The sequence below is a fragment of the Pinus tabuliformis genome, chromosome 5_2 (genome assembly GCF_031772625.1).
Source record: "Pinus tabuliformis cultivar Carrire ecotype Pingquan chromosome 5_2, CPIR1, whole genome shotgun sequence".
In the NCBI taxonomy this organism is placed as follows: Eukaryota; Viridiplantae; Streptophyta; class Pinopsida; order Pinales; family Pinaceae; genus Pinus; species Pinus tabuliformis.
The window spans coordinates 422,300,548-422,372,636 of NC_142306.1; the positions used below are offsets into that span (position 1 = coordinate 422,300,548).

General features: G+C 37.2%; 1 protein-coding gene across 1 annotated transcript; it reads right to left on the minus strand.

Annotated features, from left to right (window-relative positions):
- Nucleotides 1-16,132: 16,132 nt before the first annotated feature.
- Nucleotides 16,133-32,463, minus strand: LOC149159384 (putative LRR receptor-like serine/threonine-protein kinase At5g48740). The gene is made up of 11 exons (XM_089434285.1): nt 32,373-32,463; nt 31,680-32,256; nt 30,953-31,440; nt 30,660-30,786; nt 23,109-23,180; nt 22,575-23,007; nt 22,308-22,434; nt 22,154-22,228; nt 21,821-22,019; nt 16,430-16,562; nt 16,133-16,339 (listed from the first exon to the last, which is right to left on the minus strand). Exons 1-11 carry the CDS (start codon nt 32,461-32,463, stop codon nt 16,133-16,135), a joined length of 2,529 nt encoding a protein of 842 aa, XP_089290411.1.
- Nucleotides 32,464-72,089: the final 39,626 nt, after the last annotated feature.

A 72,089-nucleotide genomic window follows, 5' to 3' on the forward strand; every position in this document is an offset into this window, starting at 1 on the left:
CTCTTGTGATATCTCTTTTATAGTGTCAAGGTCATGTAACGGCCTATGTTGGTTTCCCCACTATGCCTGGGATGAATGCTGTAATATAATTGGTTGTTTCTGATATGTCCCCTCTTGGTAGGGAGTATGGATGTATGTATTGAGTCTTTTGGTGATAGGACGGTCCCTTATGGTGTATAAGTCTTGGTTCTTGTTGAAGAACATCTTTTGCAGATCTGGCCTACTGTCAGGAGGAGCATGAGTCAGCACAGCCAAGCAGAGGTATCAGCATGTCCTCAGGGGGAGCACAGCCCTTTGCCCTTGATGTCAAAGGGGGAGAGTGACTTGGTGTGGTGGTTGCCATCAAGTCCAAAGGGGGAGATTGTTGGCATTATGATTCAAGTGTTGTTCTTGATGGCAACTCACTCAGAGGTTAGTACAGGTGCTCAGAGGTTGGTACAGGTGATGGCAACTTAATCAAGTCCAAAGGGGGAGATTGTTGGCATTATGATTCAAGTGTTGTCCTTGATGGCAACTCACTCAGAGGTTAGTACAGGTGCTCAGAGGTTGGTACAGGTGATGGCAACTTAATCAGAAGACAGATCTTAGTACAGCATGCCAAGGAAGTTCATATACGCAGGTTCGTTAAGCCCAAGTCGTGTGTACACGCTAGTTGGATTCAGAAAAAGCGCGTGTATGTGGAAAAGTACCTTTGGTCCATGGTGGTTAGTCCTTGGAAGTTGTGCCTATGGTTTCGGACCATTGTGTCTCGACGGGCGTGTCGATCCCTAGTTTTGAAGTTGATGGTATTGTGTTACTATGGTTTTGGCTCTTGGTATTGAGCAAGGCCTAAGGCTATATAAGGAGAAGAAGATCATTAGGCAAAATCATCTTTCGACAAGGCTTGAATATCTAAGAGAGAAAGAGATCTGATATGCAGGGTCTGGGTTGCTTGATATGAGCTAAGGAGAAATCACATCGGTGGATGGAAGACTAGATCTAAGGATAAATCGGGATCTAATGGTTTGAAATGCACTATTATGATATGGTTGATTATGCGTATTTCTAGATCTGCATACTGTCGCAATATTATGTTCTGGATCTAACTGATGTCTGGTACAGCTGCAAGTTGAGAGAATCTATTTTTAGATCTGTACGCAGGTTGGCTTAGGTAAAAGCGCGTGTATACGCGGGTTTCGCTCATTGAAGTAGCGTATATCTCTTAAAGCTTGATTTTTGGGTTTGCAGTTGGATCTGACTGTTATTGCAGAGTTCTGTAGACTGCTCTGTGTTCTGGTATCTGGTGATTGACAGGGTTCAGTGGTTCAGTGATTCAAAGTTTGATAATACTAGTATTGGTTGTTTTATGCTTCAATGATCTGTTGTGAAAGTTGAATGAATTGGGGTCTACAGATTGTAATGTTGTGCTTCAGGAATATCCAGTCTGAAAATGTATGAAAGGTGGTACCTGAAGGAAAGAAGATTGTAGGTCAGCACCTACGTACTAGTATCTTGGCTAGTACAAGAGCAAAGGGGGTTGGAGCTCCCTTCCAAGGAAGTTTGGAGAACGAGAGAAGGTTGTAGCCTTCTGCAGGTTGTAGCCTGCGTACTGGTATAAGGCTGCACCAGTACAAAAGATTGTAAACTGAAGTTTCATATTAAAGAAAGATAGAGACAACTTGCAGCAGGTGGTTTTCACCCACATTGGGTTTCCACCTTATATCTTGGTGTTCATGTGTGTGGCTTTTGATCTGTTCTGTTATACTGCACCTGTTTACTGTTAATGTGGTGAATAATGTCCTGATGAACTTAACTGAAGAATAAGCTAACTAAATTATGAGTTTTCTTCTTATACGCTGTTTTATTTAGTCACAGTAGCGTGTACACGCTGGTTCACCTAACTGAAGTAGCGTATATGTTTCTGAGCATTGAAAAAGTTTGATTGATCTGATAATACTGATTCACCCCCCCTCTCAGTATTATTTCCAACAATTGGTATCAGAGCAGGTCCTTCAGAGAAGCTTGATCGCTTGAAGGTAGATCATTCATCATGAGCAACTACGAGAAAGAAGCATCAATCAGGCCACCGATTTTTGATGGGACAAATTTCAATTATTGGAAGGTAAGAGTTACTGCATATCTTCAATCTCTTGGTACAGAAGTTTGGAACATTGTAGAAACAGGCTATGCTTTTCCTTCAGCTACTCCTACAGATCCAGCTGAGAAAAAGCAGTATGAAACAAATGCAAAAGCAGTCAGTACTCTATTAGGAAGTATATCCCAAACAGAATTCATGAAGGTCATGCACTTCAAATCAGCAAAAGAGATATGGGACAAAATGATCACTAGCTATGAAGGAGATGAACAGGTAAAGCAAGCTAAACTTCAAACTCTCAGGATTCAATATGAGACTCTCAAGATGTATAATGATGAAAGTGTGGCTAATTATTTTCTTCGGGTAGATGAGATTGTTAATTGTATGAAAAATTTGGGTGAAGAAATAAAAGAGACTATAGTAGTTCAAAAGATTCTAAGATCATTATCCCCCAAGTTTGAATCTAAAGTATCTGCAATAGAAGAAAAAGAAAATCTCCGTGTTCTCACTATGTCTCAGCTACATGGAATTCTAACTGCTTATGAAATGAGAAAGGGAGGTCCATCTGACAGAAGGGAAGCTGCTTTTAAGGCATCAGGAAAAGAAGATTACTATGAAGCAAGCCATGTTCCAGAAGAAGAGGAAGAAGAATCAAATTTTGTCAGAAATCTTCAAAGGGGTTCTGGAAGGTTCAGAGGTAAGCTACCTTTCAAATGCTTTGCTTGTGGAAGAGTAGGTCATTATGCTGCAAAATGTCCTTATAAGGATAAAGGAAAAGAACCTGCTAGATGGAACAAGAAACAAAGTGCAAATAAGAAAAGCTACTACACCCATGAAGATAGTGATGGCTTATCAAACAGTGATGAAGATGAACAAGGTAATAAATATAAGCTGTTAATGGCATTTGAAGATGATGATTATGAGGATGCTGTAGATGTGGATAATCTCTATAATGAAATTACTAGACTCAAGAGATGCATAGAAGAAAAGAATGTGATCATTGATACTTTGCAATTTCAAATTGATGAAAAGGAAAAACATCTTGAAAAACTAGAAGGTGAAATTGTTGGTCTCAGAAAAGAAATTGAGAAAACAAAAGCTATTAATCTTAAGTTTGTCAAAGGATCTGAAACTTTGGATGAGATTATCAATGTGCAGCGGTCTCCTCTAAACAAGACAGGTTTGGGCTATAATGGAGAAACCTCTCAAGCATCCACCTCAAAAAGTTATCTTGATGCAGCAAGAAGAAATGAGCAGAAGAACAATGAAGATAATCAGGTAAAGCAGGGACGAATTACAAACAGAAACTATCAGGGACAATCCTTCTTAAGGGTGAACAAAAGCTACAACCAACCACAGGTAAAATCTTCTCAGTTTGGCTCAAGAATAGATGAAAATAGAAATTACAATCAGTTGGCTGGTAGATTCAATAACCGCAGAAGCTTCTTCAATGGACAATGCTTTTCTTGCCATAACTTTGGTCACAAAGCAGCTCAATGTGTTGCATATAAAACAATCATGACTAGGGAAGCTCAAAAACAAAGAAGTATGACAGGGATTACAAAAAGGACCTATAACAACTTTTCGGTTCTTGAAAATGAAGTTGAATGTTCTATTTGCAATAATTTTGGTCATAAAGACTCTGAATGCAGGAGCAGGTTTCAGGAGAAAAAGGAACAAGCCACGAGCACCAAAACATGGAGAATAAAGGAACCTCAAACAGAAAGATGTGGGATAGCATTTTATGCAGAAGGACAGGAAAATCTATGGTACATTGACAGTGGATGTTCGAAACATATGACAGGTGATAAAGAAAAACTTGAATCTTATTCTACTTTAGAAAAGGGAAAGAAAGTTTCTTTTGGAAATGATACTCCTGCAACTATAAAAGGAAAAGGTATTGCTCCTTTGAAAGAAAAGGTCAAGGCTGGAAATGTTTTGTATGTTGATGGATTGAAGCATAATCTACTAAGTGTCAGCCAGATGTGTGATCAAAAAACCGAGGTTATTTTCAGATCGAATGGATGTCTTGTTCGTGATCTTGATACAGGTAAAACAGTTCTCAAAGGCAAAAGAACTCCAAATAATCTGTACATATTTGAAGAAGGACAACAACAATGCTATCTTAGCAAGGATGAAGAGCACTGGTTATGGCATCGAAGGTTGGGACATCTAAGCTTCTCACAAATAAGGAAAGCATGCAAATATCAGGCAGTTCGCGATCTTCCAGATATCAAAATTCCAGACAACACCATATGCAAATCTTGTCAGTTTGGAAAGCAAACCAGAACTAACTTTCCAGAGAAGGAAGGATCAGCTAGCTTGCCTCTTGAGCTAGTCCATACAGATGTATGTGGTCCATTTAGGAAAAGGACACCTCGAGGAGAAGAATATCTGATATTATTCATTGATGATTTCTCAAGGTTTGTTTGGTTAGGGCTTATGAAGCACAAAGATGAAGCATTCGAAAAATTCAAATCCTTCAAAGCATTGGCTGAAAATGAATCAGGACACAAAATTAAGTGCCTCAGATCTGACAGAGGTGGGGAGTTCACATCAAATGAATTTTTCGATTTCTGCGATGAACATGGGATAAGAAGAGAATTCTCTACAGCTAGAACTCCTCAGCAAAATGGGGTTGTGGAAAGAATGAACAGAACTATCCAACAAATGGCTCGTGCTATGCTCGATGAATCAGGTACTCCTGCAACCTTCTGGGGTGAAGCTGCACATGCTGCTGTTATTATTCTTAACAAAACAAATGTCCGAGTAAACAGCACTCAAACACCTCATGAGCTTTGGAGTGGTAAAACTCCTTCCGTGAAGCACTTCAAAATCTTTGGGAGCAAATGTTATATTAAGAATACTGATGAGCAACTTGGCAAACTTGAACCTAGAGCAGATGAGGGCATTCTTCTTGGTTATTCTCCACATAGCAAAGCATACAAGTGCTACAATAAAAGACTTGGCAGAATTGTTGACAGTATTGATATAGTGGTTGATGAGAAGGGATATATTCCTAGGCAAGTTCATCATGAAGACATTGAAGAAGATGAAGGTTACTCTCAAAGGCGAAATGATGAAGAAGAAGAACCTCAAGAAGAAGAAGAATCTCAAGAAGAACCAGAGGAGCAGACAAGAATAGAAGAGAAGACTCCATCCAGATATGTTCAAAAGAATCATCCAGAAACTCAGATTGTGGGGCAGAAAGAAGCAGGAGTACAAACAAGAAGGACACTTGCAGAAGCTTCAAGCTACTTGGCATTACTCTCCTCCACTGAACCACAAAATGTGAAAGAGGCATGCAAAGATGAATGTTGGGTCAAAGCAATGGATGAAGAACTTGAGCAAATCGAAAAGAACAACACTTGGGAATTAGTTCCTAGACCAAAAGATAAGAATGTAATAGGAACAAAATGGGTCTTCAAGAATAAATTAAATGAAAATGGAGAAGTAATTAGAAACAAGGCCAGACTTGTTTGTAAAGGGTATGCACAGCAAGAAGGAATAGATTTTGAAGAGACCTTTGCTCCTGTGGCAAGACTTGAGGCCATCCGAATGTTCCTTGCTCTCTCAAGCTTTCAAAACTTCAAGGTATTTCAAATGGACGTGAAATCAGCCTTCCTGAATGGAGACTTAGAAGAAGAAGTATATATTGAGCAGCCAGATGGTTTCATTCTTGGGAATGATCCAAACCTTGTATGCAGATTGAAAAAGGCACTCTATGGACTCAAACAAGCTCCAAGGGCTTGGTACTATCGGTTGGACAAATATCTTCACCAACAAGGCTTTTCAAAAGGATCAGCAGATAGCAATCTCTATATAAAAGTTGAAAATAACAAATTGCTAATTCTTGTTGTTTATGTAGATGATATTATTTTTGGCAGCAATGAAGAGACTATGAGTCAAAACTTTGCCTTGGTTATGCAGAAAGAATTCGAAATGTCACTTCTTGGAGAATTGACATATTTTCTTGGATTGCAAATCCAACAAAATGAAGGAGGTATCTTCTTGTCTCAAACCAAATACCTCAAGCAGATCTTGAAGAAGTATGGCATGGAAGAGTCAAAGCCAGTATGTACACCCATGGTTACAGGATGCAGCCTCAGTGCAAATGATGAATCAGCAGCAGTTCACCAACCCACTTATAGATCCATGATTGGGAGTTTGCTTTATTTGACAGGTACTCGACCAGATATTACACATGCAGTAGGAATGGTTGGAAGATTTCAAGCCAACCCAAAGGAAACTCATCTTCAGGCAGTCAAAAGAATCTTCAAATATCTTCAAGGGACCCAAAACTATGGCTTATGGTATCCTAGAAATACAGATCTCACTCTTCATGCTTACACAGATGCAGATTGGGCTGGAAGTGTGGATGATAGGAAAAGCACAAGTGGTGGTGCTTTCTTCATGGGTTCCAGATTAGTATCTTGGTTCAGCAAGAAACAGAGTTCGATTGCCTTATCTACAGCTGAAGCAGAATATGTGGCTGCAGCATCTTGTTGCACACAACTTCTTTGGATGATGCAGACCTTGCAGGACTTTCAAATCACTTGCACTCCACCCGTCTCTATCTTATGTGATAATACAAGTGCAATCAGCATTTCAAAGAATCCAGTCATGCACTCAAAGACCAAGCACATACCAATCAAGTACCATTTTCTTCGGGAACAAGTGCTTGAGCAGAAGGTCAAGTTGGAGTATGTTCCTTCTAAGGAACAAGTTGCTGATATTCTCACAAAACCACTGCCCAGGGAAACTTTTGAATATCTCAGACAAAAGCTGGGAGTAGTTGATGCTTCATCCTGCTGTTGAAGCTTGTCTGTTCTACAGAAAAGTTGGTATACGCAAGTTACGAAAGGTATATACGCGTATACACGCGGATTTATGATGGGAAAGTCGCGTGTAAGGTGTACGCTTGTTGCAGAGATTATATCCGCGTACATACGCCGTTTCATGTAGGAGAAATCGCGTATATGAAGTTCTGAACAGCAAGGGCAAACTCTGGAGTTCTGAACAGCAATGGGTATGTCAGAATTCTTCAGGCACGGTTTCAGGGGGTGCAGCAGGCACAGGTTCAGGGGGAGCAGCTTAAAAGTCTCATAAAGCATTGTTGGCATTCAGATGTTTTGGTTGTTGATTTCAGGAAAAGGAGCTCAGAAAGAAATCCTGGTTGCTGATCTAAAAAGATGTTTATCATATGCTGCTGGTGACTTTCATAAGTCTTGGTCTAGATCTGTTGTCTCTATGTCATGTATCTCTCTTGTGATATCTCTTTTATAGTGTCAAGGTCATGTAACGGCCTATGTTGGTTTCCCCACTATGCCTGGGATGAATGCTGTAATATAATTGGTTGTTTCTGATATGTCCCCTCTTGGTAGGGAGTATGGATGTATGTATTGAGTCTTTTGGTGATAGGACGGTCCCTTATGGTGTATAAGTCTTGGTTCTTGTTGAAGAACATCTTTTGCAGATCTGGCCTACTGTCAGGAGGAGCATGAGTCAGCACAGCCAAGCAGAGGTATCAGCATGTCCTCAGGGGGAGCACAGCCCTTTGCCCTTGATGTCAAAGGGGGAGAGTGACTTGGTGTGGTGGTTGCCATCAAGTCCAAAGGGGGAGATTGTTGGCATTATGATTCAAGTGTTGTCCTTGATGGCAACTCACTCAGAGGTTAGTACAGGTGCTCAGAGGTTGGTACAGGTGATGGCAACTTAATCAAGTCCAAAGGGGGAGATTGTTGGCATTATGATTCAAGTGTTGTCCTTGATGGCAACTCACTCAGAGGTTAGTACAGGTGCTCAGAGGTTGGTACAGGTGATGGCAACTTAATCAGAAGACAGATCTTAGTACAGCATGCCAAGGAAGTTCATATACGCAGGTTCGTTAAGCCCAAGTCGCGTGTACACGCTAGTTGGATTCAGAAAAAGCGCGTGTATGTGGAAAAGTACCTTTGGTCCATGGTGGTTAGTCCTTGGAAGTTGTGCCTATGGTTTCGGACCATTGTGTCTCGACGGGCGTGTCGATTCCTAGTTTTGAAGTTGATGGTATTGTGTTACTATGGTTTTGACTCTTGGTATTGAGCAAGGCCTAAGGCTATATAAGGAGAAGAAGATCATTAGGCAAAATCATCTTTCGACAAGGCTTGAATATCTAAGAGAGAAAGAGATCTGATATGCAGGGTCTGGGTTGCTTGATATGAGCTAAGGAGAAATCACATCGGTGGATGGAAGACTAGATCTAAGGATAAATCGGGATCTAATGGTTTGAAATGCTCTATTATGATATGGTTGATTATGCGTATTTCTAGATCTGCATACTGTCGCAATATTATGTTCTGGATCTAACTGATGTCTGGTACAGCTGCAAGTTAAGAGAATCTATTTTTAGATCTGTACGCAGGTTGGCTTAGGTAAAAGCGCGTGTACACGCGGGTTTCGCTTATTGAAGTAGCGTATATCTCTTAAAGCTTGATTTTTGGGTTTGCAGTTGGATCTGACTGTTATTGCAGAGTTCTATAGACTGCTCTGTGTTCTGGTATCTGGTGATTGACAGGGTTCAGTGGTTCAGTGATTCAAAGTTTGATAATACTAGTATTGGTTGTTTTATGCTTCATTGATCTGTTGTGAAAGTTGAATGAATTGGGGTCTACAGATTGTAATGTTGTGCTTCAGGAATATCCAGTCTGAAAATGTATGAAAGGTGGTACCTGAAGGAAAGAAGATTGTAGGTCAGCACCTACGTACTAGTATCTTGGCTAGTACAAGAGCAAAGGGGGTTGGAGCTCCCTTCCAAGGAAGTTTGGAGAACGAGAGAAGGTTGTAGCCTTCTGCAGGTTGTAGCCTGCGTACTAGTATAAGGTTGCACCAGTACAAAAGATTGTAAACTAAAGTTTCATATTAAAGAAAGATAGAGACAACTTGCAGCAGGTGGTTTTCACCCACATTGGGTTTCCACCTTATATCTTGGTGTTCATGTGTGTGGCTTTTGATCTGTTCTGTTATACTGCACCTGTTTACTGTTAATGTGGTGAATAATGTCCTGATGAACTTAACTGAAGAATAAGCTAACTAAATTATGAGTTTTCTTCTTATACGCTGTTTTATTTAGTCACAGTAGCGTGTACACGCTGGTTCACCTAACTGAAGTAGCGTATATGTTTCTGAGCATTGAAAAAGTTTGATTGATCTGATAATACTGATTCACCCCCCCCTCTCAGTATTATTTCCAAAAATTTTGACACTTTGATTTTTGAGTATAAACTTGAGCACCTGATCACTTCTCCCCACTGGAAGCCTTTTGGACCCCAAAAGATTATATTCAGTTATTGAACAGATGAGCGTATTGTTTCCTCAACTTCCCCTCTTTAATCCATTTGGCCTTTGATGGATTTGTACCTTTGAGACCCACTCAAAGATAATCAAAATTTCCCCACTTTGATGACCTCGTTCTTCTGTCAAGTATGGTGTCTTGTTGAAGCTCATCAAGAAATTCTAGAGAAAAATCTTCAATTGATGGAATCTGTACACTTTCTCCTTGATCTTCAATTAAAGGAGGCTCATACAATCTCAATTTTTCAACATCAGCAATGAAATAAATTTGCATATATGAAGGAAAATTAAGCTTGAAAGCATTATTACCAATATTTTCTAGAATTTTAAATGGACCATAATGGACTGGTTTCATATTTTTACTTTCACCTCGAAGCCTTTCCTTGCTAATGTAAAGCCAAACTTCATCACCTACTTGAAACTGATGATCCACACAATTCTTATCATGCCTTACCTTATACTTGCCTTGACTCTTTTCTAGTTGTTCTTGAATTGTTTGGTGAATCAACTAAATTTGCTCAATGAATTTCTTTGATCTATCTATGTTGCTATGTCCATCTATAGCTACATCTTTCTCAAAGATGAAATCCAAAGATGTCTTAGGCAAATAACCAAGGCATGCCTCAAAAGGAAAAGTTAGAGTAGAAGAATGTTTTTCTCAGTTGTAAGCATGTTGAATATAATGCAACTGTTCATCCCACAACTTAGGATGTTTGTTGCAATATCCTCTTAGCAAATGAATAATTGTCTTGTTAACCACATCATTTTGACCATCTATTTGCAGATGGAAGGTTGTACTTTTCTTCAACTTGTTGTCCATCAAGTTCCATAAATTTGACCAAAAATTCCCAACAAATCGGGAATCACGATCACTTACAATAGAAGTAGGTAATCCAAAATGAACCCATACATTTCGAAAGAAAAGTTGAGTTGTTTGTTCAGCTGTAATTTGTTTTTTACAAGGCATTAATATGCACATCTTGCTGAACCTATCCACAACTATGTACAAATAATCATGACCTTTTCTTGATAAAGGAAGACCTCCTACAAAATCCATAGAAACACTCTCCCATGGGCATGAAGGCGCTGTAAGTGGTGTGTACAATCTTAGTTTCCTATTACTAGACTTATTGAATACACACAATGAACAAACTCTGATAAAACGTGACACACTTTCAAGAATACGAGGCTAGTAAAAATACCTCTGAAGATTTGTCACTGTTTTACTTACACCGAAATGTCCAACAATAAGAGAAGTGTGTGCTTCCCTTGTGACATATTCTCTCTCCCTATGGAACAAAATTTTTTCCCAAATGATACAATAGATTATCATGTACATGGTAGTCTAATTCCTTAACTTGGTGGCCTTGACTCAAGTTTGAATATACCTCTTGAAAGTCAACATCATGTGTGTATTGTTCAACATAACTTTCAGGCAAAACATAATTATTCTTGAGTAAATGGCTACATTAATAATCCGTCTAGAAAGCATATCAACAACTCTATTATAAATACCTTTCTTGTACCTAATTACCAAGTGGAATTGCTGTAAGAATCCCATCCAACGAAAGTGCCTTGATTGCTACAATTTTGTTTGAGATTGCAGATATTGCAAAGGTTGATGATTAGTTTTAATAATGGTTTCTTTTCCCATCAAGTAATGCTTCCATTTCTTCACACTTTTCACCAATGCGTAAAGCTCTTTATCATATGTAGGATAGTTAATAACAACACCATTAAAAATATCAGAATGAAATGAAATGGGCTTACCATGCTACAAAATAACTACACCCATGGTGTAGTCACTTACATCTATTTGTATTTCAAATGGTTGTCTCAAATCCAGTAATGCTAAACTGGGGCTGAACTAATCTTTTGTTTTAAATCATCGAATGCTTTTTGTTGTTTTCCTCCCCACTAGAAGACAACCTTCACGTTGGTCAAAGCATGTAGTGGAGCTTCTATGGAAGAGAAATTGGCAATGAACTTCCTCCAGTACTACGTTGCTCCCAGGAAACTCCTTACTTCTGTGACTGATTTGGGTATTGGACAATTCACAATGATCAAAACTTTAGAGGGGTCAATCTTTAGCTCACCTCCTCCAACTATGTGGCCCAAATACACTAAGGAAGTTTTCCCAAATTCACATTTAGACATCTTCATAAATAACTGTTCTTTTCTCAATACATCCAACACTTTCCTCACATTCTTGACATTCTCTTCTCGTGATTTACTGAATATCAAAATTTCATCTAAATAGACAATTACAAACTCATCAAGAAAGGATATTAAAACATCATTCATAATTCTCATGAATGTAGCTGGAGAGTTGCAAAGACTGAAAAGCATAACAAGCCACTCAAACAATCCCTATTTGGTTTTAAAAGTAGTCTTCCAAATATCCTCCTCAGCCATTCTAACTTGATGATATCCACTTCTCAAGTCTAATTTAGTGAAATATTTTTCATTCTTCAACTAATCTAGCAAATCATCTATTATGGGCAATGGGTATCAATTCTTTATGGTAATTTTTTTAAAATCTTAATAATCTACACACATGCAGTAGGTTCCATCTTTCTTGGGTACCAAAACAATTGGTGAACCACATGGTGAAGTAGAGGGACAAATGACACCTTTATCTAACAATTCCTGGACTTGTTTCTTAATTTCTAAACTTTCCAGGATTGACATTCGATACATATCGATGTTTTGGAGTGGACAGTCTTGCTGTAGCTGAATTTCATGTTGAATTCCCCTTTTTGGTGGCAATCCATTTCCTTCTTGAAACACATCTCCATATTGATTGACCACATCAACCAATTCGGCTTTCATCTTCACATCATAGCCTGCAAAGGATTCACGCTCTGTGTCATTCTTCTGCTTGATCATAAGGAGCACGAGATTCTTGCTGGAATTGACCAGTCACTTCATTTTCTCTCCCTCTTTCTCCATCTCCCTTATTACTCCCTCTCTCTCTCCACCTTTATCTCCTTGTGTCTTTCTTCTTACCTCCCTCTTTCTATATCTATATGTCCCTCCATCTCTCCGTCTTTGTCTCTCTATCTCAACCCCCCGCAAACACACATGTTTTCTCTCTCCATATCTACCTATCTCTCCATCTCTCTCTTTTCCCTCTTCACTTTCCATCTATATATCTATCTCTCTTTGTCTTTCGTTTCTCTCTTTATATCACCCCCAAAACATACACACCATTTCTCCATATTTATCTATCTCTCCCTCCCTCTTTGTCTCCCTCTGTCTCTCTCTCTCTTCCCCTTCTTTCCCTCTCCCCTCCCTTATATCTATCTTCCATTCTGCTCTCCTCTTTCCCTCTCTCCCTCCATCTACCTTATAACTCCCTCTCTCTCTCCACCTCTCTCTTTGTGAGTTTCTTCTTACCTCCCTCCTTCTCTCCCTTCCTATCTCCTTCTCTCTCTCACATCCTCACTCTCTTCCTTCCTCTCTCTCCCTTTCTCTCCCGCCTCCCTCTATCTCTCCCCCTCATCTCTCTATCTCTCCTTATTTATCTCTCCATCTCTCCCTTGTCACTCCCTCTCTCTTTCTCCACTTTTCTCTCTCTATTTGATTCTTCTTTCCTCCCTCTCTTTCCTTCCAATTCCATTTCTCTATCCCTCCCTCTCTCCTCCTCTCTCTCAAGTCCTCTCTCATCCTTCATCTCTCTCCCTTCCTCTCACGCTCTCTATCTCTCCACCTCTATCACTCTATGTCTTTGTTCTTCCCTCCGATATATATCTAGAGTTAATATATATTATAATATAACAAATTTAATATTGTATTAATCTTAAGTTATTAAATTATAATATTAATATTAATATCAATATTATAATATACTAATATTAATATCTATATTATAATATATTAATATTAATATTAGATTTAATGATATTTTTTTACATGACATGATAACAAAATTTTCAAATATTACAAAAAAAATATTTGTCTTTAAATATTTTAATATATCCATATGATATGATTTTCCTTTAAAAAATTCATTTTACAAATATTTAATTAAAATATTTTAGAGCAAGATTTTCGTGTTAAATTAACATTTTTAGTTTATTTTAAGAAATGGTATTGATTTTAGTAAAGAGTAAAGATGTTTAAAATTGTACCTAATTTGGAATTTCAATGTGGTAAATTTTTTTGTTGAAGGTAAATTTATGATACAGTCAAATTCAAAGTATATGATAAAATATAACTATTAAACGCATTATGCTTTTAAAAGTTATATTTTATTAAATACGTTGAATTTGAATAACTATATAAAACATTTAAATTCATTATTTTTATTTTTAGATTTTTTATTTTGGCCAACATAAACAAAATTTCAACTTTGATGAGGGACGGATGCCCTTACACATCATACTGGAAAGACCCTCTCAACAATAAAGTACTAGAAATAAAAACAAAACATCGTCATTATATTTTAGTTAAATAGAATGAATAAATTAAAGAATAATAGGAAAGTGATCACAAAGATTAGGAATTTCAAATTTGAAACACTCGGTTTCTCCAACTGCACTGTAAGTTTTGATGATTTTAACAAAGAACATTAACAGGCGGGCACATTTTCTAGCTAATCACAACCCTTGGTAAATTCCAATCCTAATCACAACCGTTGGTCTCTATTTCCAAATTGCAGAGTTTAAAGAATCCACAGATTAGCATGGAAAATAATGGAAATTCTTGGAAGATTATGACAAAATCTAGCAGAAATTTTTGAAAAATTGACTTCCTGCTGTCAAATTTCAGGATTTGAATGCCCAAAAATTTTTGATGGTGCTGAATCCACTTCCGCCATAAAAAAAACCATATTCAAACACTCAAACATTATATATATATATATAGTAGTTAGGGCAAGAACGAGGCCTTTCCAAATTTCAAGATTGAGAGGCGATGAATAACAAACGAGCTACCTATCTTAACATTCGGATCTCACCAAAATTACTGTTAAGATTTTTTGGTGGCTTTTATATCAACCATAAGCAGCCTTTGGATCTCTCTGCATGCCTTCGGGGCTGGTAGAGGAAAGGTTAATCCCTATGGAGATCAGTGCAGTTCCAAGCCTTACTATATGGGATTCCCTTATGGGGTAGAGGTTTTCCATTGCACACTGTGTCAAGAGCCTGTTCTGTCGGGTCATTACCCTTGATGTAACACATGCTTTTCGGATGGTTGAACATTGGATCCCTTCTTCGCATTGACAGAGTTCACATATACTACACTATTGTATGGACGGTTACATATTGCACTTTATGGAAGCCTAGGGGTCTGCACATTGAGAAAATTCTTATATGGTATTGGTTTCTTTTTAGCTGTTAGGTGTTTGAGTGTATAACTGGATTCAGCCCTGCAAAACACCTGAGAAATTTGTGCAGAATTGACACATTAGATTTATATTTCCAACTAAATTTCAAGAAAAATATACCAGAAAAACCTCTTAATCCTTGAACAGTTAGAATACTGCAGGTTCTTTTCTCTTGCAGGAACAATGAAATTTGCAGGGGGCTTAAAGATAGTGTGTATTTAACTAGAGTAATATAGCCACTCAAACATTGATCTGTAGATTTTATAATGAATAGGTTTGTTACTTAACATTGATCTATAGATTTTATAATGAATAGGTTTGTTTCTTGCTTGCCAGAACCATTAATAGATAGATTTTGCTAACTCTTCTCTGAATACATGCCCTCAATTTATCCTCGTTAATGAACTCTCCACAATAATTAATTATGTCTTTGATCCTCATTGAATTCTCCACAGTAATTAATTTTGTGGCACGATTTCTTGATGAATGATATCGTGTCAAAGGCCATTGGGTGATCCTAGTTGTATCTAGGCAGGAGATCATCTTGATACAATTTCAGTTTACAATATGCAATTCAAAGTGGTCAACTAATTAGTGCTTTACTGAAATTATTTGTGGTAGTACTTTTTGATTAAGGATATCATGTCAAGGCCAGGAGATGACCCTGATTACATCCAGATAAAATCATTTTATGAAGATCTGATTTATCATTTGACCCTTTTGGAAGAATTTCAGTCTTTAATATGCACTTCTAACTATTCAATTGCTTAGTTTTTACTTAAATGGTTTTCCTTAAATTTTGAAAGGTTTTGTTTAAAATTGGATTACAAAACACTTAGATGTATTAAGGTTGATGTGACACACCTGGAAAACTTGGTTAGGAGACGCCATGGTTTCCGATTATTATCACAGCTAACCTTAGATTTAATTTAATATTTTGGATGTTTGCTCTATAGTATCTTGGTGAAAATTTAGCTAAATTGGTTCTACATAGGAGCTAGTATTCTGCATTATGTGTGCATGCTAGTTTTGGTGTTGGTGAAAATTTACCTAAATTCGTTCTACATAGAAGCGGGTATTCTGCATCATGTGCGCGCGCTAATTTTGGATTTTCTATTTTTAATTAGTTAGTATTTTCACTGGTTACATTGTTTTTAGAGCTTTGCAGTTTGACGAAAGGATAATGGAATCTGTAGTATAGTACCTCATGAGACCTTTGAAATTGAAATAATCCTTACTGCTTTGGATTGCTTTCTAGTGAGTGGATGTCAAACTATTTGCACATCGAACTTGGAAGATAGATAGTGTTTAGAAACCACTATACATGTATGGTTTTGTAATCGGATAACAACTGATCTCCTTTCCATCCAGATCCAGAATGTTGCGACCTTATTGAATTACATCTCCTTAAGTTTAATAGCCTCCCCCAGCTCTACAACTACTTCACTGATACTCGGCCTGCAAAACGATTCAACCTTAACACATCTGATGGCTACATTAGCAACACGTGTGATGGACATTATGTTGTATTTTTCACTCAACTTTTTGTCAATAATCCCTTTTATTTTTCCAGGAATTGCATCCATCCCCACAAAAGGTGTAGCCTGTAAATAGTAACATCAATATTATCATTAGTTTTTATGCATCACAAAACAACTTTAATACTCTTAAAGAATAATGATCAGATTCCTCACCCATTGAATGATGTTTAATTTGTCTAAAGATAGCCTTGCATCTATAGGTTGTTTACCGCATATGATCTCTAACAAAACAACTCCAAAACTATATACGTCACTCTTCTCCGTCAACCTTTGAGTGCTAAAGTACCTGTTAAACAGAACCTATCAAGGAACAAAAAACACTCCAAAACTTGATTGGTTCATTACTGGGCTTGGCAATTTATACACATTTAGCTATGGATACACATTAACTACGCTAGATTAGCCGTCTACTGAATAGTGATCGGCGCCATCTGAACAGTGAGCGGCACTGATCATGATTAATGCCTGACACCTCCCCTTAATCACGATCTACATGTTAACTTGCCTGTTGGTCTAGGTCTCAGCTAGGCTTACAACATAATTTGGATTTTCTACAACACACAACTTACTTCTACACATTTCAAATTTAGCCTTTCCAAGAGGCTTGGTGAATATGTCAGCCACATTTTCATTTGTATTACAATATGATAAGTCAATTTCTTTTGATTGCAATTTTCTCTTACAAAATCATGTTGTGTTGTCAATGTGTTTTGTCCTTGCATGATATATAGGATTTTTTGCTAATTTGATAGTGCTTTGATTGTCACATCTGAGTACTATAGGTGCTTGTTGTGTTTCTCCAACATCTTCAAGTATCCTCCTAATCCATATTGCTTCACAGGGAGCACTGCATAATGATTTATACTCAGCTTCAGTGGATGACAATGAAACAGTTGGTTGTTTCTTACTGCTCCATGATATTGGTCCTGAACCAATATTGAACATGTATCTAGTAGTAGATTTCCTATCATCTATATTTCCAGCCCAGTTAGAATCAGAATAACCTGCCAATTCAACATCAAATTCATCAGTATACATAATACCAAAATTAAGTGTTCCTTTAAGATATCGAAGGACTTTCTTTGCTGCTTTCCAATGGCTTTCACAAGGCTTAGCCATGAACTGACTAAGTATGTTGACAGAATATGCTATATTTGGCCTGGTAGTGGTGAGATAGTTCAGGCTTCCCACCAATTGACGATACATAGTTCCATTCACCTCTTTGGTTCCATCATCACTGCACAATTTGACATTTTGTTCTAAAGGAGTAGATGTTGCCTTGCATTCAGTCATATTGAATCTTTTAAGGATTTCCCTTGTATATTTTCTTTGTGTGATTAGTGTCTTACCAGATTCCCTCCAAACTTCAAGACCTAAACAATAATGCAATTCACCAAGATCCTTCATCTCAAATACATGTGACAACTAATTTTTAAGTTCTTCTATCAACTTGCATGCATTTCCTGTTATGATAAGATCATCAACATATACAGATATTAAAGCAACATTCTTGCCTTCATCTTCCTTGATATACAAGTTAGGATCATTTGTGCTTCTCATAAAACCTTTCTCATAAAAGAAAGAATCAATTTTCACATACCATGATCTTGGTGCTTGTTTCAAACCATATAAAGATTTCTTTAACCTGCAAACCAGATGCTCCTGTCCCTGTTTTACAAACCCTTCAGGCTGAACCAAATAAACTTCTTCTTTTAACTCACCATTCAAAAATGCAGATTTGACATCTAACTGATGCATTTTCCAATTATATTTTGTAGCTAATGCAATCATGATTCTAACTGTGTTCAACTTAGCTACAGGTGCAAAAGTATCTTCATAATCAATTCCCTCCTTTTGTGAATATCCTTTTGCAACCAATCTAGCTTTATGTTTATCAATACTTCCATCAACATTAAACTTGGATTTATAAAGCCATTTGCATCCTATGGGAACTTTGTTTTTAGGCAATTCTGTTAATTCCCATGTGTCATTCTTCATTATAGAGTTATATTCTTCATTCATTGCATTTCTTCGTTCTTCATATTCTTTAGCTTCATCATAGCTTGAAGGTTATACAACATTCATAACAAGAGACATTAATGCATAATCTTTATACTTTACAGGTACCTGACTTTGACGTGATTACCTTCTTGGAGTTTTACTGCTTTCATATTTCTTTTTGCTTTAAGGAGTCTCCTCTCCTCTTCTTGGAGTATCATGACTGCTTGATGCTCCTTGCTCTTGAGCTTATATCTGTTCCTGTGCTTGTTCCTGTTCTTTTTCAACACTTGTACCTAATTTGACATAATCATCAATATCATGCCATACACTAGTATTATTTATTTTATCACCTTCATTTGCATTCTCATGAAACACCACATCCCTACTTGCAAGCAGTGTATGAGTACTGGGATCAAACAACTTGTATGCTTTCTGATTATCACAATAACCAATAAATATGCACTTAATTGACTTTGCATCAAGTTTTCTTCTTTCATCTTTTGGAATATGAGCAAATGCCTTGCAACCAAAAACTCTTAAATGACTCACTTTTGGTTTGTATCCATAAAATGCTTCAAAAGGTGTTTTAAGCTCTAAACTTTTGGTTGGACTCCTATTTTTCAAATAAATAGCAGTATTAATGGCTTCAACCCAAAAACCATTAGAGATATTTTTACCTTGAAGCATACTACGTGCACATTCAACTAGTGTTCTGTTTTTCCTCTCAGCAACTCCATTTTGCTGAGGTGTATGTGGCACTGTAAATTGTTGCAGAATCCCATTGCTTTTACAATATTGATTAAATTCTCTTGATTTGAATTCTCCCCCCTGATCAGATCTCAAAATTTTGATGTAATTACCAGTTTGTTTTTCCACCATACTCTTAAATTCTTTAAAGTACTCAAAAACATCACTCTTCTTTCTTATGAAATAAACCCATGTATACCTAGATCTATCATCCACAAAAATAAGAAAATACCATGCTCCACCAATAGATCTAGTTTGCATAGGTCCACATACATCAGTATGAATTAATTCAAGTATTTCCCTTTGCCTTTTTTCTTTATGTATAGGAAATTCCTCCCTATGTTGCTTGCTAAGTACACATGCTTCACATTCAACATGATCATTCTTCAAGACAGGAAGACCTTCAACCATTGTGTTCTTTTGAAGTAGCATTAAATCTTTGTGATTTAGATGTCCATACCTTTGATGCCATAAATCTACTGTTGATATTGTTGTAGATGCCAACGCTTGATGACTTTTCCTAGTCACATCCAACTTATACAAGCCTCCAACTCTGGTTCCTATAGCAATAACCTTGTACAGATATTGAATGTCTTTCACTACACACTGTGATTTAACAAATTCCACCTTCAAATCTTGGTCAGCAATAGTAGAAACAGAAATTAAATTCTTTTTGATACCAGGAACATACATCACATTATGGATCTGTCTCTCTTGTCCATTAGGCAAATTCACACCTATTACTCCATAACCTTGAACTTTAAGTGATCTATTATCTCCTAGATAAACATATGTTCCATCAATGTTTTCATAATATTCATCAAACCACTCCTTATTACAAGACATATGGAGTGATGCACCAGAATCAATGAACCAAGCATTCACATCATCATTTTCCACAGACAATGCAGCATCAGAAACAAACAATTTAAGATTTTTAAATCCATCACTGATTGAGGTATCTTTGTCCACAAAATTTCCATTATGCCTTCTGTTTCTTTGCCTAGACTCATTATATTTCCTTTTATAACAATCTTTAGAATGATGCCTAGGTTTGCCACAATAATAACAATCATCATTTCTCTTATCATGGATTGGAAATTTAGACTGTGTCATACCTTTTTGTTTTGCTTGAAACTTTCCTCCTTTGTTCTTGTCCCATGGCTTGCCTCTGTATGGATATTTGCCCTTGGCTACCAATGCCAAATCTGAACTACTAGAGCCCAAATTAAAGCTCTTCATCCTCTCCTCCTCTTGTAGAAGAATTCCTGTCAATTCATCAAATGTAGGGGGTTTCTCTCTAGCTGAAAGACTTGAAACAAAAATTTGATAATCTTGCACTAAGCCATTTAATGTGATGGTGACTAAGTTAGTACTAGACACCTTTTCACCAATATCTCCTAACTTATCACTTAAATCTTTGACACGAGATATGAAATTGCTTATATTTTCATTTGCTTCCATTTTTAGAGATAAAAGCTTAGTCTTCAAAAACAAGATCTGGTTTGTATTTGTTGTTTCATACAAACCCTTCAACGTATCCCATGTTTCTTTTGATGTCTTGCAATCTCTGATGTGAGGAATAATGTTGTCCTTTACAGACATACACAGCAACACCTTTGCTTTCGTCTCCCTTCTCTCCCAATCTGGAATAGAACCTGCAATAGTGGGTTTGGGCTCATCCCCACTCACAATGGACCACAAATTATAACCTTCTAAAATAGTCAGTAACTTGAATTTCCAATTCACATAATTTCCTCCATCAAGTTTGGTGGATTCATTCAAATAATTATCAGGCAATAAATTTGCCATGATGAAAAAAAACTTTCTCCAATCACCAAAATGCCACCAAATCTAAAACCAAATACACTAAATTTCACTAAATCTCAGAGAACTTTCACCACATTAAACAAATACTAAATACCTTATCACTCCATTATAATCTTCTCATTAAAAATAAACACCCCTTTTTAAATTTAATCTCAACACTTGAAATCAAGCAAATCTTTTAAAACTTCTCCCAACAAAATCTTTTAACTCAAATCACTTTCAATTTTTTTCAAATAGCATGAAAATACTTTGCTTCAAATGATATTTGCAACATAGCAAATATTTCACTTACAACACTTACAGCAAGCCTGATACTTGCAACTTTCACCTCCACAGCTTAATGTCCACATGCAGCAAGAGTAAAATTGCAGCTTGCTGAGCCAACAACTGGCTGAGCACACAGCTCCCAACTCGATGAGCACACAGCTCCACCACACGCAGCCACACGCAAATAATTTCAACTCCAGCTGAAAGTTGCAACTCGCTGAGCACACTGCTCCACCACGCTCCACTGCGCTGAACTTTGCTGCTTCTCTACACAGCGGGGGCTGTTAAGCAAGAATCTTCACAACTGCAGAGCCCTCATGGCTCCTCAACGCCTTATTCCTTACACGGAGCTAAACTCAATACACAGTTCAGTCTCCTCACAGCTCACAGCTTTGATACCATATCAGAGAACCAAAAACACTCCAAAACTTGATCGGTTCATTACTGGGCTTGGAAATTTATACACATTTTAGCTACGGATACACATTAATTGCGTCAGACTAGCTGTCTACTAAATAGTGATTGGCGTCGTCTGAACAGTGAGCGGCGCCGAGCGTGATTAATGCCTAATAGAACTGTAAGAAACTCTAAGCTAAGAATGGCAAGAAAAATGAAAGAGTGAGATTCTAAAACAAATACACTTCCTTCACCATCAATGATAATATTATAAAGAGAGTACAAGTTATGTGTGTGATATACTCTGGATCAAGGTATCTTGCAGTTCCTTTCACCATAGTGGTAACATGAGAAGGCTCCCCATCCTCCTCATCAATCCATATCTTTGAAAGAACAAAGTCAGCAAGTTTTCCTTTTAAATAGCTGTCTAGAAGAATGTTCACTGTTTTCACATCCTTGTGAATAATTTTGGGGGAGCAAGCTATGTGCATGTATTCCAACCCTTTGAATAAAAATGGAGATATTGTTATGCAGTAATTGCCTTTAAGAGATAAAAGTATAAATCTACATAAGACATCTACTGTTGTTTAAATTTTTATAAAGTACATCAGAGAAAAGAGGACATGAAAAAACTACCCTGTGCTGCATCTAAAGCTATTTTCACCCTCGTTTTCCAATTTACTGAATTTAGTTCCGAAGCTGCGTTAGGACCTGGGAAATGAAAATAAGAGCTAAATGAGAATCGTTACCTTCGGACACCATTATATTTACGAGAAAGTTATATATTTACCATAAAGGCGATCCCTTAAGGACCCTCCGGACATGTGCTCGTAGATTATCATAAGTTCTTTGGATTCATTACAATAACCCAGTAAAGTCACTAAGTTCTCGTGATAAACTCTAGAAAGAACATCAATCTGTTCATCAAATGAACCCAGAGTCATAAATTTTACTCTACATGGTTATTCGGAAATATGTTTAAAGACACTACAAGATTGCAGCTAGAAATTTAAGTGTGATACTATGTCCAAATCGAAATATAGAATCTCATAATTACCTTATTTAGGAACTGGTGAACTCCTTGCTTGGAGAACAAGGCGAGAACTTTTATGGCAATAGCCTCTCCTTCCGGCAATTTACCAAAGAACAGAGAACCAAAGCCCCCTTTTCCGATTTTCGCACTAAATTTTTGTGTGGCAGTCATCATCTGATCGAGAGTGAAGGCACAGGACTTTTCTGAATTTGGTACCATATTCGTTGCATCAATCCATTCGTTGGGGGTAAAGTGCACAACATTTTCCACCCCATTGCTTTCAATTGCTTTCTTTTTCCTATACAGAACAATACCCGCTATCAACAATAGTCCGATGATTGGAACTCCACTGAGTGTTATTCCGAGGGCAAGTTGTTCCCTCAATTTCTTGTTTCTAGGATTCGGAGGTTTATGTTCCATTGAATCAAGAATAGATAGGTGGGGGTTTCCAGAGTATCTGGTACAGATGAAAGAAAGAGATTTTCAGTCAGATTAATTAGAATTTCAATGGCATTCAAAATGTTGGATGTATATACTATAAAATAGATACTCGATTACTTGAGTGTCAATGAAGGGTTATACAGAAGTTGTGGAGGAATTTCACCACTGAAATTGTTATTCTCTACAAACCTGTAATATTCAGATAAAGATTAAAAATCAATATAAAGTAGAATTTGCATAAGAAAATAGAAGGGAAAAGAAGCTCTTTAAGGTTTTTAAGTTCAGATAGCCAGTCCGGAAGACTACCGTTTGTTGGAATGATAATTTCAACAGCCGTGGAGCGATAGCGACTACAGCGTTCTGATTCCAAAAAATAGCCATTGGAGTTTCCTGCGATGCGATACCATCGCATATCGCACATTCTCTTGTCACCCTTCGCTGCATCCCTGTGTTATTTGCGATGCGATCACAGATCGCCATCACATCTTACCCTGTTGCTTCCCCGATCGTGATGCGATCATGCGATGCGATCTTATCACAGATCGCAGATCGCATATATTAGCCAGTGCGTGTTAAGCCCTCCGCAACGTTGCAATGCGATCTGAACCATCGCAGATCGCACTTTCACCTGCATATGATCTCAGCTGGTCATACGCTTTTGATCCAACGGCCATTATTTGTTCTTACCTTGTTCACACCACCGCCATAAGTGTCTTTTCGCCATTTACTTATTTATGTTCCCAAAGGAGAAGGAAGATCAGATCCAGCTCCTGGACATTGAATGCTCAGCTACAACATTTAATAAACAGCATGGCCGAGAACAAGAAGAACGCGCCACGTGCTGGTGCAGTAAAAGATTATGGGTTTCTTACAACAGAGCTGGCCGCAGCATTTATCAGTTATGGGTTACCACACAACCGACTCAAGAGGCACAAGCAAAATGTATGTAAGATATTTTGTGTTGTTCATTATATATAAAAATGCAAGGGCAGACACAGTAGTGTAGAATTAAAAAAAAGAGAGTTTTTTTTTTTTTTTTTTTTTTTTTTTTTTTTGCTACAACGCACTGCAGTGCTGAGATAATGAAATTGGTTTTTGGAACTGAAGCGTTCCTATTGTAATCCCTCTGAAGAGGAAGACTATTTTGTAACAGTTTTTTTTTATGATTAAGATCCTGTATTAAAACAGAGCGTTGTTCTCTGTGCAATTTCTTTTGTGTTTGAAATAAACAGAAATTTCCAACATGGTATCAGAGCTAGTCTAGGCACTCAGTGAGTCAAAAACAGAGTTTTTTTTTACTGTAGGAGCTGTAAGAAGCTTATTAAGCAGATTTTCTCCAGCAGAGAAAGTTTTTTGCCTGTTTTTAATTATACAGTCAGTATCTTTTCTTTACTTATACAGGTTAAGATGGCAGATGCTGGAACTGGTTTAACAAATTCCCAACTGCCACAGTTTAATGGGAAAAATTACAGTTATTGGTCCATAACAATGAAAGCATTGTTTGCTTCTCAAGGAATATGGGAGCTGGTTGAAACTGGCTATGCTAAACCTGCAGATGCAACAGCATTGGCTGCTTTGACAGTAGCAGAAAGAGACCAGTTGAAGAGCGACATGAAGAAGGATGCCAAAGCCCTCTTTTTTCTCTTCCAATCAGTACATGAAAGTGTTTTTCCACGGATTGCAGCAGCAACAAAATCCAAGGAGGCATGGGATATTCTCAAAACTGCCTATCAAGGCATGGAGAAGGTGAAGACTGCAAAGTTGTAGATGTTGAGGAGAGACTTTGAAACACTCAGCATGAAGGAATCTGATACAATAGATTCATTCTTCACTCAGGTTATTGGGTTGATAACCCAGATAAGATCTCATGGTGAGATTCTTGAAGAAAGAAGGATTGTAGAGAAGATCTTGAGAAGTTTACCCTCAAGGTTTGAAGCTATTGTGGTAGCAATAGAAGAAACAAAGGATCTCTCACAGTTCACAGTAGATGAACTGAGTGCTTCTCTTATGTCTCATGAACACAGACTGAGTAGAGGAACAGATTCCTCTTTTGAGCAAGCATTCAAGACTCGGATGTCTTTTGGCCAAGAAAAAGGTCGAGGAAGAGAAAATAACAGAGGTCGTGGAAGAAGCCAAAACAAAGGCAGAAATAATCCTGCAAGCACAAGCAGAAGGAGCTGCAATCGGAACCAAGATGAAGGTTCAAGCAAACAGCAAGCTCATGGACCAAGGTATGATAAATCCCAAGTCCAATGTCATTATTGTAAGAAATATGGGCACTACGCCAATGAATGTGGGAAAAAACAAAATGACATGAATAGTAGGCAGAATGCTAATTTTGCAAATGAAGAAGATAAGAATCCAAAGATTGTGCTGTTAACATGTAACATTGCACAAGACAAACAAGAAGATTTTTGGTTCTTAGACTCAGGTTGTAGTAATCACATGACTGGAAATATTGCAATGTTTGCCAATCTGGATGAAAATGTGAAATCTGAGGTAACAACAGGAACTGATAGTAAGATATCTGTCAAGGGTAAGGGCAGAGTCAATATCCAAGCAAGAAATGGAGAACAGATGATTGTGCCAGAGGTATACTATGTACCTGGTCTGAAATGTAATCTTTTGAGCATTGGACAGCTCATTAACAAAGGTTACAATGTGTTCTTCAAAGATGATATGTGTACAATCAGAGACATACCTCCAAGTAAGAAGATCATTGCACAGGTGCAGATGACCAGCAATAGAATGTTTCCTCTCAAACTCAGGGCAGATTTGAAAGAAGGAAGAACTATTGCAACTGTAACACAAGAAGTCTTTCAGGAACAAGTGAAAGATGAGAATTGGTTGTGGCACTTGAGATTTGGACATCTCAATTTCAGAGGCTTGAATCTATTGCACAGAAAGGGAATGGTAAAGGGATTTCCAATGATCAAGAAACTGTACAGCCTTTGTGAAGGCTGCATCTTGGGCAAGCAACACAAAGAAAGCTTTCCAACATGAAAGAGTATAAGGGCAAAAGCACCCTTGGAAATTGTTCACTCTGATGTGTGTGGACTGATACAAATACCATCATTTACCGGAAATAAATATGTTTTAACTTTCATTGATGATTACACCAGAAAGACATGGGTGTATATGCTGAAACAAAAGAGTGAAGTGTTTGAGAAATTCCACCACTTCAAAACTCTTGTTGAGAAGCAGTGTGGGCGTTATATCAAAGTGCTCAGAGCAAATAGAGGAGGAGAGTACATCTCCAAAGACTTTCTGCGTTTTTGCAGAGAGAATGGCATACAAAAGCAGTTCACCGCGAGGTATACACCTCAGCAAAACGGTGTTGCCGAAAGGAAGAATAGGACCATTCTTGACATGGTCAGAAGTATGTTGAAGGCAAAACACTTGTGCATGAATATTGGGCAGAAGCTGTCATTTGCGCAATTTACATCTTGAATAGATGCCCAACTAAAGCTGTCATGAACAAAATACCAGAAGAAGCATGGAGTGGTCAAAAGCAAATTGTCACTCACATGAGAGTATTCAGTTGTGTAGCATACGCACATGTACCGGATCAACTAAGGAAGAAGCTTGACAGTAAGGGGGAGAAGTGTGTCTTTATTGGCTATAGTGATGAGTCAAAAGCATGCAAACTCCATATTCCATCCACCAAGAAATTAATAGTAAGCAGAGATGTGCAGTTCATTGAAAATGAAGCTTGGGATGGAAGCTTAGAAAAGACAGTGAATGTGAAGAAAATTGTGTCTCACGAAGAAGAAGAGGAAGGGACAACAGCAAATAATCCTTCCTTGGTGGCTCCTCCTCCACCACAGCAAGTACAAAAAACCACACCACAAGCTGGAATTCAAACAGCCTTGAGAAGTCAAGGAAGTGCTTCTCCAAGCACATCACAGGGATCAGAAATACCCTCAAGTCCAGATGGAACTCCAGGCACACCAAGAAGACCAAGATTCAGAAATCTGAATGAGATTTATGAACAAGGAGAGGTAAGTAACAATACCGGTATGAATTCATTATTTGCTTTGTATTGTCATGTTGATGACCCAGTTCATTTTGAAGACGCTGTAAATGAAGATAAATGGATTGAAGCAATGAATGAAGAAATTGGTGCAATTGAGAAGAGTAAAACATGGGAGTTAGTGGACCTCCCTGAAGGCAAAGATGCCATTGGAGTTAAGTGGGTCTATAAGACCAAAAGCAATGTTGAAGGCAAGATTGACAGGCACAAAGCAAGACTTGTTGTGAAAGGCTACAAGCAGCAACAAGGCAAAGACTATGATGAAACCTTTGCACCAGTAGCAAGGATGGAAACAGTCAGAACAGTGTTGTCTATTGCGGCACAACACAAATGGAAGATTTATCAGATGGATGTTAAATCTGCATTCCTGAATGGAGTGTTAAAAGAAGAGGTTTATGTTGAACAACCTCCAGGCTATGAAGTTGAAGGCCAAGAGCATAAAGTCTGCAAACTGAAGAAGGCTCTTTATGGGCTGAAGCAAGCTCCAAGAGCATGGTACAGCAGAATAGATGCTTATCTGATTGAGAATGGGTTTGATAAGTGTGATGGTGAACCCACACTCTACATAAAGGAGAATGACGGTAAGATTCTTATTGTTGTTTTATATGTAGATGATTTGATTTTTACTAGCAATGATGCTTCTCTCATTGCTGATTTTAAAGTAGTCATGAAAAGTGAATTTGAAATGACTGACTTGGGCTTCTTAAGATATTTTCTTGGAATTGAAGTAGACCAAAGTGAAAATGGTGTTTTCATTTCTCAAGCTAAATATGTAGAAGCAGTGTTGAAGAGATTTAACATGCAGAACAGCAAGGCAGCTATGACTCCAACTATAATGGGGTTGAAATTAATCAAAGAAGACAGCAGCAAGGATTTTGATCCAAAATTGTACAAGAGCATAGTTGGCAGCCTTATGTACTTAACTGCAACTAGGCCGGACATTATACATGCTGTGAGTTTAATCCCCAGATTTATGGAAAGACCGAAAGAGACTCATTGGCAGGCAGCCAAGAGGATTCTAAGGTTTGTGAATGGAACGAAGGGGTTTGGTATTTTATACTCCTCTTCTGAAAGTTTCATGTTGACAGGTTACACTGACAGTGATTGGGCTGGAAGTATTGATGATAGGAAAAGCACATCGGGATATGTGTTTCATATGGGATCGGGAGCCATCTCATGGGCTTCCAAGAAGCAACCAGTTATGTCTTTGTCAACAGCAGAGGCAGAGTATGTGGCAGCAACAGCAGCAGCATGCTAAGCAGTGTGGGTAAGAAGAGTTCTCAGAGATTTGTGTCATGAACAAGAAAAGGGCACAACCATTTACTGTGACAATAGCTCGACAATAGCATTGTCTAAAAACTCTGTTTTTCATAAAAGGACAAAGCACATAGACACCAAATTTCACTTCATACGTGAATTGGTTAACAATGGTGAGATTGTTTTGCAGCACTGCAGAACAGAAGATCAGTTAGCTGACATCCTGACAAAACCATTGGGAGAGAAAAGTTTTGATCATTTTAGGAAATGCTTGGGTATGCAGAAGAAAAACCCAGCAGTTGAAATTAAAGGGGAGTGTTGGAATGATAATTTCAACAGCCGTGGAGCGACAGCGACTGCAACGTTCTGATTCCAGAAAATAGTCATTGGAGTTTCCTGTGATGTGATACCATCGCATATCGCACATTCTCTTGTCACCCTTCGCTGCGTCCTTGTGTTATTTGCGATGCGATCGCAAATCGCCATCACATCTTACCCTGTTGCTTCCCTGATCGTGATGCGATGCGATGCGATCTTATCGCAGATCGCGTATATTAGCCAGTGCGTGTTAAGCCCTCCGCAACGTTGCGATGCGATCTGAACCATCGCAGATCGCACTTTCACCTGCATATGATCTCAACCGGTCATACGCTTTTGATCCAACGGCCATTATTTGTTCTTACCTTGTTCACGCCACCGCCATAAGTGTCTTTTCGCCATTTACTTATTTATGTTCCCAAAGGAGAAGGAAGATCCAGCTCCTGGACATTGTAAGCAGCATGGCCGAGAACTAGAAGAACGCGCCAGGTGCTGGTGTAGTAAAAGATTTTGGGTTTCTTACAACAGAGCTGGCCGCAACATTTATCAGTTATGGGTTACCACACAACCGACTCAAGAGGCACAAGCAAATTGTATGTAAGATATTTTGTGTTGTTCATTATATATAAAAATGCAAGGGCAGACACAGTAGTGTAGAATTAAAAAAAAAAAGAGTTTTTTTTCTGCAATGCACTGCAGTGCTGAGATAATGAAATTGGTTTTTGGAACTGAAGCGTTCCTGTTGTAATCCCTCTAAAGAGGAAGACTATTTTGTAACAGTTTTTTTTTTATGATTAAGATCCTGTATTAAAACACAGCGTTGTTCTCTGTGCAATTTCTTTTGTGTTTGAAATAAACAAAAATTTCCAACACCGTTGAGGTTGTTGTTTTGTAAATCTCTGCTTCACAAAGAAAATTATTGATAACTAATCTTTAGTAAAAATGCTTGGGGAAAGTCTGCACAAGTGGCACTGCGAAAAATTTATATCGACAACCAATTTACAATCTCTCCAACTTGGTTAAATTCGAAAAGTCTGGCAAAGATCCCGTGAGCTTATTATTGTCGAGTGAACTGGTTAAAGGATTCGAGTGTCTCTAGTTAACCAGCACCATGATAGATTATATCAAATGGACTTGAGATTTATAAATGACCGTTTCATCAAAGATTGTGTATTCCTGATATCCACTGTTTTTCTTTCTAACTCACAAATTGAAGTGCATAAATCTCTATATTCTGGTTAATATACAGGATAATATTTTACCCAAAAGACGTTATAAATGGATAATAGTTTTTCGAAATAATGTTATCTAACTCTTATTATAATGTTTTTTTTTTTTGAAGGCCTGATAAATTAAAGATTCACTTAAACGTGAATTAAAGATTTATATATATATATATATATATATTAAATTTAAAATTAAATTTTATTTTATTTATTAGTTAATTATTATTATTATTATTTTAAATATATTACTTTCGAGTAAATCGAATTTTAAGATGTAAATGTTTTAAAAGCGAAAAAATTATTTAAAACATTAAAATAAATTATAGGCTTTTGTTTTAGATTAAATTGTGTTGTAAAATATTTAATCGCAGGTATGTGTTTAAGTTCTTTTTAATTGCTATTGAAACATAGGTAAATAAATATTATTTTTATTATAATTTTGTTTTAGAAATAATTAAATCAACATTTCCAATATGAATAATTTTATTTATTTTTATAAACAGAAGAATACTTTTTTTAATGTATAAATCTATTTTTTTAATATTTAACAATATTTTTATAAAATTATCTCCTTTAATATTTATAATTTTTTTAATAAATATTTCATAATTTTTATATTAAAATTAAAAATAATGTTAATACAGAATTATAAAACGATACTTACATTTTAACTAACGAAGTCAGTTGTCCAATTTGCTCAGGAATCAATCCATTCAGATTCATCGTAGACAAATTACTGGCAACAATAGGACATTCGGATATTCTTGAAATATGACTATCTTACCATTCCACATAAAAGCAAAGAACGGTAGAAAACACAAAATTGAAACTTACATTTCGGAAATTCTTATTACAGAAGCGCTGTTATCGCAGTGAATCCCATTCCACTCGATCGGAAAGCAAGGATCAGAAATCCAATTTCTCATGTCAAACATTTCTTTGATAGCTTCGAGAGCTTCAACTGTAGTTTAACAACTACTTTGTTAGGTATTCAATTATTGCACTTCACTGTATCCAGATAAAACGAGTCAATGTAAACGCATGATAGACAACAATTGGAAATGTGCAATAAAAACGTTGTGCAAATCATAAATTTTGAATATTAGAAGTTTAGTGAGGGCACTTACTATCTTGGAGATTTGTGGCGGGTTGGGTATCAAACACGGTGTAGTACTCAAAAGCGTTGATTATTGGAGGTAAGGTGGAGTAAGTGGGCGTCACTAGGGCGAATTTGAAGTCATCTGTTTGATTGGATGGGATTGTGAGCTCCAGAGCAGAATAATTTTGTAGCACAGTAATGGTGTCAGACCATTTTTCACCATTTATGGTGATGTAAATAGTTCTGGAATGAGAGATATCTAGCATCTGGACCTCTGCAAAATACAAAATTAGTAATGATCTTTTCCCTCCTTCTGGGAATGGTCCTAGAGAGAATTGAGCCGGTTCTGAGCTGTTTAAAAGCCACGCTGTTTGCATGACAACAGTTGGAGGAAGGTTTTTAGTATTGTTTATTGATATCACCTCGTTAAAACTTACAAGCTTCGGCTCGACCAAATTTAAATTATATGAAGGGACACCTGGTATCCATATGCGATCAAAGTTGTCGTAAGGATACCTGCACAATGAACCATACAAAGACATTAAATTCAAGCCATACGAAAAAACATTGCAACGAGCCGTACTGCATTCAAATTGGCTCTCGCATATAAACGTTCTCTTGAGCAGATGATATGGATGGCATAAAGATATATATCTTCTGCTATAAATTTAGTGCTATAAACTCATTACAATGAATGTGAATACCACAGGGCAGAGAATTATGAGGGGTAAATATATAAAGTTCAAAATGTTCACCTAATCTTCGAATTTCTTCCACCAAAATCAGTTCTCCATATGGTTTTCAGTATTGTTCCTGGCTGAGGCTGTCCATGCATGCCATTTTGGAGCTTCCTCAATTCGATAGCAGAGATAAAAGGATCATCAGACTCCAAGGTTCTGACCAAGCAACTGTATAGCACTGTGCCAGAACTAGCCAATGTCCTTTCAACATAACGTGTTTCTAGGTTGACTGTTAGGTTTCTCATATACAACGTGCCGTTTGTTTCAATAGAGAAAGCAAAACTTTGCGTTGTTTGGAGTGCAATGTAATTTCTAATAATGAACCAGAATGGCGAGAACGATAACCTTATGAGGTAAGGTACGTGAGGTTCCACAGGCAAATGATAGCAAGACTTATTGAGAGGGTTTGGAAATAAGCGTAGACCAGTCACGTAAGAACCATGGGATTCTTCAGTGACGTTCCTTATTAAAGTGCCATTCCCTATGTTTGCTCTCTGACCGAGGTGGTCAATGTAATTATCATCAGTGACCCATCTTATATTGTTTATGTCACTGTAATTTGTTCTACTTCCACAATCAATACTCAGAAATCCTGTTATACGTCGGTACATTAATCAGTAAAACAATATCTTATTAACCGAATAGCAAAACAAATAAACAATGAGGCCAATAATAATACGATGTATTCAAATGAAATTACTCCGTGACCTGGTTGAGCAGTAGTTGCAGCCACGAAACACAGAAGCACGCCTAGTGGTGCTGTCCAACCGCCCCATTTACCATAGCCAATTTTATCCATCGTCTCACGTACTGTCATAGAAAGGTGCTTTGCAGTTAATCACACACAGAACACTTATATGTGCAGAAGGATCCCCACGATTTTGCGAAATCTTGCACCCTTTCTTATCGAAGTTTTTTTCCGTTTATTTAACGGTGATGGAAGTCGGCCTGGTGGGAGGCAGCTGTGGGAAAGTTTCTTGCGATTGCGCTCATGATCTCCGAAGTGATCGGCGAAATATTTGAGGTGTCCGTTCCCATGACTGTTACGTTCAATTTTAAATTGGTTCGAACTGTTAGATTTAGAGGTTACTTTTTCCTCTTTTCTAGGCCTAATAATTTTTTATTTTTTTTATATATATATAAAATAATTAATTTTTTTAATTAAATTATAAAATACTGGGTCATTTTATTTAAAACATATAACTAAATTATCATAATAAAATATTATAACCTATAAATTTATTTATTTATTTATTTTACCATGAATGAGTGTCTTCACAATCCATCTAACCTTATCATCAACTGCTCTAAGAATTTATAAAAATACTACATAAACTAAGTTTATAGATTGCAAAATTACTGATTTGCTGTTTTACGTTATCATTAACGGCTCTAAGAATTTATAAAAATACTACATAAACTAAGTTTATAAATTGCAAAATTACTTAGTTGGGGCTGCTTTTATATATATATATATATAAATAATTTATAGTTTTATTTAAGTATAATTTAAATATCGTAAAATTTCCAAAAAATAATAATAATAATAATAATTAATAATATAATTTTTAATAAAATAATATTTTTTTATTATTTAAATTATATTTTAAATACATAAATAAATTTATAACTTTTAAAATATTAACTTTTTATTAAATTTAACATCATTAAAGATAAATTTATTATAGAACTAAATTTAAAATAAAATAAAAAAAATATTACAAAACATAATGAGAAAATACCGAAATTTATGCTCACAAAGGAAAAAAAAAATACATTAGAAAAAAACATTGAAGTGAGCTGTGAGAAAAAAAGCATGAAAGTGAGCTGTTTGTAACAACCATGAAATTGTACTTTTCGATTTTATGTATTTTTAATATACCCAACTTTCTTAATGCAACTTTCAAATAAAAAATACGTTTATTTTAAAAAATGTAAACTTCAAATAAAAAAATTTAAATTCTTTTATAATTTTTTTCCTTAATGTAAATTTATTGATTTTGAAAAATTATTTTTATTATTTATTTTTAGATTAAATACATTTTCTGTATTTATATAAATATAATTTAATTATAAAAACAATTCATTTAATAATATTCTATCTTCTAATTTTTAAAACTTTAAATTAATAAACGATTATATCATATAGATATAAAATTTTTAAAAAATGAAAATGTTAAAACATCCAATTTAATACAACAAAGATATAAAATGAATAACCAAAATTCGGTTCCTAAACCCTGCGAGGGTGCAGGAGATGGCGACCCCACTCTGACTTGAAAGTCGTCGATGGCGTTGGATTATTTTCACTCATTTTGCTCGATGGGTAACCACAATTTTTTTCCGAGGGATTTCGTACGGTTCAAAGCGGGAACCTCATTATTTCCCTTGACTTCTTATAAAGCGCCCTGCCTCGGGACCCCAGGCCGAATTTAGAGTCGTCGATGGCGGGCGATAAGCGTCATTCATTATTCCACTCTGTTTTCTTGACATGCGGAGGTCACAAATTTTATAGTCGTTGATGGCGGGCTTTAAGCGTCATTCATTATTCCACTCTATTTTCTTGACACGCGGAGGTCACAAATTTTCCACAAGGTTTCCAAAATGGGCCTGCCCTCTCCCTCTGCCTGTTAGATCAACGACGAATGCACTGGAGCCCCCGAGCTCACGTCGTCGATAGCGTGTGGTGCGGATAATTTGTATCCTGATCTTAAAAATTAAACAAAGTATCCCCAAGTAACCGGGTCTTTGAATTTACAGACATGATCAAAATTGCAAACCCAGCAATCAAGCATGTTCAATTCTCGTCAATAAGTCCCCAGACCGCTTACCTAAAAATAAGGCGATAAAAGTGCTCCCTATGGAACGTCCTGGTCGCTCCGTCCTGTAAAGTGTGGACGGTTGAATATAAACTGAGATTAATTTAAAATTATATAATTTCAACTATATATTAAACATTAAAAATTATCACACTTTTCCAACGAGTGTTGATACTTACCACATTTTTTATGCAAAAATTGCTTAGTACAATTTTTATGCAAAAAATAACTAGCAATTGCACCAAATGTTGCAACAAAAACAGTATAAGTAGGTAAGTTATAATCATGTCAATTACACAAAAGGTGGGATTTTCCTTTTTAAGGTATGTAGGGATAAACTATTGGATTTTCACTGCTTACTATCATTTTGAACATTAGTTTGGAGTGTGTTCAACATCGCAACTAAAATTCTATGAGAAAAATCATAAACTTCCATTGCACATGGGAATGGGACATCATGCTTGTAATCTTTGGTAAAATAGCGTTACACTTTTATGATCAATGGAGACACGTTGTAGATGGTCAGGGTTAAAAATTCTTATCCTAGGCCGAAAGGAGTCTACAAACTCCACTTTGTGTCATAAAAGCATGTGCAAAAAGGATAAACTAACACACTCTACACACAGCATCACTGTCCAACAAAACATTTGATTTGATAATTTCCGTGTATTCCGAAATGGGATTCTACACACTAAGTTCATATTTAGTGGGATTTGGAATTTCCAATACCATGACAGAGGAGGAATGCCTAAAAAAGATTCATTCTCTCTGTTTCCTTCAGGTACCCTTATAGAGGATGGGTGTTTAGACTGATGGTATGATATGATTTCGAGCGATAATCAATCCCATATTGATAGCTTGGTTGTAGCCAAACCTCACTATTAGATTGAACACATCTCTTCCCAAACTTATAACTAATCTGACCTCCTTTGGCTTCACCTACAAAACATCAAATATTTTCAGACCTTGGCATGAATGCAGTCGAATTAATTACTCTAAGCATACATATTGAATGTAACAAGACTTACGCGAACATACAAACCTTTGCAAGGACCTCATTAGAGTTGTTCACAAGGTTGAAGCAACACTTGGCATAACATCCTTCAACATGGTAATCTAGCGTCTTCTTCTTTTTGCTTTTAGCCGAACAACACATACACTTCTGCTAAATTATTTTTGTAGATTAGAAGAGATGACATCCTTCTCAAAACGAACAATGGTTGGGAATCCCAAAACTCTCCTAAGAATCCTCACCATTCATTTTGTAGACTCAAATTATTGATAGTTGATACAAGACTGATTTGCAGGAGTTGTAAGAGAATAATCCAAAAAATGTGCCTTTAATGAATTTTTGAAGAACCTTTTGCATTTATGATTCATAATTCATGTAAGTAATACAGAGAAGCTACCTACCTCTTCCTCCACCACCGGTGTTTGTGCTTATACCAGGAGTTGGGTAAGACCGTGTGTTTTAACATGTTCTTAAAATAACTTCTTTGTATTCACTTGATAATATGCTTTTTAAGTAAATCATTTATATTCACTTATACATTGTTGTTTAGATTTGGAAATAATGAATACTTTCAGACCTTTGGGTCCATTTGTGACTGCTCCAATGGATATCACTTCTGAAGTGCTTGCACAATCAACCCTAAAACAATACAATAATTAATCCCAAACCTCAACCTCGAAAAAGGTAGTTCCTTGTTATTAGATCATAAATGGATTTGATTTTTCACTCCTTGTTCACATTTGATTAGGAAGAGACCTACAATCATCCCACCTTTTCCTCTTGCAATGTCCATAGATTTATGCATTTATCTTAGCATATTATCTATTCTTGATTTTCATTCACAATAAAAATTCAATTGTTTAGGCCTTCTGGTGTGGATTTTGCTTGTTATTCATGAATCATTACTATAAAAATTGTAATTGAGATTGATGAGATGGGTGCTCTTGCTTTTTGTTTGCAATTTGCGTGTGATTAAGACAATTGTGATCTATTGATGTAGAGTATTTGAGTAGGTTTGACCTTTTGAAAATAGTGAGTAGAGTAGAGTAACATGTTGGAAGTTCTAGTTATCAATATGCTTCATGTCCAATTTTGTTTCCTTTTATTGTTTGATTAGGTGGTGTGGCTGATCGAATTGGAGTGACAATGAAGAACTATATCGCAACTATCCAAATAGTGGTTTGTTTGATTGTTATGTTGGGAATAATGGGAGGTAGCCATGGTAATGAGAATGGAAGCATTGTAGTTATGGCAACTAAACTAACATCCACATTGAACACAACCCCAACACCAACACCAACACTAGCACCGGTCTGTTGTGTCACTCAACAATCCCCATTATAATTAGATAAGTTAACTTAGCCATAATGGGGACCCTTTAAAAATTTTAGTATAGAGTCTTTTAATAATTAAATTAAATAAGATTCCTAAAAAAACCCAAAAAATATGTTATCCACACTTAGGCTTTAAATCTATTTGAATTCGAATGACTAAAGCAAAAAGTTAATAGGACCTTTCACATATCGCATATCAGCAATCACATACGTTAGAGCAAAGTAGGCCTTTAAGAAAAAAACGCGATGCGATTTGTCGAAGAGTCAATGAATTAACGATAGGTCATATATAACTTTAATAAAGAAAAACCCTTTATGCATACAAAGGTTAGAATTGGTCCCTCTAGCCAGCCACGTCACCATCACAAATAAAACAACGAATAAGTTATATCAACATTTTACATTTGTTACCACAACTCCGACCTCCCGATAAAACTTTCTCCGATATCACTAGCAATACTCCATCGCAGTTTCCTCGTCACAATACTCATATCAGATCACAAAACATAAGATTGGTCTTTCCAAGGGAACTTCCAATGTGATAATTCTCACTACAAGCCTTTGCCGCATATCTAAAAGGTTAGTCCATCGCATATTGACAAAAGGAAGATTTAGTGAATTAGATAATATGCGTGACATAGAAACTTGCAATGTGAAATAAGCCAGGAGAGCATTGACCTGTACAAAGAACACATGAACCCATGATTTTTCATTTATGATTAGTTATAATGGTATTGATGGTTCTCGATAATGTAAATGATTTGATTGATCATATTTAGTGTTTCGAGATTTTGTGTTAATTTCCTATTCTCATGTTATTTCGCCATTCTCTCCTTAAGTTTTTAATTCTAAATTTTGCTCCTCATTCTCTGCGTTCTCTCTGTTGCAAGCTAGTCCCAATAAACCGAACTCAGGTGAAATGTCGAGAGTCGCTAAGAAGAACAAGAAACCAATGATGCCGCCACAACTGGCTCCACCAACTGCATAGGTTACTGGGATGTCTCCATTGTTCTCTAATACAACATGCACTACAGACTCCAGGTGTTCTTCTTGGGAAGCAATATATAAACTATTTGAAGAAGAAGAACCCAGAGTAGTTACGAGACAAGTCACAGCACCAGATGAATCTACATCGACTTCAGAAACCACCTAGGCAAACGTCACCAATTCCCATCTCCATCGAATTGCGGCTTGGCCAAACATTATGCCATACACTGATTTGGTCAAATGGATTATTGACGATGTGAACATCACATATAGAACCTTCATAATCCTAAGGACACAGATGCTAATTGGGTCATTTAAAGCTGAAGATTTAAGAAGGATTTATCATCTGCCAGAGCCACAGAAAATCTATAATGCACAGTTTCTTCAAAAGTTTTCCGCAGAAAATTAAGTTCAGTCAGACCCGATAAGGCAGTGGAGGCATGAGCCGAGCAAGCACAAACATGAAGACAAGGGTATGTATTCTCTAGCCTCCCTTGCTGGTCCTCATTGTCACATTGCTGCTATGATGTGTAGATTGTTCGGGCAACCTAATATACAAAAGTTCATAATAGAATGGGTTCCCCTAATGGAGGCTGCCTTGGAAACCTATATTATGGATTGGGCCACTATCTTATCTAACAATCTAGTCTCGCAAATCCTAGCCTACCGAAGCAAGCAAAAAATTACTACGAGGACCATGCCACCTTTCTACATGAGTGCTTATATTATGGACGCAATGTGTTTCACCTCTAACTTTCCATCTATGGGATGGAAATGGACCCTTGAAGACCCTACCCCAATCCATATTTACCATAAAATATTCTGGGAGTCCAATTACCAGCCCCATTTTTATAAAATCTGCCATGGAATGATGTTACCCTTGTACCAAGTCATTTTTTGTGAAATACCTCCTAGGTTTTCAAGAGAAGCTCTGGATGACCTTACACCTATAGGAAAATGGTTTGGAGAGGAATTATTCACCTATGTTGGGATTTATGGAAGCCTAACCGCCCCTCATGTCCTCCCTCTCTATGTACTTGACAAGCTCTTCCACCTGCACCTCATAAAACTCATGTGGAGGAGAGTCACTATATAGAGACACATGGACCAATAATTGAGGTAAACCTTTTTATTACTAAGATATCAACATTTTTTTTTAAAGTTACATGTATGCATGCTAATAATTCATAGATTAATTATAATTTGTATTTTCCATTGTGTACACAGGACCAAATCCAGATTGGTGTCGAAGTCGTAGTTATGTGTATGCCTGAATGTGATTTTGGGTATGGAGGCATTGATGATGTGAGTCCATATATGCAGGACCCAATCTTTGAGCCATGGGTAGGGGAGTACTGAACCTAGATTGATTAAACCCCCATCCCACCTAACTTCCATGTTAGGTCCCTATACTACTAGTGTAGCCCCTTATTGTTATTAGTGCAACCCTTTTATTGTATTATTATGCCCATGTAGTCCCCATATTGTTATTATTGTGCCCCATAGAAGCCCACTATTTTTATTATTATGCCCTTACATTATTATTGTTATGTTGGCTTTGATTATATTGTGACCCCTTAGACTCCTATATGTAGAAAGGAGGCCTTGTCATTTGTATCATCCAAGAATTGTTCATTTGTGCAATGTAAAGGAGGTTTCCCCCTCGAATAGGTTTATTTTGAAGTCGTTGATATATCTCTTCTTCTATTTTGTGAGCTGATTTCATAACATTTGGTATCAGAACTTTGGATTCTAGGGTTTCACTGCTTCATACAAGTCATCGTAGAATTTTTGCTATAACCTTTTTTCTACGAAGCTTCAGAAACTAGAAATTAAAACCCATTTGATCCAAAATCATACTGAACATTTTGTACAAATTTCATATCTTGTGTCGCTATATGTTCGGAGATATGATCCAAGTAAGTTAGGGTTTTTGCAGGCTCCTGAATTCTGTCTCAAACAAGTGATCTTGGAAAAATCATCATAACTTTCTCTCTGAGCATCAGATTGAAATTTCATAAAAAGTGACAGAATGAGGGCAGAAAATAGTTTGTTGTATATCATTTTTAGGGCCGAAGGTTGAAACGGTGACACGTGGAACTTCGTACAAGTTCTCTCTACTGAACCAATCTATAATTCGGCCATCATAGGAGATTTAGCATAAATCCTTCTTGGAGAATCCAATATCGATCATACTTATGGGGTTGGAAAGAGGACTCAAAGAGCTACCACATGACAAAATTTTATAGCTTGGAGATCTGAAATTACATAGTTATAATTGTTTCAATATCAAGCTCTTAAAAGCACGAAAAAGAATGACTCGAATCAAGAAAATAGAAACACCAAGTAAGCAAAATTGGATGGATGATTTGAAGAATGTGATCGAAGCTAAGATAAATTGTTTTATCTATGTCATGGAATCTAATATCGATTGTATAGAATCAAAATCAAAAGGAAACATGGAATATTAGAAGAAAGACAAGGAAGGTTGGACAAAGTTACTGCAACAAAGGCTTCATAATGACGAAAAGGTAGATATGAGGAAGTTTGATGGAAAGGATCCAGTAACTTGGATACTACAGATGGAGCACTATTTTGATCTACATGATGTGCAAAAAACACAAAAGGTACGTATTGCATCTTTATATTTAGAACTGAATCAATTTGTATAGTATAGAGGGATTTTTTCTCATAAACCACTTGTCACCTAGTCAATTTTCATGGAGGAAATGATAGCACATTATGAGGATACAAAGAAAAACACCTTCTTTAGCCAATTGATAAATCTCAAACAAAAGGGTTCAATGGTAGAGCACATTGAGGACTTCCAAAAATTAAATATAAGGGTAAATGGTATTCCAGAGAAGCATAAGATTGAAGTCTTCATAGGGACTTTAAAGGATAACATTCAACATAAGGTTTGAGTTTGGGAACCTAATTCATTGGAGAAGGCATTCGGGTTGGCAAGAAAAATTGAAAGAAAAATTATGGCAACAAGGAAGTCGACCACTCATAACTATAAAGATGGAAGTGTTGTTGTTCTTAGCCTCCCACAACCTACAAGGTTGACACCATAACAATTGGAAGAAGAGCAAAAGGGATTTGTTACAGTTGTGATAGAAAATATGCTAAAGGTCATAAGTGTGATGAGAAGAAATTATTTTATATAGATTGTGAAGAGGAGGAAGACAAGGATCAAGAAACATCAAAAGAAGAGGATATACACTAGGAACCAACCCGAGAGAAAGAAGAAATGAATTCAACCATATATTGTAATGCATTGGCAGGAATTACCACTCCTCACACTCTTAAGATAGAAAGACATATCAAGAAGAAAAAGGTTCAAATAGTGAAAGATCACATCGAGCATCAACAACAATCTCCTCAACTTTTAAAGGATAACCTCACTTTGGCGTAGAATCAAATGAAACAATAGGTAGATCAACATCGCATCGAAAGAAGTTTTGATGTAGGTGACTGGGTATTTTTATTACTATAGCCATACAAACAAATATCCCTCAAGCAAGCTAAGAAGGATGATAAATTATCACCAAAATACTATGGTCCTTACAAGGTGTTACAAAATATTGGTACTACGACATACAAATTGGAGCTTCATGCATCTTCCCCAGTGCACCCCGTTTTTCATGTTTCATGCTTAAAGAAGGTTATAGGTGGCAAGCTCCCATTTCAAACAATATTTCCAAAACTTGACGAAAAAGGAAAAATCATATCAGAACCTAAAGCAGCGACAGAAATAAGAACTTGACAACTAGGAAATCGATCAATTTTAGAGTATCTCATCAAGTGGAAGAACTTAACCATTGAACATTCCGCATGGGAGGATGAGAATTTTATACAAAAGCATCCAGAACTACTCAAGTGTTGAGGACAACACTTTTTGAAGGACTAAGGCATGTTAGGTCCCTATACTACTAGTATAGCCCCTTATTGTTATTAGTGCAACCCCCTTATTGTATTATTGTGCCCATGTAGTCCCCATAATGTTATTATTGTGCCCCATAGAAGCCCACTATTGTTATTATTGTGCCCTTACATTATTATTGTTATGTCGTCTCTGATTATATTGTGACCCCATAGACTCCGATATATAGAAAGGAGCTCTTTTCATTTGTATCATCCAAGAATTGTTCATTTTTGTAATGTTATGAAGGTTGCCCCCTCGAATAGGCTTATTTTGAAGTCGTTGATCTATCTCTTCTTCTATTTTTTGAGTTGGTTTCATAACATACCATTTGCACTCAACTGAGCCACAGGTTGGGGAGCACCAAACCTAGATTGATCATACACCCTATCCTACTTGAATTCCTTTGTAATCGACTAAACCCCAAGCAGGTGACTAATTGAATGCACATTTCAAAATCATTTATTTCCAAATTGTTTATTTTGTAAAATTAATGTTCTAATGAATTTGAATTTGAATGGGTTATATTACAGTACCAGATTATGGAAGTTTACTTTGCGCATCAAAACCCACTTAAGAGTTCTAGAAGTGATACTTTCTAGAGTGGATCATAAATAATTTGTATATTTTCAGGCCCATTTCATAGGGCACAGTCACATGTGATATAAAATTTGTATAATTTCATACATGGAAAGTTTTTGGATGCATGAATATTATTTCAATTTATGGATGCTTATTATTTCAGTTTATGGATGTTCATGTAATGTAATTGTCATATATTTTCATATGGACAGTTTATTGATACATTCATTATTTTACTTTATGGATGTTTTATTAATCTTGTTTATGGATGCTAATTAAATTTCATTTTATGGATTTATTAATTATTTCGCTAGTTTAAAAAAAAAAAATCTATAGTATATTTTTTATTAAAAAATATAACAATTTTTATTTCTAGTTTCATAGACTAAAAAAATAACTACAATTTTAGACTATGATGCAAGTCACTTTAATAATTAAAATGAACTAAATTATATAATGATTCAATTAAAAAATACAAATAAGATTGAAATAAGTTTTAAATTCAATTTTAAAAGATGTCTTCAACCAGTAAAAAACAAATAAATTTTATTCAATTTTACTCATTTTGAGGTCATCTACATGAGTTTAGTCATAACATGATATAATTCATATGTATTGGAATTCAATATACAAAAAAATAACTAATGATACGTTTCTATATAATTTTATGAACATTTCCTAAATTTACTTTGTAATGCCCTCCTCCCACATTTACCCAAGTTACTAGCCTACCAGGGTAAACATGTGATGAAGAGTTACTAGATATGATTAAACCTCCTAGATCACCTTAGGGAAGTGGAATTGACAAAACAAAACCCTTAACGACTTCCCTATTAGGTGTTATAAGACCCCCAAGGGATAAACCACCCTTCTAGGTGCCAAGACCCTAAATTAGAACTCTTTTTCCAGTGCCCTGATCTCCCATATGTAGGCACAACACTGCCTTATTTCGATTGAAACCCTCCAGTCGCATGCATGCTTCCTACAAGGGAGCAACTATAGTCTTTTTCACCCAATTTTGTGTCTACGACCCCGGAATTTAAGCCACTTTTTTAGCCTAGCATCCAGACCTCTGCCTAGAACTTAATGACACTTTCCAAAACCATGAATGACCCAAGGACAAAGCCTTCCATACAAATCTTAGACAAGAACATGACCTAACAAGGCCTAGCCATGACAAACATTTCATGAACATGTAATGTAGAGGTCATCAATACACATCTAAACATAGGGACCTCATACTTATTTGAGATTTTTCAAGGTGTGATGCCCTCTCATAGTAGCTACATTATCATCTATTAGGTCATACATTAATTATACATTCATGATTCATTCATTCATTAATCAAAACATTGTAAGAGTCATGACTAAGATCTGTCATAAAACAATGCTCATAACATGAACATATAACTAGTAGGGTAGCAATAATAGAACAACCATTAAAGTCTCATAATAAAAAGTACACGTGCATATAAGTCACAAGAGGAAAATAGTTCTTATGAGCATATGCAAAAGCCAAACAAGCCAGGGACTTCCACATACCACCCGGCCATAGATTAGGCTGAACCAAATATTTATTTCAGCTGGTCACCCCTGTGCCATATTCTAAGCATGAATGTGGTACTCACAACAAAACCAACCAAGTTTCTTCAGGCTTTACTACAATCCCCACTAGATCACTAGGCCCTAAACAAGCATGGATGCCTCCGGATCTCTCCACCTACACCGTGAGGAATTTTCTTGCCCCCTAGTCTCTAGGTTTTACCATATATGATGCCATTCACCAATTGAAGATTCCTAGGACTAATCAAGACTCCACCCTCCAAGCTTTATCGTATATCCCTCCATTAATCGATCGAGGATTCCTAGGCCCGATCGAGGGCACACACCTCGAGGCTTTACCATATATCCCTCCATTTATCGGTCGAGGATTCCTAGGCCCACCAAGGAACACAAAATATGACTTTACCGCAATCCCTCCTGGATTCCTATGCCTTGTGTTCTTTCTTTCAGAGACCACCTCACTCAGTTTTGAAACCATCCAACAATCCATCTCAACCAAATATAAGAGAACCCATCACATCACAACTATCTGGAAATGGAAAGGCAACGCTGAAGAACATTATCACACTTGGAAAAACCCATGCCAATGACAACAAGAGAACCAAATACACACATGCATGTACCATTCATGCCAAATATATCAAGGAAATCACACATGCAAATCGACACTTGCAAATAATCTCGTTGTAGTTGTTAGATGTTTCTCTTCCTTGCTTGATCTTTGCTTTCCTTTTCCTTCTTGGTCCTTACTTTTCTTTCCTTGATCCAATGCTAGAGTCCTCCAAGAATGATGTAAGTGTCTAAGAGTAAGAGAGAGAGAGAGAATAGAAAGAGAGAGATCCAAAATTGAACTGACAAAAAGGTACCAACTGATCCTCAGAAGTCTTTTTTATTAATGAGGTCTCTATTTTATTCAATTTTCCATTATTTTCCTTCAACTTTCTCCTTGCATGCAACCTGTGACCTTTTACCTTCTTTTTCTCCTAATTTCCTTTATTTTCATAAATAAAATGCCAATTAATGCCACTTTTCCTTTCCAAAGCCTTTGTTATCTAAATTGGAGTAGATTAGTAATGTTGTGCTAATTCCCCATTCAGAATAAAACCCAAGATGTTTATCATTTTCTTATCAAGTGCTTAAGGATTCACCATGTTTTCTTAATTAACTGATTTCCATGAGAGTTTATTATGTAAATGTTATAAACAATTTAACATAAAACATATGCTGAGTAGTAGCAAAATAACAACAAAGAACATCAAAATACAACACACAACACAAATATTAGATGAGGAGTTCACCCCTCCTGGAATACGTCTCCTTAGTCCAACTTTCAATGCTTGGGCCTCTCTATTATGCTCAAAATTACAACAAAAGTGTGTTTACAATGCTCAAATGCCTCTAAAACCTATCTCAATAAGTTCAGAATACTAAAAAATGGCCATCTAACCTCTTTTTGCATCCAATTTGGATAAGAACTGAAGAAGTTATGATTTATCCTAGTTCTCCCACTATTTATTCCACAAATTGCTCCAAAACTGACATAATCCTACAAATTCGCTCCAAAATCTGCTAACTGAGTGCGAATTTAGCTGTGTCATGGGCCATAACCTGTCGGTTATATCACAAATCACAATCGGCGAGGTTTGGCGGGCTTAAGGTCTCGTTAACACAGCGGAATGTTGCGATAGCGATCTCGAGGACCCAACGGGAGTATAAATTATGGCTCATAACATCTCGTGTCTGGGAACTTATCACTCATCACAATCAGCAATCTGTGTGAGAACATAATCGGCGGTATCGACAGACCTAATGACATATAAACTGCAACACATAAACGTATCGCGTGTGGCAGTCTATCGCAATCGGAACTTTATCTCTCATTGCATTCCGCTATCGGTGGATAGTCTCTGTATCATATTGGGTACTGGGTGTGATATGCGACTGTGTTGGGGGGCGATTCTATAACTCCTCCTTTCCGGCAATTGCGATATACGATATCACAAATCTCAATTAGCACTTCCTGGGGGCCGATTCTTAACCCGATCCATCTGTGACCTGTGATATACGATACGCAAGGGTTAATGACAGCCTGCCACTTAGCACCTCCTCATACGTTGGGACCTTTGCCACATCATCCAATCCTACCATGTAGACAATTCAAACTTTAACTTTGACTTGCTTTAACTTTTGCATACAAGCTCGGATTTGAGTGTCGTTCACACCGTTGGATTCAAAATGATGAGCTCTTCGATTTGAAGTTGAGTTTAACAAAATTCTGACACTTTGATTTTTGAGCATAAATTTGAGCACCTGATCACTTCTCCCCATTCGAAGCCTTTTGGACCCCAAAATATTATATTCAGTTATTGAACAGATGAGGGTATTGTTTCCTCACCTTCCTCTCTTCAATCCATTTGGCCTTTGATGGATTTGTACCTTTGAGACCCACTCAAAGATAATCAAAATTTCCCCTCTTTGATGACCTCGTTCTTCTGTCAAGTATGGTGTCTTGCTGAAGCTCATCAAGAAATTCTAGAGAAAAATCTTCAATTGATGGAATCTGTACACTTTCTCCTTGATCTTCAATCAAAGGAGGCTCATACAATCTCAATTTTTCAACATTAACAACGAAATAAATTTGCATATATGAAGGCAAATCAAGCTTGAAAGCATTATTACCAATATTTTCCAGAATTTTAAATGGACCATAACGGATTGGTTTCATCCTTTTACCTTCACCTTGAAGCCTTTCCTTGCTAATGTAAAGCCAAACTTCATCACCTACTTGAAACTGATGATCCACACGATGCTTATCATGCCTTGCCTTATACTTGCCTTGACTCTTTTCTAATTGTTCTTGAATTGTTTAGTGAATCAACTAAATTTTCTCAATGAATTTATTTGATCTGTCTATGTTGATATGTCCATCTACATCTAAACCTTTCTCAAAGATGAAATCCAAAGGCGTTTTAGGCAAATAACCAAGACATGCCTCAAAAGGAAAAGTTAGAGTAGAAGAGTGTTTTTCTTAGTTGTAAGCATGTTGAATATAATGCAACTGTTCATCCCACAACTTAGGATGTTTGTTGCAATATCCTCTTAGCAAATGAATAATTGTCCTGTTAACCACTTCATTTTCACCATCTGTTTGCAGATGGAAGGTTGTACTTTTATTCAACTTGGTTTCCATCAAGTTCCATAAATTTGACCAAAAATTCCCAACAAATCGGGAATCAAATCACTTACAATAGAAGTACATAATCCAAAATGAACCCATACATTTTGAAAGAAAAGTTGAGTTGTAATTTGTTTTTTTACAAGGCATTAATATGCACATCTTGCTGAACCTATCCACAACTACGTACAAATAGTCATGACCTTTTCTTGATAAAGGAAGACCTCTTACAAAATCCATAGAAACACTCTCCCATGGGCGTGAAGGCACTGTAAGTGGTGTGTACAATCTTAGTTTCCTTTTACTAGGCTTATTAACTACACACAATGAACAAACTCTGATAAAACGTGACACACTTTCAAGAATACGAGGCCAGTAAAAATACCTTTGAAGATTTGCCACTGTTTTACTTACACCAAAATGTCCAGCAATAAGAGAAGTGTGTGCTTCCCTTGTGACATCTACTCTCTCTCCCTGTGGAACACAAAGTTTTCCCAAATGATGCAATAGATTATCATGTACATGGTAGTCTACTTCCTCAACTTGGTGGTCTTGACTCAAGTTTGAATATACCTCTTGAAAGTCAGCATCATGTGTGTATTGTTCAACATAACTTTCAGGAAAAACAGAATTATTCTTGAGTAAAATGGCTACATTAATAATCAGTCTAGAAAGCATAACAACAACTCTTTTATAAATACCTTTCTTGTACTTGATTACCAAGTGGAATTGTTGTAAGAATCCCATCAAGTACCTTGATTGCTGCAATTTTGTTTGAGATTGCAAATATTGCAAAGGTTGATGATTAGTGTGAATATTGGTTTCTTTTCCCATCAAGTAATGCTTCCATTTCTTCACACTTTGCACCAATGTGTAAAGCTCTTTATCATATGTAGGATAGTTAATAACAACACAATTAAAAATCTCATAATGAAATGAAATGGGCTTACCATGTTGTAAAAGAATTGCACCCATGGTGTAGTCACTTGCATCTGTTTGTATTTCAAATGGTTGTTTCAAATCCGGTAATGATAAAACTGGGGCTGAACTGATCTTTTGAATGTTTTTATTGTTTGCCTCCCCACTGGAAGACAACCTTCACGCTAGTCAAAACATATAGTGGAGCTTCTATGGAAGAGAAATTGGCAATGAACTTCCTCTAGTGCTGCGTTGCTCCCGGGAAACTCCTTACTTCTGTCACTGATTTGGGTATTGGCCAATTCACAATGACCAAAACTTTAGAAGGGTCAATCTTCAGCTCACCTCCTCCAACTATGTGGCCCAAATACACTAAGGAAGTTTTCCCGAATTCTCATTTAGACATCTTCAAAAATAATTGTTCTTTTCTCAATATATCCAACACTTTCCTCACATGCTTGATATGCTCTTCTCATGATTTACTAAATATCAAAATATCATATAAATAGACAATTACAAACTCATCAAGAAAGGATCTTAAAACATCATTCATAATTCTCGTGACTATAGCTGGAGAGTTGCAAAGACTGAAAAGCATAACGAGCCACTCAAACAATCCCTGTTTGGTTTTAAAAGAAGTCTTCCAAATATTCTCCTCAGCCATTCTAACTTGATGATATCCACTTCTCAAGTCTAATTTAGTAAAATATTTTTCATTCTTCAACTAATCTAGAAAATCATCTATTATGGGCAGTGGGTATCGATTCTTTATGGTAATTTTTTTCAAATCTCAATAATCTACACACATGCGCCAGGTTCCATCTTTCTTGGGTACCAAAACAATTGGTGAACCACATGGCGAAGTAGAGGGATGAATGATACCTTTATCTAACAATTCCTAGACTTGTTTCTTAATTTCTAAACTTTCCAGGATTGACATTCGATACATACCAATGTTTGGGAGTGGACAGCCCTGCTATAGCTGAATTTCATGTTGAATTCCCATTTTTGGTGTCAATCCCTTTTGATCTTGGAACACGTCTCCATATTGATTGACCACATCAACCAATTCGGCTTTCATCTTCACATCATAGCCTACAAAGGATTCACGCTCCGTGTCATTCTTCTAATTGATCATAAGGAGCACGAGATTCTTGCTGGAATTGACCAATCACTTCATTTTCCCCACGCTTGCTAAAGACAGATTAAGATTTCTATGATGGGCTCTCACAATATACTCCACCCTGTCTTTGAACAAATGATATTTTTTCTCAAATCTATGGAAAACGACTTTCCTATCATACAGATATGGGCTTCCCAACAAAATTCCATAAATATCCAGTGGTAATACATCTAATTCGACTTCATCAATGAAATTGGCAGTAATAGCAAACCTGAAAACACATTTCCTTGTGACCTGAAGATTTGCATCCTTGGTTATCCAACCAAACGAATACAGTTTATGATGAGGCACGAATTCCAAATTCATTTTCTTGACCAAGTCTGTAGAAATTAAATTTGCCTGAGATCCACTGTCAAACAACGTATCAATCTTGGTGTGTTTGGAAATAACTCGGATATGTAACAAATCAATTTTGTTTTCCTCATTTGAAGCGTTATTGGAGTTCTTTTCTACGCTGGTTCTTGCCGCGACTTCCTCCTTGCTTTCTTTTGCCATGACTTTTCCCTTAGTGATTGTGGTTGTAATCTTTGATTCATCACTTGAGTCAGAACCCAAGTCTTGTTGTACAACAACATTTGTCTTCTGTTAACCTTTATTGTTAGATTTCTTCGATCTTAATTCATGATGAATCTTCCAGCAATGAGCTTCATCAAGACCCTCATTGGAACAATTCTTGCACACGGGTTTCTCCCCTTCTTTCTTAACAAAAGCATTTTTCTTCTGCTTTCCTTTGAAAGTCTTTCCTTTTGCACCACTCTAGAATGGCTTCTTCTTACCTCTTCTTGTACATTTTTCCCTCTTGCCTCGAGGTGTGTAGCTTGAGCATATATCTCATCAAGATTCGTAGGATTAAACATAAGAATGGTATGTCAAAGGTAGCTATGAAAACCTCCTATATATTTCAGCAAAGTATCTTGTGACTGCAAGTCTACTCCTAGCATAAGAGCTCTTCTCCTCAACTCTTGAGTATACTCTTGCACATTTTAACCTTTTAACTGTCTGAAATTTTGCCAATTCATGACAGCTTTTTGCGTATGGGCTAAATAGTATAATTGTCTTTTTGTAGCAACAATGAAATCAGACCAAATAATAGAGATCTTACCATGTTTTTTGATCTCGTATTGAGTCCTTGATTCCCACCATACAAGTGTTGACCCTCCATTCTCAATGAAGCCAACTGAATTTTGATATCATCCTCTTGAAGGTTATGATTTCTACAATAGACCTCCAACTAACGAATCCAGTTATTCATCTTTTTCGCATTAACTTCTCCATTGTACATAGGCAACTTGAATTTAACATCAAGCTTTATAAAAGGTGATTTACCAATTCCTTTTACAGAATGATGATGAGCTTGATCAAGGGTTGTATTAGTGGAAGAGTTTGAAGATTCTTGTGAAGTAGAAGATGAAGAATATGGTGGAGAGGGTGGAGGCTTGTCTCCATTCCCATTACCTCCTCCTGAAGAACCTTCTCCTTTGGGAGGTTTGGAACTTTCTCCTTGCAATCTGCTTTTCCTCTCTTCATAGAGGACCTTCACCATCTATGTTATATCAAAGAAATCCTTTCTGAAGGTCTTCTCATCTTCTATCATGATAGGTTCTCCTTCATGAGACATGGTCTCTGAAAACTCAACTGCAAATTGAGGTTGAACCAGTGTAGAAGACTTTGGAAACTTTTCTCTTCTTCCACTTGACCCAACTTCAAGGCTTCCAACCAACTTTCCTTCTCCTCTTCTGAGTTTTAACCTTGTTAGCATGACACAAATTTTGCAAACAATTAAATCCTTCTTTCATAAAGAAAATATAGTAAGAAAAAACCTGGCTCTGATACCAACTTGATCTGAAATGGATCATATTAGTAATGTTGTGCTAATTCCCCATTCAGAATAAAACCCAAGATGCTTATTATTTTCTTATCAAGTGCTTAAGGATTCACCATGTTTTCTTAATTAACTGATTTCCATGAGAGTTTCTTATGTAAATGTTATAAACAATTTAACATAAACATATGCTGAGAAGCAACAAAACAACACCAAAGAACATCAAAATACAACACACAACACAAATATTTGATGCGAAGTTATCCCCTCGTGGGTTGTGTCTCCTTGGTACAAATTCCAGTGTTTGGACCTCTCTATTATGCTCAAAATTACAACAAAATTGTGTTTACAATGCTCAAATGCTTTGAAACTTGTCTCAATGAGTTCATAATACTCAAAAATGGCCATCTAGCCTCTTTTTGCATCCAATTTGGATAAGAATTGAAGAAGTTATGACTTTCATAGTTCTCCCACTATTTGTTCCACAAATTGCTCCAAAACCGACATAATCCTACTAATTCTCTCCAAAATCTGCTAACTAAGCGAGAATTTGGTCGTGCCATGGACTATAACTTGTTGGCCATATCGCAAATTGCAACCGACGAGGTTTGGTGGGTTGACGATCTTGCTAACACAGCATAAACTTGAGCACCTGATCACTTTGCCATTGCCTTTGCCAATTTCCTTTAGCCATAATAACCGAAATGAACACCCACTAGGATGTTTTTCCCAACATTCAACTTGGAACCCATGACTTTGGTCTTATATTTTTTTACTTGAATTTTTTACCAATGTTTTTACATATTTGTTTGTCTAAATATTTCAATCAATTCCATATCACAAGACCTTCAATTAAGAGAATTCAAGAAGTAAAATTTTACGAAATAATAATTTTAATTTCGAATTTCATAGACTAAGAAAATAAGTACAATCTTACTATGATAAAAGTCACTTTGATACTTTAAATGAACTAAAATCTATCATGTACATCAATTTAATATTGAACTTGTAGAAAGTGTATTTTAGTGCAATCAATGTATGTTAATTGATCCATATTTTGGAGTTGCATTCAAGGTGGGCCCCACTAACATGGTAGTGCACATGGCTTAGATGTTAAATAATCAAAATAAAATTTATCTCGTGTAGGGCCCACTATGGGGATCGTGGTTTTGGAGCGAGATTTTGTATGAGTACTAGTGTGGAAATAGTCAGGTGGAATCATTGGCACAAGCTCAGATTGTAATGGAGTCGAATGTTACGTTTTTTGGTAAGCGAATTTTGATGTGGGCCAAGGTTCAAATTACCTCATGAATGAAATGACTATCTAGGATCCTGAGAGTCAAGGAAGTTTGCTAAGTGTAAGAACTTGGTGTGCACTAGATTTCTTCAAAACAAGATATAGTGTGTTTTCATTGAAAAACACAAAGGGATTAGCTTGGTGGGACCCACAACTTGGGGTGAGGTGGCAAGTTTCACATAGGCCAAGCAACACTATGTGGTAACCACATGGATGGTGACGTGGACTATTGTTGATGTGGTGCCTCTAGGAGTGACATGTGGCAAGTTGAATTGACTCTATTGGATGGCTAAAGAGTCAATTTTTGGATGTCTGGAACCATTAGGGGATGCCACGTGGTAGAATGACATCACCTTGATATCAACAAGGAGCAAAGGAGATAGGTGACATTGCACTAGATGACTTGGCTACCGAGTAGCACCATGGGTCATACCACATCAAAGATGACAGAGGGAATGACGTTAAGTTTGGCATCCATATATAGAGAAGTTTCTTTTTGCACCATCTATTTGGAGCTATGTTCTTTGGAAACACTTCAAGAAATGGACACAAACTAATGGAAAGCACTAAACAAGGAAATCCATGGTAACTAACATAGAATTTACCATCTCATTGTGCCGATGCAAAATGGTAATTACTTCTCACCTTGGCATGATGGCATTGGGTGCACTAATGTGGCAGATCCATATTGGTGTAAAAGAAATGTGTTAAAGTCACATATTCCACTTGGCAATGCCATGTAGTGGTACATGCTAATGTGGTAGGGATTAATGAGAAAATATTCAAATGGGCATAACTTTCAACCCCGAAGTTTGATTGAGATAAAATTATATCACTGAAAATATCCTAATGAGCCAAACATGATGGTGGCATCAATTTTGAGTTCTGAGGAGGTTTAAAAAAGAAGATTTTTATGACCCCATCTTCATAATAGACCTTAGATATTGGGTTAATTTTAAAGTAAAACCTTCCACAACTCGAGAATGACCTAAGGGGGTGGGAGGGAGTGTTATAAAGTAGTAACAAAGCATCTAGGTTGAACACTTGGAATGGACGGGCATAAGAATAGATGAAATGAAAGGTTAAGGTTCAAGATTGAGCTTGAGGAGGCTTGCATGAAAATAATTAAAATCCATTTTAATGAGTAAATTGTCATTTTTCTTATACAATCTGTTATAAAGGCCAACATATGCTTTGAAACTTGCAAAGGTTGTGGTTGCTAATTTTTGTAAAATGTTGATTTTAAACCTGCTAACTGGTATGGGTATAAACATGTTGATATGCTCTTTTAATTTCTTGGAATGTGTGATTAACATGTGTTCTATATGTGTGAATTGCAGCAGATCAACAATATGCTTCATATCAACATGCATAGTATTGGCAAGACAAGGTAATAAGCCAATCCATTTATGCTTGATATGACTAATATCTATGTGTGTATGAAAATACATAAGAAGACCTAGTTTCATTAAGAAATAAAAGAATGGACAATAATATGGTACACCAAAACATGTGTCAAGTCCAGCATGAGAAAGAAAAGGAAAAATTCCCCTGATAGAACAAAAATCATCAAGAATTTTAAATCTGAGTTGAAGAGTTGTAAGAAAGAAAATAAAAGGCTCATTGAAGATATGAGGAGTAGGCAAGGATGAATACAATGTTGCTACAAATCCTATCATGCATGGAAGGGTTGTTACAATATGCATCAACCTTTGGAGATATAGAGTAATTTCATGCTGATAAGGTCAGAGAGAAATCTCATAAGGCTGGAGAGAAAGGAAATCCAATTTCATGTTGAAATTGTGGAGGGGAACACCTGAGAAGAGACTACCAAAACAAGCAGCAAAGGAAGAAAACTCATGGAAACTTCAAGATCCTGAACTAGTAACCTATAATGCAGAAAGAGATGAGGGAGCATCCCCTCAAGCTCTCTGAAATATTGAAAAGTCCCTTCTTGAACTATTTAGAGGGATACTAGAATTTTGAGGTTGCTATCAACCTTGGAAACGACTCTAACTAAAATTTTGTGTATATGTTGGTGGTGGACACACTAAACACTAGAACTCAAAGGATTGAGTTTGTTGAGAACTAATGGATGATGTGAAAAGGAATGTTTTACATGCCTTTGTTGTTATTGTTGACCACAATTTTTTTTGTTTCTTTTGTTTGTTGACTTTGAGCATGGCCATGCTACTTTGTAATGTTTTCATGTGTAGCTATTGTGGTATTTCTCTATTTTTCATTCTTTCTTCTTTCTTTTTTTTTCAAAGTTTGTTCTTGGCTGGTTGTTTGATATGGGAAAAGAAATAAAAGGAACCTAGAAGAGCTAAATAAAACCAAAATGGAAGTGAAAGACCCTGATTAAATCATGTACATCATAAGAATGACAATGGAAGGCAGAAGAAGGTGACAAAACAACTACATGGACCTATATAGGTCCACATGAACAAAATAGACTGTGATATGAACGCTATGAAAATAACATACAGAGGAAGTTTTTCTAACCTTTATATTGTCTAGCATATGCATGCACCATATTTCATGAATATGTTAATGATGAAATGTATGTGTATGATTCCATTTCATTTAAGAAGTCATTTGTTGAAAATCATCCCAGTGAAAGGATTATTAATTAATGTTCTTAAAAATATGATGACAATGTGAATGGTATGTTCAGGATAACATGATGAGGTTATCCACTAAGATCCCCTGTCATGTCAGGGATCCATCGAGTAAGTGTTGAAGAATAAAATCTTGCGAATATTATTATTCTCATGTGTTTATGAATTTTATGTGCCCATGTTTCTATTGTGTTTATGATGAGGAAATGCTAAATATTGTATCAACGGGTATACTAATAACTAACTAGAGTCCTTGGTCAAGTCATGAGGCATATACACCATTGAGTGCTATCTTGGGGCTAAGAAACCACTCATTGCTTACAATTTGGCTATTACAACCACCAAAGTGTAGCCAACCATTTATATGCCTATTGAACAATAATACATGCCTTATTGGAGGTGTGATGATAATGGAGGTGTGGTGGTAAATATTATTCCTATTGATGGAAGAATACCTTGATGGTAGTTCCCACACTAAATGGGAGGTGAGTGAAGTGTGGGGGGGAGGGGTGGGCAGTGGTGCTTATTGGGACATGTATGAAAATACTACATGGAGCAGTACATCCACATTTGAGTACTTCCCTTGGTGGTGAAACTACTTAGTGAGCTGGACTTAAGGATGGACCTGTACAAGAAGAATACATAGAGAAGTATATCCTCCATTAGGTGCCTCCCTTAGTAGTGAAACTACTCAATGAGAGTGATGGCTAAAGATCACATGGAGCTATGGAGCATATGCACCACTAAGTGCTTGTTTTAGTTGATAAACCACTCAATGAAGTTGACTGAAGACTACATAAAGATAAGTATCAATTATTAGTTTAAATACGTTTCTATTTAAGTTATGATTTAATATGTTTTTTTTTTATAATTGATCTCATAAGAATCGTATGATTTTGATGTAGATGAACTACCAAAGTATATAGCTTAAATATATGAGGATGACTACAAAAAAATAATATTAGTATGATAATATTAGAGTGCACAACAACATCATAATGGAGTTGAAGACCTCAAGAACTAGGCCATTGCAATGATACTAGAACCTACGATATGCATTGATCACCATGAGATATTCCATGACTAATATGTTGTGTCAATAAATAAATCCAAAGGGATGGCTTGGCTATAAGGACTCTTCATGTGTGAGGAAATATTTCCAAGGGAAATATCACCAAGGGATTGAGAATCAGAGAAGGGGATGCCAGAACTTGGAAGGTGTGCGACTGCAAGGAAGAGAAAACTGAAGCAAATTGATTTTAAAAAGTTTGTGTTCATACTTGGTGGTGATCAAACATACATTGGGGAAGAAATGATACAAATTTATTCCTGTGAAAATATTGAGGAAAATGGACGACATGGTTGGAAAAGACCATCCAAGAAATAGAAAAGGTGTCGATGAAAAGAGAAAGAGTGCAAAGCTTAGTTGTTGTTTCCATTATTTGTTATAGAACACTGAGGACAATGTTCCTTTAAGGGGGTGGGGTTTGTAACACCCCCATGTTCTACCTTTGCTTATTGTAATAATGATTGTGATTGTAATGCCAACATGAAAGGACCACGATTGGTTGGACTTATGATTAAACATATAATAATAATAATTAATTAAATTAACACAACTAAAGGTTGGAAAACCTTATGAATCCTTGGCTTGAGGTGAAAATTGCCCGCCCACTATCATTACCTAAAGTTGCTTTAATATTTGAATCTCACTTGCTTACCTATTTTGCTTGTAGCCATGAGTCATATCAACTAAATTCAATGATGTTGTTACTGGTGGTGTATTAGTGGGTTACACATGTTGTGTGCTTATTGGGTACCTAATGCATGTTGTGAATAGGCCCATACTCATCTGAAGAGGGAAGAGGTGACCTGACAGATCGAGCCACCATCTGACTCATGAAAAGATGAGATTTGATGGAGGAAGGCACAAATATTTTTTTTTGTGATGTGAAGGAAAAGAAGAGACATGAATGGAATGAGTGGTACAAAAGGGGAAGGCAATACCCATTTCAAGGACTTTTCCATTAGCAGATAAGGAATAAAATGAACTAACGAGCATGCTCCAACAATCGAAGGAGAAGGAGAAGAAAAAAAGAGTGCACTAGATGCTCATGGATTAGGGTCATGTGGTCAGTCTTACCATACTTGTATTTTCCTGTATTTAGATGCTTTTACCTTTGAATTGGTGGCCTACTTTCTGTGACCTTGGTGATAATCCATGTAGCTATGTTTGTAACAATCGAGTCCTTTATTCGATCCTGTGTGAACTTTAGTGAGTGAATGGACCACTAAGTGTTGGTTGTTGAGTTAGTGAAGCACTAGAATAATGGAATTCATCTCTTGAAATTGTGTTCAACCCATTGGTGTGAACCCTTTCCTTGTGCAAGCATTTCCCTCATACCCTGGATCCAACCCAAGGGTGGTCAGTTGCAAGAAAGGTTGCAGTGTAGCTAGCCTATGGTTGGGTGGAGAGTGGAAGTCCCTCCTTTAGTTTCCAACTAAATCAATATACACAAATAAGAAATTCTTGCTTATGCACGTTAGACTACAGGCTACGATATGCCTTATTGTGTTTATGACTAATGGTTAATCTTGTAATGTTTATGTAAGAATGTTTGATTTATTATATAGTTTGGGTTGATTAGCTAAATCATGTATCTATGGTGAATATGAGTTGCCTGAGCTATGTGGTTGCAACCTTATTAATTCATTTGCAAGTTGCCTAATATGCCTAAGACTGGTGGTCTAAAAACAATTGGAAATAACCTTTTATTTCACATGTTTTATTCATATTATTTGTTTATGAGTGTTATCACTCTGTAAAATCCCTTCAGGCTAAGAAAAGGGCTACATAGGTAACCACAAATCGCTTTTAGCTGGAGGGGGATCCCTCACTCAAAAAACCTAAATATTGGATACTCTAAAGCACACAATTTTACAGAGACCAGATCTGAAAAGGATTTTAAAAGTTTATTTGAACTTGGTGAAAGGTTCTGGAATATGGATGAATGTGATCATGAAAGTTAATAACTCATCATAACCAACCAATATCAAACACAAAGGCTTGTCTAGCACATTTTTCGAATAGGAAACAATTGTAGTACAATGGGAAATAAACATAGAAAAACACTCATCCACATGTAACAGAACAGATCGAATTTATGTTACAACATATCAAATTATTGAGTATTAAGAAGAAATACAAAAGATAAAGGTGTAACACATTTCATTTGCGTTTGAAACATTTAGTTACAGCTAAACTAGAGCATATATAATTAATTCTAGCAAGGCTGTTACAATTATACCTTTAAGAAGAATTGAAGAAAAGTATATAAGGTGAAAAATACACTGAAGAGGAACAAATTCGAAAAGATATAACGCAAGAGTCTCTGAGTAATCACTGACCAAACAATGGATGAAGCATTTTATTACTGAAAAGATAAATCACGTCGCACAAATATATTTAAAATCAGTAAACCACACCATCCAACCCTTTCTAGCTTGTATCATTTGGCATTAAATACATTTACATCCTCAAAATCCCATGACCAGATACAATGAATCTCTGATCCATGAGGTGGGTTGAATTGATTACAAAAGTAGTAACTTCTTAAAAATATCTTCAGTTTTTTCTTTAGTAGAAAAACAAAAAATTAACTTAGCTCTTGTCATATTATCCTATCTAGAAACCATCATAATCTATGAGAATCTTGTCCTTGTCATAATACCATGCCTTTAGAAATAAAAAGTAAGAAACAACAATCCGCTTCCAAATATGTATTGCACAACAACTTTGTAATATGCCATGTTGGCATGATCTTCCATTTGGCTGATGATTAGGTGGTGAATAGGCTTGTGACACATAAACAAACTCTACCACTCCTCCCTTGACACATGGAAGCTTCAATAATCCATGAATTTCCACAATCTCGAACTGAATTCAATTTTTACAATTCTACCAACAAAAGTTGTGAAAATAGGCCTCGAAGAAACACTTGTAGCTCCCAAATTGTAGAACCTATGTAAAAACGGAAGGAGGTTATTGTATATAAACTTGTCTTGGATATAAACCTCTCTCATTTTCTTCAAATTATGCCCTAGGTACTCATAAAATCCTATGAAAAAAAATGACTAAAACAAGCAATTTGCACAGTCCAAACAATATGATTTGAAGATGCATTCGAATCTCCCAATCTATGACACCTATGAAAAAATGGGAAGAGGTTATTGTTATGTGTCCTTTCCTTGAGAAAATAGTCTTTCAATTTCCCAAAATTCTCCTCCATGTGGTCGGAAACAACATTTCAAAATGATGGCTAAAGCAAAGTATTTTGTGCAACTATGACACAACACCTACACAACAGATGTTCAAAACACCATATATCCCAAACATTAATACATGTGTAAAAACTGAAGGATTTTATTGTATATTGTAATTTTTTAAAGATAGACCTCTCTCTGTTTCTCTGAATTCTTCCCCCACTTACCAGAAAACGCTCTGCAAAACCATGACTAAAATAGAGTATTTGTGCAGTCTAAAAAATAGGCTTTGAAGATGCAATCAAATATCTCGATCCGTGAAAGTTGTTAAAAATATGGAAGAGGTTATTGGTCTTCTCCCCGTCCTTGGAAAAAAACACTTTGAGCTTCAAAAATATCTCATTCATGTGGTCGGAAACCGTTCTGCAAAATGGTGGCTAAAACAGAGTGTTTTTGTAGCAAATTCCCACAGTGATGAGTATAAGGGAGTGGTAGTGGTGTCACGGGGATAGGTTTAGAATGAAGGGAGGGAAAGGAAATATAATGTGAATAAGATGTAAATGATATGTGAAAATTGGATAGGATGTAGATGATATATGAAGGTATGTATAAAGGGAAATAGGGAAATAAGGTATGGAATAGGGAAACATGGGGTAGATAGGAATAGGGGATAAGAATATAAAACACATTCAATGACCAAAAATCATGACTATAAGAAATTTATACTGACACAACTTCATTTTGAATGGTTCTGATCGATGAAAAAATGACACATAACCCCTTTTGACTTAACTGTATAAACATGTGTGACCTCATGAATCCCACCGACTTGACACTCTTTCGTGCTTTGGATGAACTCTCTATGGAATAAATTCAATGATGTCAGAAAATAACTTTGAGGCTATGATAGCAGCAGTGGTCATAGGCTCAACTTATTCAAAAACTGAAAATTAAAGGACATGGAAGATACATCTGACAATGAAACTAATGACCTTAACATTGGCTCCAATGGGGATGGAAACCTCCTAGTGAGGTGCCAAGAACAAAAATGCAAACTAGTAGCCTATCCATTGGGAAAATGGAGTCAAACACTCAAAACTGAAAATATGATAGACAAGACTGAAAATTTAGCTATTGACTGACTAAACTTATGGTAGCCGATCACTGAGACCTTATGGCCTTCACCTCAGGCTTCAAATCTCAGTGCCAACCACCCACACTTGCAATATTGAAAGTAACACGTTATGTACAGTGGAATCTTGCATATGTTGAAAGTATGTACACTAGGTAATTACCTATTTCCAATATAGTCAGTCAAGCACATGACCATTTGATTGAAGCTTGCATTCAACTGATGAAAGTTCAATATGATAACTGAAATGAATCGTTGTGTTCATGAATAAAAACAAATCCACCTTTACAACTGCCTCCAACATGTTTGCAAAAAGGTTCTTGAAAGCATGAATGAATAGCTCTTGTTGATTAGCAAGAAGGAAAAAACATTATTCACTTACAACTATGGCTTGATCCAAGTTTTCTTTTTCACCATAAAAATCATAATTAGTTCTAAGTGAAATAATGGTATGTTTCTCACTCTTCTCATCCACAAGAAAAAACTTTGAAATTTCTTGAAAGACTACAAATGGAACAACTACATTTTGTATAATGGTAGTCTCAAGAATTAACCCTTTATGTGCTTCAAAAAAAATATTCTTTTGATCTTCAAAATATTTTGTGTTTGTTACTGCACGAGATGCATTTTCCTAAATACAGTCTTCATTTTCAACAAGCCCTAGATCAACCTTTTCTTTTTCATTACTTTGAAGCCTAACATCCTTAAAATATGAAGCTACTTGTATATCTCCTTGAGAAAATGGATTCATGAGTAATCCTTCATGTGAGTCTGAATTGAGAGTGTCTAGAGTAGTAGATTCATCATATATTTGAAAATGATTAACTCTAATGCACTCTTCAGTAACTGGCCCAGTAAGATAAAATTCTATGTCACATACCTTTTCAATCTGATTGTTTTTTGATGCATTCTCATGTTGTTGAGAGTACAAATTTTTAAAAGGATTTATAATCTGCTTTTCTTCAATCGCTCACCTAGAAATTGAATGAACTGATTTAATATCTATTTCCTTTTCTTGATCATTTGAAATCTGCTGAATATATCCATCAAGCCCATGAGGAAAAAATGAATGAGAATCCACTTGAATACCATGGACACTATCCTCATCATTTACCATTTCCTTATGTTGTTTAAATGAATACTAACAAGAGTGCATATCTTACTAACAAGAGTGCATATCTTCTTGGTGATGAAAAGTGTTCTTGTGCAAAGTTTCCTAGATTTCTTCATCCATGAACTCCTCATTGCCATAAATTTTATTTATTTATTTATTTATTTTTATTTATTTATTTATTTATTTATTTTATTTATTTTATTTATTTATTTTTTTATTTTTTTATTTTTTTATTTTTTTTTCAGATTTAGAATGAAATTGTCAATATGGTCATAGCAATTCTCAACCAACGATAAAAAAGGATGAGATTCTTTGTATTTCTCATAAAATGCTAAATGAAAATATTTAACAAAATAAATACTAGCAAATGAAAAACCTTCATACCAATATCTCACTTTTTCCTACAAGGTAGCCATGAACATTTTCATCAGACAATATTCATGAAATTGAACCTTAAGTCTATGCACATGCATGTGAAACTTGACCAAATGAAGAACAGCATCGTCTCCTTTCTGATCTCTGAACTTTGGTAGATAAGTCTGCCAATCTATACAAGCCATCTAATTTGGAAATCCTAGAATGTGATCTCGATTCATGGGAGCATACCTCGCATCCGAATTCATTTTGAAAATGTGAAGACACTAGTAGAACTTTAAAATATGGGTTCTGCTTGATTGGAGTCACCAGGTGAATGGTTCAACCTTCTTTTGCCTGACTATTTTCCACCACCAACAGCCAAATCTAAAACTTCGAAAATATTTCCTGGGGAAGATGAAACCTTTCAGTCCCCAGCAACGATGCCACTATGTTATCACTCCGTAAAATCACTTAAGGCCAAAAAAAGGGCTACAGAGGTTCTTGTTGTCACTCACTGCATTGTGGGTTTCAATTGGTCAAGGTTGCCCAAGAGAAGTGAAGTTTGGAGCCACTTTCCTAGGCCATAGAAGATCTCAGAGCTAAATTGAACCCTCTTCATTGCCTAGTGCTCAGAAAGAGATTTCCAACAATATATAGAAGTCCAAGAATGGACTTATGGATCAAAAGTTAGAGCATGTTGAAAATCATGCTTGGAAAGCCTTGAAAACGAAGAAAATGACTAAGTTTAAGGGAAAATCACATATCAGCAACCCCACAATCCCACATCCCGCAGGTCCTACATCCTGCATCTCAACAACCCCACAGTCACAGTGGTCCCGCATCCTGCATGGCCCCTGCAATACCTGATGGGCCATCCTTAAGGAATTGCAGGGGGGAGAATCACCGATAAATCTGGGTCTTAGTGTTAAAGTGTTGGGAGGCTGAAATCTGATTAACAAAGGAAATGCATGAAAAACAGGAGTGCGCGGCCCCCTTTCTCTCTCCTCCACGTGGCAGTATGACATATCGGTGATGGGAAATCCTGCATTATTGGCAATCGCATGAACAGAGGGGCTACCTCCCAAAAAACCTTGCGGGGTTGTGATTCTGCGATACAGTTTAAAGCTATGGGAAAGGCCGCAATTCATTTATGAAGAAAATGCATGTGAAAACAAGGCCGAGCAAGCCTTTTTCTCTCTCCTCTAGGGGCCACGTGGTGGCATATGATTGGTCCTCAGAGCTGATGTCATCAATGCGTGGCAGTACGGGGGGGTGACGTGGTCTTACGGTTGACACATGTCATTCAGTTTCAACATTTTTAGGGGTCCTATGGGGCCATTTCTAGATGACATGTGTCACCACTCATAGGGTGACACATGGAAATGATGAAGTTATGCCGCATATCGGCGATCGCAGCTACTAGGGGAGAGACTTAAGGAAAAGTTCATTCAGCGTCGGGATGTGGGATTCTGAGTAACAAAGAAAAAGGACCCTCGATTCAATGTTTCATAGGTCATATTTGATAAGGTTTTCACGGCAGGGATATCAGCTGATGCGGTGTAAGGGGATAACAAAGGCTTTTCAAGTTATAAAGGAAAAGGCCCCAAAGCAGTAGTTGAAAGCCTTAGCGCCTAAAGGGCTAAGCGCTTGGTTCGAGCCCCCGATCACATGAAGAAAGGAGAATCAAAGGGGATGAAAGCATAAGGGCTTAAAGGGAAGTTGGGCTTGCTTGTTTCACGGTGTTCCTATGTTAAAAGCCCACACTCAAAGGTCATCCTTATTACATCATAATACACGACACCAGGCTTTTCTAAGATCCGGTAGTGTGTAGCAGAGTTTTAATGGGCAGATGGGCCGACAACTAAAGACTTAAATGGAGCATGGCGCAACAATGGAGCAGTACACGGGACTTGGGAAGATTAATGTCTCAGCATGGAACCCCATCCCTCTACACAACAAAGGACTGCAAATATGGGCACTTACAGTTGACCCAACCCCTACTCTACAGAGGAAGGCCTTCGAGTACTAAAAGTGGATGTGATGGGAGCCAGCTGAGTAGCATAAGAGGCCATACAGTGAACCAACTACAATCTGTAATAGAAGTTATCACTGAGATGTGCACTAAGATAGTTTAATGCTTCTCTTTGACTGATATTTGTTTTGATGTCCTACAATCTACTTTCCTTCCAAGGAGGCATTTAATTTTGTAATATTTTTGGGCCACAATGCCATTTATGACTAATACAGCTAGTCAACCTGACAACTGAATCTAGACCATAGATATTTTTGTTGTAATGAATGTTCTTGCTCCCCTCTCCAGATAAATAGGGGAAAGCAAGACTTGGAAAAGGTTCAGAAATTCTATAGAAAACACTACATGCTATTTTTAGACTGTATCTGTTTGTAACACATTTTTTTCATAATATCAAGGGAATGGTGGTGATTCCCTCTTCAAGAATTATAGTATGTGTTCCCTTTGTTGAAACCCATTTTTTGTTCATATTTCTTCTCTATATTGATGCAATTATAGCTGCTAGAATTATTTCAAGCTTCCTCATAGATTTATTTGTATTGATATGTGAATGCAATTGCCTGTAATTAAATTACAGATTCACTTCTCTCAATACTATTGATGCATAAACCTATGTGGACTATTGAAATCATATATTTAAATCTCCAACACGTGAATCATAGTATTCATCCCCTCCTTCATCCATTATTTCTACTTGTAACTCAAATAAGTATAGAAATCCTTAATGCCGCAAGCTCTATGTGTTAAGTGTAGATGTCTTGAAGCCTTATGCTCTATGTGATGAGTTGCTCCTTCTCTTTTTCCTCTCTCATTTTCTCTGCAAAATGATTATTAAGTTGTAAGCCCTTGAAATACTCAGACTCCATTATTTTTATGCATATTTATGAGATCTAAACCTGTGAAGAAGTACCAGAAATCCATGTTTTATTTCTTTGGATAAATGAACCAACCCACTTCCTATAAATATATATATCTATAACATAGAAGTGATGTCTCTAGTTTCCTATAAATCATTTGAGACACACCAATCTAGATGTGCCCAAGCACTAGTCTTGTAAGCAATCCGAGGTTGTCTCTGGGAGTGACAACATCTTTTGGCGCCATTGTCAGGGAGCTTATTGAAGGATTTTTCCCCTGGGATACGAAAAATTGAGCACCCTTCATGTAGGTGAGTGAAGTTTGTTCTGATTGCATTCATATCACCTTGAAAACTCCACACCCCCTTCATTATCATTCATAACCCTAGATTTTAAAAGGCCTCATACTCGCTTAGATACATCCTAACAAAAAGCCCCATTTGTATCTGACCCTGGAAAATTAATTTCCAAGAAAATCTGGAAAGAGAAAACTCCCCCTGACTACGCTACCTTCTCACTAGCCTTTGAAGTTCCCTCATCTAGTTCTCAGCCTACTGCTGCTCATTATTTAGGACTTACTCCTAAGGCCCTGACATACCCTCTTTCCCCTCCAAACACTATGGCCTTGACCCCAGTTCCTCAAGCAAATTTTAATCCCCCTCCACTAATCCAGATGGCTCTTCCACACATTTTTCTAAATAAGTGTGCACCTCTTGATCTACCTTAGCCCTTAAGTGTCATGCCCCAAGATTACCTTAAGATTCTGCCTAGATTCAATGGGGAAGATGACAACACAACACAGAGACACATAGAAACCTTATGTGCCTTTGCTGAGAACCTGAATGTGGAATAGATGGATGTGGTCATAAGACCTTTTGTACAAAGTCTTGATGGAGAAGCCAGAAAGTGATTCAAACACCTACCAAATGCCACCATCACTACCTGGGAGGAGCTAGAAAATGCTTTCACCCAGAAATGGGGAGAAAAGAGGAATCATGAGTACCGCCTCACCGAGTTTAATTCCATAAGAAAAAGACTGAAGAAGGATAATTCAAAATTTATCAAAAGATTCAATAAGCAGTACAATAACCTTCCAACCGGCAGAAATCCTCCTCCAGCTACAACTCGTGCAGTTTTCTTGGGAGATTTTGAGTCCGATGTTGGTTTTACCTTGAGATAAAGGAAGTCTTGCACTCTAGACCAACTTCACACATCCATGTTCCTAAACACCCTTGCATGTGATCAACGACATCGCTCACCCTATCTGCTCCGTGTCAGTTGTTGGGCTGGGTCTATAACTTGTATGGGTGCAGTTTCATTAGTCTATGGATGTTGTGCCTCCTTTGGTACCTGTTCCTACTGCAATTCTATCTCTCGTCTATGCAGCTCTTGTTCTTCCTTGAGTTGCCACTTTAGCATATACAACTCCTTCTCTATTTCTCTCTCTACCTTCGTGCGATCCTCTTGTTGCATCGTCACCTCATAGCCTTAGTCTCCAAAGCTTCTTTCATCACAAGTGGATCTACTTGAACTTGCAACTTTGCTCCACCTCTGCGCTGTCAACAACCTTCCTCTTGCGTTTGTTGCACGCAGATCTACTACCTTCTATTGCTATAGATGGTGCTGCTCATTGTGATGCCGCTTCCATTTCATCTTGATATCCTTGTCCATGAACAACTTGATGTCTTCATAGACATGCAAGTTCATAGACACTTGATCGATTGCATCCCCAGTTGTGCTCTCAACAGTGTCTTTGACTCTGCCCTCCTGGAAGCCCTTATACATGTGCTTCTGAGAGGTAGAAGAAAACTTGTGATACTTGGAGACATAGTAACACTCATGGCAAGAAATCTGTCAGTTGAAAACCAAAGCAAACTGGTGGAATGATATGCGACATACCATGGTGACTGTCTGTGAAGATTGTGTAATTTTCACCGGGAGGCTGGGAGATTGATTGCCAAAACTACACAAGGCATAGTTCAGGCTATCAGGAGGATGACTAACTTCTGTGACTGCACAATGCACAGTCCAACCTGGCATGCTGAGGACTGAAACTGCACAATGCGCAATTTTAGTCCATAATGACATGCAAACTAGCAAACTGCATTGCGCATTTTCTGGACCCAGCAAGGCATTGCCTCCCAGAATTGTGCAATGCAAGCCTGGAGGTCAGTGTCGGGCCATACTTGCGCAATTTCTGGAGGGAAGGTAGAGCCTTCACTTCCAGAAATGTGCAATGCTAGCCGGGCAAGGCAAGGTCTAGGCCGAGGCAGCCCAGACCTGGCAACAGGCGACTAAAAACATGAGAAGTCTGAATGCATGGTGAAACTAAGTGTAAATAAGAGTGAAAGGCCATGCATTGAAATAGTAAGTGTAGGATTTGGAAAAATGGAAAGCATGCATGTGTGAGAAGTGGGTCGCCGCACTGACGACCGTTGGTGCAAAAACAGTGTCATGCATGCAACAACAATGAGATGAAAGCGAAAACTGAAATGGTGCTTCTACAAGCTAACATACATTAAAATGACAACAAGCACTCATCAAAATCAGGCAAAAAACACTTACAAAAAGTGAAACACAAAAAGCGACAGAAATGTGGAACAAGACATAAGAAGTAGACTTACCTTGAAATAACTAAGCTGAAAGTGCCAAAGACTCCTAGATGCGATGTGGGATGTTAGAGCTACAAGATCGATGTGAGGAATGAGCTCTGCAGCGTTTGGTTCATAAGTTTTGATAAGATCAAGGTTATGATGCACATGCCACAAATCTAAGAGAACATTGCCACTTGGCGAGAGGCTTCTAAAATGATCTTTGCATGTAACCTATAGCTACTAAAAATAGATCCCTGAAATCCAGGATGTCTTTTGCATGCTACCTTTTTCTATTTCAGGAAAAGCAGTCCATGCATGCAAATTAGTTTTTCTCGGTCCCGGATGGAATCGGTCATCCTGAAGGCACATGCATTGATCTGCAAGCTTGGGATGAAAATTTGTGTAATTTCTGGGCTGAGTATAGATGGTTGTACGTCAGGAATTGTACAATTTCTGGGTTGATGTCCAGTGCTGGGTCAGATTGCGCAGTTTTCTGAAGGAGGACTGCATAATTGTTCTGCGCAATTCTAGATCCCAGCACACTGCCCAATTGATTTGCACAATTTATGGAGGGAAGCCAGGTTCCCCTCCAGAATTGCGCAATTTTCTGGGGGAGTGTCTCAGTGAGAAAATAGTCTAATTCTAGAGGGAATCGGTCAACCTGAAGGCACATGCACATGTCGACAAGACACTGAAACTCAGCTGAAGCTTGTGTGCTTGACAATGCAAGACATGCTTCTAGAGATGGTTGGTAGGGAGGCTTCAAAATGAAGCTAAGGATAAATTTTGGAGGGTGGTTGTAGATGGTACAAGCGGGAGATAGAGATATAGATGGAGGGGGGAGAGATGGAAGAAGAGAGAGATAGAGAGAGGAAGGGATGGAGAGAGGGAGTGTGTGCGTGTTTGGGAGGTGAGATAAAGAGACAAAGGAGATATGGAGGGAGATATAGATATAGATGACAGGGAGAGAGAGACAGAGAGAGGGAGGGAGAGGCAAAGAGAGAGATGAGGAAGTGATCCAGGTGGATCTTCAGACACCAGTGGCATGGAAAAAGCTCAAAATCCAAAGTGGCGAAAATATCATGAACTTGACATTAGATTGAAGTTCTTGTCACCCTGATTCCAACAGTGTGAACGACACTCCAATCCGAGTCTGGATGAAGGAGATAGAGGAAGTCAAAGTTGGGTTGACTTTTTGATGACTCGGCAGGATTAATGAAGGCACAGTGTGGAATTTTCCTAGCAGACGGAATCTGGCCAACTTCGGCCAGATTCTGGGCAAAATTGTTGCCTCGTTAAAATGACTCCATCGATCCAAAACCGAATTTCCAAAAAAAACGCCCACTTCATTTTAATATAACAAAAAATATATTTAAAAAAGGGGGTGGCAAGCCACCAACCCCGCCAACCCAACTCCCATCCGCACATAACCATAAATATATATGGTGGAGGGGCGGGCCACAACCCCTGACCCCTCCCACAGAACCACAACCTTCATAACAATCCACAAAACTTTCCATGGCTCCATATACAAGGGAGTTAGGTGGGTCGGCCCTTGGGGCACGGACCTAACCCACAAAAAACACCATCATTTAAGGAAACAGCAGCAGAGGTGGGTACAGTGGGCAGGCCACCCAAGGTAGGCCCAACCCAACCAAATTTAATTTAAAAAAAAAAATGGTTTGTGAAATTGAAAAAAAAAGGTTTCGATGTATAAAAGAGGAGGAGACAAGGTTTGACCGCCCAACCTCCTCCATATTAACCGGACTCCTTAACCAACTTAGCCAACCACCAACTTGGGAAAATACATTGATGAAATTTTATTTAAACATAGTTTCTTAGTGCACCCAGGGGAGAGGAAGCAGTGCACGCAATTCGAGCCAGAATTTTGTAGGAGGGCCGAATTTTCACTTTGTTAGATTTTGACAAATTTTATATGGTTTCAGCACTTCTCGATGCCACGAATGCAATGGTGATGTGGATTACATAACCATACATTTTCTAAGTGTTGGAAAAGAATGACATCACACAAAAGGATGAGGCGTAAAAGACCCTCTCAACAACAGGTAAAGAAACATGTTAAGCAGATCTGGAGGAAGAAAACCTATTGCAGTCATTGCGATAGAAGTGGCCATCAAAAAGCCACATGTTGGAGGCTCCATCCATAGTAGCGCCTTGAAAACAAAGTGTCGGTGCATGAACCAGGTGAAACGATTGTTCAACAAGGAAAACCGCCACAAGGAGGCAACCCATTCACCTTGATAAGTGAAAAATGGTTTCTAGATATGTTAAGGTTTCATGGTCATACTTTTGTAAATCATTTGTTGCATTTTAAAATATAAAAGGGATGATTTGTTTTCCATCACTTGTTCAACAACAATGATGTCTGGTCTTATTTTGAGTAGCATGATAAATTGTGAAAGTGATGTCGTGTTTCCATCACTTGTCAAAACAATAGTGTTTGGCCTTATGTTTGTAAATCATGTGTCGCAATGATGATGAGTTTTTCCATCACTTGTTAAAGCAACAATGATATGTTGGTCTTGTTTTCGTAGCTGGGGTGTTGCGTCCATCTTGTTGTAAACTTGACCATCGAGTATGTGTTATAAACTCATGGCAAGTGTGGGACACTTGGGTCATTAGTTGGTCATGAAATTCAAGCATGTAATTTGCGAAACAATGTACTACAGGTTGCAGAAGTAGCAGGTGTCAGCTCATCACTTAAGGCTTCAAAGAACAAAGGTGAAGGAGATGGAAACGAGACCTTCGAACGCTTGTGATGTAGACAAGGTACAACAAAGTTGCAGATCATTTTTCATGCTTTTGGAGGACCGAAAGCTCCTTAGTAGGGAGGATTGATCTGGGTGGATCTTCAGACACCAGTGGCATGGAAAAAGCTCAAAATCCAAAGTGGTGGAAAGATGATGAACTTGATATAAAATCGAAGTGCTCGTCACCCTGATTCCAACGGTGCGAATGACACTCCAATCCGAGTTTAGATGAAGGAGATAGAGGTAGTCAAAGTTGGGTTGACTTTTTGATGATTGGGCAGGATTAATGAAGGCACAATTTGGACTTTTCCTCGCGGATGGAATTCGGCCAACTCCGACCAGATTCTGGGAAAAATCTTTGCCTCGTTAAAAAGACTCCTTCGGTCCAAAACCGAATTTCCAAAAAAAAACGCCCACTTTGTTTTAATATAACAAAATATATATATAAAAAAGGGGGCGGTGGGCCACCAACCCCGCCACCCCAACTCCCATCTGCACATAACCATAAACATATATGGTGGAAGGGCGTGCCACGATCCTGAGCCCCTCCCATGGAACCACAACCTTCATAACAATCCACGGAACTTTCCATGGCTCCATATACGAGGGGGTTGGGTGGGCCAGCCCTTGGGGCATGGACCCAACCCACAACAAACACCATCATTTAAGGAAAGACCGATGGAGGTGGGTACGGTGGGTGGGCCGCCCAAGGTGGGCCCGGCCCAACCAAACTTTAATTTAAAAAAAAATTGTTTGTAAAATTAAAAAAAAAGATTCGATGTATAAAAAAGGAGGAGGCGATGTTTGACTACCCAACCTCCTCCCTATTAATTGGACTCCTTAACCAACTCAGCGAATCACCAAATTGGGAAAATTCGCCGGTGATATTTTATTTAAATACAGTTTGTCAGTGCGCCCAGGGAAGAGGAGGCAATGCATGCAATTCGAGCCAAAATTTTGCAGGAGGGCCAAATTTTCACTTTGTCAGATTTTGATAAATTTTATATGGTTTCAGCACTTCTCGATGCCACGAACGCAATGGAGTTGTCTGTTTCTCCATTAGAGTTCTGCATTTTTAAGCCATTTTTTAGTATGGAGGTGGAACCATGACTGCTGTAGAAACAGGGAGCAGAACCATGATCCTTGAAATTTTCCCGAGGAGATAATTTTTCTCCATGTCGGAATATAGTCAAGTTTACGGTTGCTTTTCATGGTTTTTCGTAGGGATCGCAATGGCGAGGTCAGGTTTACCTTTTGAGTTGCATATTTCCAATCCACCCATGGAGCATAATCTTTGAGGAATCTAGGGGAAATCTAAGAGATTCCTTGAGCCTCAGATTCTCAATTTCTCAGAATTTAGAAATTTGACAGTGGATTTTACACTATTCGACACCACAAATCTGATGGTGCGTTTAGATTTTTAATTTTATCATTCTATTCTTCAGCCATTATTCTAAGTGGAGTGCAAGTGTCAGCATTCAGCATGCGAGCAATCATTCCATGAGATTCGACGTAGTGAGGTTGATGGTACGACCAGCATCAGCAGTTTGACATCCGCTTCTACAGATGGCCCCTAGTTGTGAGGTATATGCAGTGTGTTCATGTACTTATTTTTCTATGCATTATGCTGCACATATCCCTAGTTGATTTTTGATGTGGGATCATGTTTCTTACTTGATTTCATGATTCCTGCTTGATGTGATGCGAAATCATCTGTGTGATGTACTTGTTGTCATGATTCATCATGTTGTGTTTTGAGATCCTTTTGTTGTATGTTGTTGGGATACTCATGTGTCATCATGCATGTTTGCATTAAGATCCCTTTTATGCCATGTTGGCGCGATGCTCATCATGCATGAGTTTTGTGTCATACTGATAGGAGTCCTTTTAACTAAGAGTTCCTATAGCAGAACATCTCCTGGAGCCACTCCTGCTTGAGGGAATTTTCTTTGCATGATCACGACATCATCTCTTTTGTACATCATCACTATTGACAACACTTAATGCATACCCCTACACCATCTTGACACCGGGGCCCGGAGATGTAGTCCCTCTTGGACGAACTCC

What these genes read in the sequence shown, in the direction of transcription:
- LOC149159384 (XM_089434285.1), bottom strand. Translation starts at nt 32,463, where the DNA reads ATGGATAAAATTGGCTATGGTAAATGGGGCGGTTGGACAGCACCACTA. An exon ending in AACCCTTCATTGACACTCAA is followed by an intron (nt 23,008 to 23,108) that starts GTAATCGAGTAT and finishes CATCTGTACCAG; the next exon opens with ATACTCTGGAAACCCCCACC. An exon ending in AGCTTTAGATGCAGCACAGG is followed by an intron (nt 22,020 to 22,153) that starts GTAGTTTTTTCA and finishes TTTTATTCAAAG; the next exon opens with GGTTGGAATACATGCACATA.